This window comes from Lissotriton helveticus, chromosome 6, assembly GCF_964261635.1.
Source record: "Lissotriton helveticus chromosome 6, aLisHel1.1, whole genome shotgun sequence".
Lineage (NCBI taxonomy): Eukaryota > Metazoa > Chordata > Amphibia > Caudata > Salamandridae > Lissotriton > Lissotriton helveticus.
Window position 1 is genome coordinate 341624387 of NC_136067.1, and position 72089 is coordinate 341696475.

Consider the following 72089-nt stretch of genomic DNA (forward strand, 5'->3'; position numbering starts at 1 on the left):
TGGAAGGGAAGGGTGCCTTATCAAACGCGCAGTATGGTTTTAGAGCCAAAAGAGGAACCCTAGATCAGTGTTTAAATTTAGAACTGATCATAAATAAATATGTAGTTGCCAAGGGGGGTTCACTGTACATGGCCTTTATGGACCTCTCCTCAGCTTTTGACCTGGTTAACAGGGCTAAGCTGTGGGGGGTTCTTTTGTCCATGGGCATTGACGCTCCCTTGGTGAGGTATCTGGCGGAGCTACACAGAGACCTTAAAACCTCGGTCAGGGTGACCAGCGATGGAAGATGTACCTGTCACTTTAAGTCAGAGAGGGGGGTTAGGCAAGGATGTATCCTTGCCCCCCTCCTCTTTACTCTCTATATAAATGACCTTGAGGCAGTCCTGGCCGTCTCCCATACAGATATCCCGCGTGCAGGTGAGATAAAGATACCTGTCCTCCTGTACGCGGATGATGCTGTCCTCTTAGCACGCTCTGGAGTGGCATTAAACAAACTCCTTTTATCCTTTGGGGATTTCATGACCTCTTTCGACATGAAAACTAACGTAGAAAAATCCCATGTAATGATAGCAGGAGTTGCAGGTAGGAAAAGAAAGTCTAAAACTTTTTTCTGTGTCGGGAAAGAGGTCAAGAGAGTCCCATCCTTTCCCTACCTAGGGGTGACCTTTGATGAAAAGGGCACGTGGGGCCCCCAGCTTCTGGCCAAAAGCAACGCTGTAACTAGAGCGGCTGCTGGGTTGCTTGGTTTTGCTAGAAAACTTGGAGCCCATCCCATGGAGAGCATTATAAAGGTCTACAAAGCTAAGTGTCTGTCGGTTGCTCAATACGGCTCCGTCATTTGGGGGTACAAAAACCATGAACTCGATAAAATTCAGAAAGTTGAAAATAAATTTCTGAGAACCTTGCTTTCTGTCCCCCAATCGACTTCTACTTATATAATACACACAGAGCTTGGACTGGGCTATATTACCGACATTTTAAAATCAGCCCCAGTTATTGGATGGTTGAAAGTTTGGCTAAACCAGGAGCTTACTTTAAATCATTATATCCTTAAAGATTGTATAGCCCTGGATAGAGCACACAATATGCCATGGTTAAAACACATTCAGACGCAGTTAACTTTAGTTGGCCGACCCAAACTTTTTTCTTCTCCTCATTTGATAAATCAGGAAGACGTAAAGATAGTCAAAAATCTCCTGATAAATTATTATGTTTTGGAGAGGGAAGCCAGAGAGTTAAATAAATCCACGGTTAGGAAACACTGTATGTTAACATCTGTACAAGGTATGGAACAATACCTTTTTTTGGTAAATAAACCTTACCATCGTTTTCTCCTAACAAGATTCCGTCTGGATCTGATTCCCTTCATTCTGGGTAATTTTAAAAAGTGGAGTAGACCGGACAATGCTGAACCATGTGATTGTGACTTTTTTTCCCCCCAGGACACGACTCATTTTATTTTCTTCTGCAGCCATTATAAAGAGATCAGGAAAAAATATCTGTTGCCTATACTACGCAATCTGGGTTTTACACAGGTAAAACCAGCTATGATGTACCTACAACTACTTCCGAATTTAAAAGTAGCATTTCATGTAGCTAGCTTTTTGGTTGCAGGTGTACGTATAAATAAGCATCGTTTTCAGAATTAGGCACCTAGTCCCAGATTAATGTTTACTTTTTATATATTATTGATTTTACTACTTTTTAATATTAATGTATAACTTATTTTGTATAATGAGATTTTAGTGTTTTTTAACAAAGTATTGATCTATATTATATTGTGTCTGATGAAATGTTGTTATGTACCACTGCTCGTTCTTTTATGATTTTTAATAATCGAATAAAGATAATTGACTGACTGACAAGTCAATACGAGTCTGTGTATACTCTATGATTTTCTGAGGACAAAAGGAAAATCCGAGCTTCAGGACTTGCTCTTCAACTGGGGTTAATGAACGCGGGGTCAAATTAATAATAGTGAGGTTCTCACCTTGATTCTGTTCGTCACTGTTCATCTGCGTTTGTGGAGCTTCTTCTTGCTCCTTGGGGAAATAAGTAATTTTTTACTGTAATATAGAAGATAATTGGTCATGAAAATTTAGAAGTAACTGTAACCAACAAGGAAAATTTATTTGTAAGTATGTACATGTGGGCACCTTTGTAAATAGTAACACTATGTTTTTGTGAGGCACGGCCCATCCAGGGCAGGATTTCAGGATAACAATGCTAAGAGGACAAAGTGGATAGAATAAGCCCATTCAGGGCGGTATTTAAAATGTTTCGTGACATGGATATGATTGCGTCCAATGTTTATGAATAGTGAGCATTATGACAATTTAGTATTCGTCTGCATTGATAAATTGTAGGCAATCTATTGATAACGAGGTATATGACCATGCCAATATGGCGCTCATACTTTTGTTTGTATTCCGCATTCTTGTCCTCTTTTCATGTTTATTATTTGCACGTGTAAGAGAATATAAAAATGTCTGCCTCAGACGCGCATTTCACCATCTATAAAGGCAAAACCGCCGAAACGCGTCTGGTCGCTGTGGGTTCTTAAAAATAAAACTGTGAACCCGCTCCTGAGAGTGCTTTCTCTTTCTTGAAATTCGAGGCAAGGCTGAGCTTCAATATTTATATATATATATATATATATATATATATATTCCTTCAACGTTAAATCCTTATTCGATTCAAAAAGAGGAAAGGCCCACACGAAGAATCCAAAGCAGAAATGCTTTATTGGTGCAAGGACCCCCCCAGAAAGACGCGTTTCGCCTCACGGCTTTTTCGATGTCAGTTTGGAAGTGCAAAAAACATGACCATTTAAAACCACCATACGTCATGAGTATTCATAGACATAGAAGACGGACTTCTGCAACCCTTCATTTGAAGATATAACTAGCAGCCATCTTATAGTGTTTTCTAAGATCGTGCAAAACAAACAAAGTGTAAAGTGCTTGTGCAGAAAAAAGGAAATAATATATACAAACAAAATTTGTGCATTATTTCAACACATTTCTAACAGCACTTGGAAATATATATATATATATACACATAATGTCATTATAAATTTCCATGACATTTTTTTTTTTTTTTTTTAGCGCTGTTTCATAATTGTGCCCTGAATGGGCGATTGCTAGTCCCGCATCGTGTTGTTGCTCCCCTAGAACAAGATCCATATCAAAGATGTTTTAGATTTTTAAAGGGAGGAGAGGAAGAGGGAAGGGGAGAAGGGGGAGGGGGGCGGGTAAAATGAAAAGTTAAATAAGATGATTTTCTTAGGATATTTCCTATTTCATAATTATCATGTTGCAATGCTTGTGTTCAAAAACAGTTCATTCTAAATGAGTCCACAATTCTTCATCATTGTTGAGTCCTAGGGGACTCATACTTTGTAGATCAATTATATAGCGGGACTCCAAAGCCCTCAGCTTTCTAGCCCTATCTCCACCCCTCTCATGTTTTTTTATTCTATCTATGCAATAGAATTACAATAGATCCCTGTTGCTTTGATGGTGTGTTTCAAAATGGCGGGCAACAGGGTAAGCAGCATCCTTATTCGTAATTGCGCGAATGTGTTCTAATATACGCTTTTTAGTTGGATTAATCGTGCTGCCGATATATCGTTTTTCACAGGGGCAGGTCAGGCAGTATATAGTGAAATCAGAATTGCAATTCAGAAACTGCTTGATGGCCCGGACAGGCCTGGGATCCCCCGGTCTGCCTTCAGAACTTGTCTTCTTAGTACTGAATTTACAGGCTTTACAATTTTTACATGGAAAAAAGCCATTTATGCCCAGTTTGTTTTTTACTGAACCTGACTGGTTAAAATGGCTATGAATTAACTGATCCCCAATAGAGGGGCATCTCCTGTAAGTAATGGGGGGGCGGTCTGGAACGTGATGTTTTAACACTCTATCTGTCAAGAGGATGTGCCAGTTCTTTTTGAAAATATGTACAATGCTGGATGATTTCTCATTGTACTTAGTAATCATTTGTGCAGGTGTTCCACTGGGATCTATGTTCTTACTTTTAGCAGCCAGGAGACTTTTTCTTTCAGTTTTCTGCACTTTGGTTTCTGCTAATTTAAGATCTCCCCTGGTATACCCTCTTTCTCTGAAGCGTTGTAATGCTTCATCTTTAGCTATATTAAAGCTAACATCCATGGTACAGTTGCGCTTAAGGCGCAAAAGTTTCCCTATAGGGTATGCTTTTAATTAAGCTTTTAGGATGGTGGCTTCCTGCGTGAAGAACAGCGTTCCCTGCCCTTGGCTTTTTGAAAAGACGTGTTAATAGTATGTTATTCTCCACATAGACCTCTAGGTCGAGATAGTTCACTATGCTATCACTAATCGTTCCGGTAAATATCTGGTTCATAAAATTTGTTGTTTAGGGCAGCAATGTATTCCTCAGCCGAGGAACGAGTACCGCGCCAGATGATAAAAAGGTCATCAATGTACCTTGACCATGGTATAATCTTATCCAACCATAGGTCATTCTCTTCCCCCCAGGCTACGTGCTTCTCCCACCAGCCGACGAATACATTTGCGTAGCTGGGGACAAAGCACGTACCCATCGCCGTACCCAGTTTTTGTTGGTACAGCTGGCCTTCAAAAGTGAAAATGTTGTTATGTAGGCAGTAGGAGATCATATCAAGTAGCATGGCATTATGTTTCATGAATTTAGGGTGTCTTTTGCCCAAAAATCATTTGACTGTTTTCAGTCCATCTGTATGGAGGATGCAAGTATATAGGCTGGTAATGTCCAAAGTTATCAGTAGCATGTCTTCTTCCCAAGGGACACCTTCAATTAGTCTTAAGAAGTCTTGGGTCTCCTGTATATAGGATGCTAAATCCTTCACTATTGGAGCCAGAAAGGAATCTATATAAATAGCGTTTTTTTCTAACAGGCTATGGATAGAGACCAAAATCGGTCTTCCAGGGGGATTGGTGTAATGTTTGTGAATTTTTGGAAGATGATAGAACGTGGGTAGGGTTGGTGTGTCACAATAGAGGAACAGGTATTCATCTTGATTCAGCATGCCCTCATCTCTCCAGATCCCTAATAGTTGATGATATCGTTCGATGCATGTCACATATTCCTTCCGATGGATAGGAGTGTAGCATTCCTCATCTTCCAACTGTCACATGGCTACACTGTAATAGTGTTGTTTATTCATTATGACCATATTACCGCCTTTATCAGATGGTTTTATTTTAATATTTTTGTCTTCTTTTAAAGATTTAATAGCGTCCCAATATTTTCGTGGCATACTGTAGTGCTGGATTCCAGCACTAGATTTTTTCTCTAAATCTTTAAGATCGGATGTTACTGCATCATTAAATACATCAATGGTGTCAGTCATGTTATGCGGTATGGTTCTAGATTTATTCTTAAATTTGCTGTGTCCTCCAACCTGGGTGATTCCAGCTTGATCGAGATATTCTTGGGTGTTGCTCACTTCACTTTCGCCAGCACTTATGGATTCCAATGACTGCATTGTTGTCAGGGCTCGAAAGTTGTTTTCTGTTAATTCCTCGATTTCATTAGGCTCATTCTCATTAGTTGTTCTTATTGTTTCATTTCTTGGATTCATTAGAAATATTTTTTGAAATTTCAATTTTCTAATGTATTTAAAAAGGTCTATCTGGACTTCAGCATAGTCATATGAGATGTCATCAGTGATGTCATGAGTGATTTCACTGACCATGTCATGAGTGATGTAATATGTGACGTCATCAGCAGTGCATTGCGGGCGCGCAAGTTATAGTTAGCTGAGCTAACTATAACGGAGGAATTTCAAAGGTTTTGTATGAGAGAAATGTCCAGATAACTATAACATGGGTGAAACCCTATGGTTTTTTCAGTGAATTTCTAAGGTTTTGTAAATGATAATTTTGAAATATACTAATTATTATATTTATTTCTTTTTATAGTAATTGCCTACATTTTTATTATAAATACTAATATTTATTTTATTTTTAAAGTTACATTTTATATTTTTAATGTAAAATAATAACAAAAGTAAATTAAAAAAGAATGCACTGCTAGTGAAACTGCCTGGGTGAATTTGTAAGTGTTTGTTAGGGGCAGATTTACAACACCCTTGTGCCTCTTTTACACCACCGTTGCATCACTTTTCTGATGAAGCGATGGTGCAAAAGATGCGCCATGGTATGTGGTATTTAGAATGTGACGTATCTGGGAGGTGCGTCACATTTTAAATCCCTGTACCAGAAGGAGACATTCCTACATGGGGGGAGGGGGGTTTGTTCCGGCGCAGGAAGGCCTCCTAAAAGTGGCTCACTAAAATCTACAAGATTTCACTTTGTCACTTTTGCACTCATGCTGTGTCAGAACTCTGCACTACCTTCAATCAGGTGTAAGGATTGACACAGCAGTCTGAGCATAGGGCCCCCAGACCATTGCTAGAGATACGTTGCACTTCCAACATAACTCAAACAATGCACCACCTTTACAGCACAGATACATCACATGTATGTGCAATTTTTGTCCCATGGTACACCGCATTGTAAATACAGCGCATCCATGGTGGTAGTGTCACGGAACACAATAACTGACATATTCCTGGGGATATGCCAGTTATTGTATATGTGCCTATTTATGTTATAAGGTAGGGATAGGATTACTACATACCGATGAATGAGTCACTACAAAACTAAAACAACAGTAACAGAGTATTTGCTGGAAGTGTAACGATACAAACTAGTGAATTGAACGTATAAAACCCAAATTTGCAAGTTCATAGAAGACTGCATACATCGTCTATAAGGGTTTTCAAGCAGTCTATGCCCTAAGGCCTATTTTAAAGAATGAGTACTTAGATAGTAGGTAGATGATTACAAGACTGCAAGGAAAGAACCTGATTGAATTTATAACAGCCTCAGTTGTACCACAGTATACAGATAAACACATACAGCTGAATGGCTCACTACAATATTGAAACAGTAGTGTGAGAATGTTTGCTGGAAGTATTAGGATACACATTGTGGAATTGAACGTATAAAACATAAGTTTGCTGGTGCATAGAACAGTGCATCCACAGTCCATAGAGATTTGAAACAGCCTATGCACTAAGTCCTCTTTTAATCCATGACTATCTAGATACTGACTGGATCATTACACTTCTGCAAAGAAAGTTCCTCACTACATTTACTACAGCTTCAGTTTTACCACCGTACAATCAAAAAGAACATACTGCTGAGTGGCTCACTACAGTACTAAAACAGCAGTGTCAGATTGTTTGGTGGAAGTCTAAAGATACAGACTGGGGAATTGAAGGCATAAAACACAAGTTTGCACCTGCATACAAGACTGCATGTATACTCCATACGGATTTTAAGCAATCGATACCCTCAAACCCACTTTGCATATTTGAAATCAATACAAACATTTAAAGAATATATAACTGCATCTATAACTGCTTCACTTTTAGTACAATAAATACATTAGTAGATAGTGCTCAAACCTTTATTATTTTTCAACAATAAATGTATTCTTGTAACATCTCATAATTTAACAGACATTCCAATACAACTTCATAAGATATATCATTCAGATCAATGTCCTCGTCAGCAGGTTCTGATTTAATGTGTTCTAAAATTTCAATATAATTTAAAACTTCAACAAAACCTCCATCAAAGCTTTCATCTTCAAAATCACAATTCATGTCTGCAGCCCTAATTTCCCCTTCTTCACACTCATTGCCTGTGACAGATACGATTAGTTCTTCAATTACACTCAAGGTACTATCCAAAATCTCCTGAGTATCAGGCTGTTCTCTTTCCATAACTTTTCCTTTATGTTCTTGCTCCTTGTATAAAAATATAAACAGTGTATTTTATCACTTTTCGTAATATATAATACAAAACTACCGTTTTCACCTATTTTGGCCTACAAAAAATAAAAATACTATATAAATACCATTATCTAATAACATTCCATTAGTAGACTTTTAGGGGCATATTATCAAGGGGCTTTATCTCCGCTTTTTTGGCTTTAAAAGCCAAGAAAGCGGAGATAAAATTATCTCCCTATTACCAAGCTGTCGCTAACACCAGTTAGCGACAGCTAATAGGAGATAGTGACCATCTTGGGCCCCGCTTTGCATGTCAGTGATATTTATCACTAATGACATGCAAAGTAGGCGTGCCAAGATGTTAGTGACTGAAAACAGTCGCTAACATCGCTATCTCCTATTACCAACTTTTGGAGATATTCGCGCTAAGCGCGAATATCTCCAAAAGCTAACACTTGCCCAGGAGCAGTTCTTAGCCATGTTATCCAATGGGAGGTGGATAACATGGCTAAGAGCATTTGCTCGATAATGCATGAATATCGCTGACTTTTCAGCGATATTCATGCATTGCGGCCGTTTTTTATCGCATTTGCGATAAACCTTGCTAATAGCAAGGTTTATCTGCGATAAAAATCGCCGATTTGCGGCGATAATTTTTGTCTCTAAACAAGTTAGAGACAAAAATTATCTCTATTGGTTGGTAATATGCCCCTTAGTCCTTTGCAAAATTATACAACTATAATTACCTAACATTCATTAACCTAGACCTCTCAATTTATTATCTAATTATTATATAATTAAGGGGTATATTATCAAGGGGTTTATCTCCGCTTTTTTGGCTTTAAAAGCCAAGAAAGCGGAGATAAAATTATCTCCCTATTACCAAGCTGTCGCTAACACCAGTTAGTGACAGCTAATAGGAGATAGCGACCATCTTGGGCCCCGCTTTGCATGTCAGTGATATTTATCACTAATGACATGCAAAGTGGGCGTGCCAAGATGTTAGCGACTGGAAACAGTCGCTAACATCGCTATCTCCTATTACCAACTTTTGGAGATATTCGCGCTAAGCGCGAATATCTCCAAAAGCTAACACCTGCCCTGAGCAGTTCTTCACCATGTTATCCAATGGGAGGTGGATAACATGGCTAAGAGCATTTGCTCGATAATGCATGAATATCGCTGACTTTTCAGCGATATTCATGCATTGCGGCCGTTTTTTATCGCATTTGCGATAAACCTTGGTAATAGCAAGGTTTATCTGCGATAAAAATCGCCGATGTGCGGCGATAATTTTTGTCTCTAAACAAGTTAGAGACAAAAATTATCGCTAGTTGTTGGTAATATACCCCTAATTTCCTTCTGTTCTTCTACTAACTTTTCTTTATGCAGTTGCTTGTTATCTATTCTGTCAATCCTTCAATATCTCGTATTTTTCATGAATGTTCCTTCTTAATTCAAAAGTCTTTCTACTATTCCTAACTCAATGTGTTCTTTTCCCTTAAGACCTTGCTTAACACGAATTTTATCGTTTCTTGTTTTAAGTTAGAGAAAATACATAGACTGAGTACATTCAATATTGTCTATAATGTCAGGTAAGTTTACTTAGTCACTAACTCGTCAAACAACGTCCTTTAACTCTCACAAAAATATTTCCACTTTCTCTTCACGAATGTCTAAAGAGCAACTGAAAACGGGTCTGAACTCCGAAACGTCTTCGATGAAGTGCGCACTCGTTAGTGAGCGCGCACCTCACCAAGGATTCCCCACAACTCTGTGGTAAATGACTGGATCGCAACCACGTCTCAGCCGCGGCCCGTGCAGGGACTTGCAATGGGGCAGGCAGGGCAGGCGTGGGATGGGCAGGGTGAAGGGTGATAGCCAACGGAATCTGCATGATTGCAGGTAACTAAACAATTACATTAATAAAACGAATTTCGGGCCATATTATCAACAAAACACGATATCAACAAACGGCAAAACATTATCCCCGCTTTTATCAGCAGGAAAGTGCCGATAAAGCGGCGATAATCCATCTCGTTTTGTAGATAATATGACCCGAAATGCATGCTAATGGCTTTGTGATGACAATCATGGGTGGTTAGGGGGTCATACATGCATGTTTAGGCTCTATTTTTTTTTAAAGAAAAATCGCAGCGTACGCGTACAGAATTATGTACAATTACGAGCAGGAGCTGCATGCTGATTGGCTGTCAATACTCCAAACCAGGAAGTGTTGCAAGCCATCTTATTTGTCTCGGCAGCCGAGTCACAAGGAAACAGTAAAACAAAGTTGACAAATAAGGAAAGGGGGCACGATTGAAACATTCTGAACCTATAGTGTTGCTCACTCAGGGGGTGGTAGATTTATTGTACGCGTACCAACTATGTATGGACGACGTACAGCTGAAATGTTGAAAGTCGTCACGTAAGCGTACGTAAGTAAGAAAACTAAAGATCATTTTTTATATTTATGAAGTGTATTTGTGTATGTGTTGTGTGGCCCTAAAAAGAGCTGTCGTGTTTATTACAAGATTTTAGTACCTACAAGTAAGTACCAATGCAGAGTCTTAAGTTTATAAGGAACACTCTGTTCCCCTCATCTGTAAAATGTACACCATCTCTCCTATAGATGCCATGCATATTGAAACACAGATTATTGTTGTAAATGGACCCCATTCGGTAGTCTTGGAGAAAGGCAGAAACAGATTTATTCACATATTTCCTAGCTTTTTCAAACTGTGGACAATAATGGTTGGACCGCTTCCATCTCTGGCTTTGGCATATATTAGAATATACAAAGACAGTTTTGGGGAACAGTGTCATCAATTGGGCAAAGGTGTCCTTCATGAGCATTTCCAGAGCTACCCCAGTGAAAGTGCTTAGGTCATTGCCACCACAGTGCACAATTATGAGGGCAGGGTGTTCGAGATGCATAAAGGATTTCACCAATGGCATCAATTGGTACAACTTTAATCCTCTCTGTCCAATCCATTTAATGTCTACATTTGGTAAACCTAGGTCCTTGTGAATTATTTTCTGTTGTGCGTACCTTTAACTCCAGAAAATAGAGCTGTGTCCCACAATCCACATTGTAAGCATTTTGAAGAGAGGTCTGGATGCACTCTAATGGCGTCTGTAAATGAAATGCTAGTTTCAAAAGTAAGGTTTTTCTAAAATCGAGGACAACATGCAGTTTTCAAAAAAAGAAAAGAAATGATTGGTTGTTTGACAACATTTTACAGAAAACTAGGTTCCATCATTCTGTTTTTTAAAAGCCTTATTTTTATTGGTTAAGAAAAAGTGATAAAAAAGAATGTTACATAAGATAAGCTGGTATATTCTCCAGTCAAGCACACTTGCTGTTTTAATTTGCAACAATGTATGATGAACCTTTCACCTGGGTGCTGAGTAAGGTGTTCCCTGAAGTGTTTCTATGGTAACTGGCAGATTCTGGAACAGAGGAAGGGTTGAAAGTTCTATTAGTTTGAAAGCTTTGGAATGTTAAACCAATAGAAATGTGTGTTTTCTTTTGAATTAATGTGAACAGGATTTTAATTGGTTATTTATATGTATGTAAGCGTAAAATGAGAGGGAAAATGTTCAATTTGATGGTTGTGCTGCAAACACTGAACTCCAGAGATTTTGTAGAAGAATATCCACTGTGCGAGTGGTATTCTTGTTAATCTAGAATTCAATTTGAAAGGTGAGTTGAAAAGTTGTATGGGAGTGCGTTTGTGCGGTGTATCTTTGTACATTAACGAATTATGGGGTATATTATCAAGACTCGCCAATACAATTATCGCCACTTTATCAGCAGGAAACTGCCAATAAAGTCTTGATAATGTTATCGCCTGTCTTGATAATATGCTCCTATATTCATCCGTTGTTAAACGTTTTTATAGTAGTAAATGTGTTTTGCTACAATGCATGATGTTATGCTTTTTTCTTTAATATCATTTTGTGCCTCTGTACATTAAGGGATTATTGTCATTTCTATCGGCAGAAAAATGCCAATAAACCGACGATAATAAGCTTGATAATATGCTCTTGAGATATCCCATACCAGCCCAGGTTAACCCTAGAACTTGGGCTTCTATAGCAATTTACAATAACATATTATCAAACCCATTTTCGCCGTTTTATCGGCAGTTTCCTGTCCATAAAACGTCAATAATTTTAACACTGGTCCTTAATAATATGCCCGTCCTTGCCATATTATCAGTAAAGGACAATATATTATCACCGCTTTTACCGGCAGGAAACTGCCACTAAAGCGACGATAATGGTCTCGATAATATATCCTTGTGAATTTCCATAGAAGCCCAGGCTAACACCATAACCTGGATTTCTATGGGAATTCACAAGGATATATTATCGAGAGCTTTATCACTGCTTTACCGGCAGTTTCCTATCGATAAAAGCGGCGATAATGAACATCCTTTAGTGATAATACGGCCCATAATCTATCGCCTTTTGTTGATAATATGTCCCAAAATTCATTTTATTAATTTAATTGTTTACTTACCTGCAATGATCCAGAGGGCATATATCCAAGGGGGGCGATACGCAATTATCACTGATTTAGCGTCCGTTTTTGGCCACTAAGCGGCGATAATTCTAGCGCCCTATTAGAAACCTGTCGCTAACTGATGTTAGCGACAGCTTTTAGGTGATAGCGAGCAGTTTGGGGCCCGTTTTGCATGTCAGCAATGTTTATCGCTAATGACGTGCAAACTGGGCGTACCCAACCAGTTAGCGACTGAATGCAGTCGCTAACGTCGCTATCGCCTTTTAGCAAGGCAGGCGTACCCTTGGAAATATTCGTGCTAACCGCGTATATCTCCAAATACTAACACCTGCCCAGACCAGTTCTTAGCCATGTTATCCAATGGCAGGTGGATAACATGGCTAAGACCATTTCGTCTCTAATGCGTGAATATCGCTGTATTCTCAACGATATTCACGCATTTTGCCGCTATCGCTGGATATTTTAGCACAATGGAGAATATGACCCCAGATTCCGTTGTTTATCACTCCTCACCCTGCCCTCCTCCGCCCCACCTGCCTGCCCCTTCGCAACTCCCTCCACGGGCCGCGGCTGTTTCTATATTCCGTTATATTGTACTGTCTATTTATACTCTCATTTTTTTATTACATTTTCCTTGCTTCATACTCCTTGTTCTTTTACTGTAAGTCCTCTTATTTTTATATTCTGAGGTTTGTCCTCATACTCCTCCCTCTGTTCTTGTAAGTAATATAATAGAATATTTGATATATATTTTTTTGTAATGTTATATACATTTTTTTATTATAAGTTGTGTTTATCAATACTAAAAATACTGCATCATGCCAACGAAGTACCAAAAGAGAAAGCAACGAAAGAAAAGTGTGTATTTGAAGAGAACTCACCAAGAAGATTTACATGAAGACAGATGTCTTAACAAACAGAAAGAAAGTCCTGGTAAGAGCAGAAGCACTTTTTTGAGGAAAATACTAAAGACTTAGGGGGTCATTATGATGGCGGATTTTCCGCATACTCCGGGCCGGCGGAAGCCACCGCCGGCCCGGAGTATGCGGGAAATCCGCCGAGGAGGCCTGAAAGACCCACTGCCAAATCAGGATGGCTGGTGAGTCTCACAATCTGTCCGCCGCTTTTCCGCCGCGGTCGGAAGGCGACCACGGCGGAAAAGCACTAACATGGCTGGCGGTGTCTATCAGACACCGCCAGGCATATTAGGATGTCTGCAATTCTATGCTTTTCCACGGCGGAAAAGCCGCCGTGAAAAAGCATACGGACCTTCACTTCGGGGGCCCGTTGCGGGCCCCCTGGGTGAAGGGGTGGTGGGGGGTGCACATGGGGGGTACCTATGGTACCCCCCTGCATTTGCGTGCACAATGCAGCAGGCACCGCGCGGTGCCTGCCGCTTTGTGCACGCAAATGCTGTGCATGCATTTTTTACATTGGGGCGGGTGCAGCTTGAAGCTGCACCCGCCGCAATGTTAGAGATAGAGGATGTGACCGCCACCCTGGCGGTCACATCCTAATCAGATCGGAGGGAACGCCGCAGCCCATGCGGACGTTCCCTCCTCCTCAGGGGTCGCGGACGGACTCAAGTCCGTCCGCGATCCTAATCGACCCCTAAGAGTAGTGTTCAGAAACAGAAAAATGTCTTTAGTGTATCAGCAATGAAAAAAAAACTACTAATAAAGAAAAGAATAATGGAAAATCTAGTGCAAACGAAACTGTGTATAGTACAAGGAGGAAAAAGCAATTCATGGAAATTAGGAAAAAAATGTTTTATAATAGATTGGTATCAAATTTAATGAAAGAAATTAAGGTATGTAAGAAAAAAACAGTATTTTATAGGAAGAAGAAAGCTACAGAAAATGTAGATGAGAAAGCTTTGGAATTGAAAAGAAAACTGTTTATTTTAGTAATCAACAGAATTAGATCACTAGATAAACCAATCCATGTAATGAAGGGCAAAAGTAGGTGGAGAAGACACATTAACAGAAGTAATTTTTGTGAGTTTTTTTGGGTGATTGGAAACATAGTTCAAGTTCTGAGCCTTTTTTTAATGAAGAAAGTTATCTTTAGAGTAATGATTTGTTGCATGCAGTTGACACTACTGGTCGTGCTTATGAGGTTAGAAAGAGAAAATTGTTCCTAGAAATACAGAAAGAGGTATTAGTTGGTGAAGTTTTAGGGAGACGTCCTAAGGCTCCAGTGTACACTTGGAATTGTAGTAGTATTTGCAGTGTGCGGCAAGAATCTATTGATTTTTTACACTATTTCTTACGTAATTATACCAAGAAAAGTGTTAAACAAAAGATTAAGATGATCCAAGGTCTAGACACTTGCAGAGTGAGAGAAAATACTGGTTTGCAAGGTCATTCTCTGCCTTGTGTTTCTAAAAAAGTATGTCGAAGTTTTTCCACCATTTCAGGATGTTAGCAGTACATCTTACTAGGATGAGGAAATTAGTCAGAACATTGTATTACGCGAAAAGTCCAGCACTAATGTTAAAAAAAGTTGAACAGTGCTCTTTTGCATGGATCTGTATCAGATGTAACAAATGTTTGTGATGAAATTGAGATTAGTTACTTTGGTCCTCAGGAAGACAGTGCAGAAAGTGAGAGATTAATAGAAGAAAATGGGGAAGAGAATGTAGGACAGTGCAGTGTAGAAAATTTTGAGCAAGAAATTATACAGTTTAAGGTGATTTCAGGTGAAACGCCAAATTATTCTTGTATCTGTTGTCGACGAATTCATTATAAAAATCAGACCAGGACTGTTGATCCGTATTTAAAAAAGTGAAAAGGAAAATAATAATGAGTGGAAGGATTTTGCAACTTATTTGTTGGTAGAGAATTGTTTTGATTTGGGTTCTGATCAGCATATTTGTAAATATTGTTATAACAAATTAGAAGAGAAAAAAATGCCTGCTAGAGCTCTGCATAATAATCTTGAGTTGGTAAATATTCCTTCGGAACTGATGGATTTAAATACTTAAAAGTCTATTCTTATTAAATGTGTGCATCCATTTCAGGCTATTGTTCGTATGGAGCCTAAGACAGGAAAATTGCCTCCTTCTGATTTACAGAGAGGATTAAAGGGAAGAGTTGTATATTTGCCTCTAGATTTAAAGAAAAATACTGAAACTATTGGAGTAGAAAATGTAGAGGATGAACCTTAGTTATTCTTGTTAATGGCGTTCCTACTAAGAGTAAGAAAATCTGGCAAGAATTAGTGGATGTTAGGAAAGTGAAAAAGGCAACGTTGTATCGGGTAAAAAATAATCAATATTACAAAAATGTGTATGTAGGAGAAGAAGAAATAACTGTACAAGAAGATACTGACTTGCCATCTGGACAAATTAAAAAAGTGGATGTGTCCAGAACTGAAAAAAACTACAAACATTACAGTGTTCATCCATTGCATTCCAAAGAAATGATGGGGAATGCTATAAAGTAATTTCAAATGAAAGAAGCAAAAGGAAGTCCCATTAGTGTATGGGAAAAAAGCTTGGAAGCTCGTTGTTTTCCTCAGTTGTTTCCTACAGGAAAAGGAGGACGATATGATGAACGACCGGTGCAGATTCCTGCTTCTGAATACCGGACATCAAGGTTATATGCAGAAGATGCAAGATTTCGACAATGTATTCCGTATTTGTTTCATCTTTTATTTAAGAGTGATTTGTCTGGACTTTCTTATGCAGTAAACCACATATTGAAAACAGGTGTGCATCTGCAAAATGTTTCGGCAAAGGAATTTATGGATAAAGTACAGCAGAAAGATAATGTTTTGGAAACTCAGCTGAATAATCTGATGGTATGTCAGCGTGGTACTAATGAGTACTGGTACCGTCGTCATGGAGTACTTAAATGTATGCTAAATAACTTAGGGGCAGATGTATCATAATTTCATTTTGCGAGTCCTTAGTTGCGATTATTTGCGCATCGCAATTTCGGAATCGCAAAATGGGATGTATGATATTTTTTGCGAAAAAGTCGCGATTTCTTAAAAATCGCAGAATATTTTGCGATTTTATTGCGATTTTTTAAATACCAAATTTTGCAAATTAAGAAATCGCAAAAACGGGAGCAGGCAATGCAAGAACAGCCTGATGACATCACAACCAGGAAGTTACAGTGATTGCTTGCACCTGCTTTCCAGAGCCACACCCAGTGGCAGTTGGAAGAGTGTTGTGAGGCAGAGCAGACCTATTTGGAGAGCAATGGAGTCACAGAAGGCACAGGAGGAAATGTTAGCTGAAAAGAGAAAAAGGAAGCAGAAATTTTTAGAAAAGGAGCATGAAATCCTCATAGAAGAAATGGTACTTAATCATGAGGATCTTTTGGGGAAGAAAGCATTAAAAGTTCTTGACTCAAGAAAAAGGAAAATCTGGTTGGAGATCCAGGAAAAAGTGAATCCAGTAGGAGTTACCACTCGCTCCATTGATGAAATCAAAAAGAGATGGTACGACATGAGACTAAGATCAAAAGAGAGACTTGCAGATAGAATCAAAGAGGCAAACAAAACAGGTGGCGGTACTTCAGCTGTAGACAAACCAACACCCCATGAGGAATTGATAGAATCTACCCTGCTACCAGAGAGTGTGAGTGGAGTGGCTAGTATTGATAGCTCAGACCTAACAGCAACTGCACAAGGTAAGATGCATGCAAATTAGTTTTAATAATGTGTGTAATGAATGTGTGTGTGTCCTGTGTTAATATTAATTGTAAGATAAGTAGAAGTTCACTTAGACTGTGAAAGCAGAAGTGAGCAATGCATCATGGGAGTTGTAGTGCAAATATGATAGTCACACTTATCATCATAGGAGTACATGAATTTTGTACAAGTTGTAATTTGTAATACTCAAACAGTGTAGTGCAAGTTTTTGTCTGCAATGAAAATAGTTTATTTTGAAGAAACACAAATTCATATATCACACTCTACATCCACAGAACATGCAAGAGACTCCAGGGCAGAAAGTGAATTGGATAATTCTCCTCCACATGTGACGTCTGACACAGAAGAAGTAGTAACTGATGTCCCTGTCCCAAATACAAACATGAACAGGAAGCGCAGACATGTTGCACCTCTGCCTGCAATGGAAGATGATGACAACTTAGAAGGAGGTCCAGTACCCAATCAGACTGACACAGTGTCCCCTCAACAGTCACAAGAGCAAACTGAAATTCCAAGGAGGGCACGCTCATTCCGTTTGGATGCATGTAGGAGCAGCAGTAGGCCCAGTGTAGGAGGCACTGTTTTTGTTGGCCTTGAGCTGGATATGCTTCAGGTACAGCGCCTGCAACACAAGGCACTCAGGTCAATAAATAGACAGCTTTTGAAATCAAATAAAAATCAAGAAGGCATGGCTGCATCAATTGAGAAACTCTGCCTGACCCTTGCACAAACAGAAAGTGCACGTAACAGGGCTGCACAGACTGCACATGTCAGGATGCAGACTTACACTAAGGCAATTAACAGACTATGTTGTGTCACTAGTAATTTCACCAGGCGCAGCATAAATATGCAGCGTGAATTGTGCGACTGTACACGTGAAATGGCCAAAAGTGTGGACAAAATGACCTCGGTCTTAGAAACTATGCAAACCTCCAACTCTGGTGCAAGTGCTCTCCTAGGCTCTGCTGAAAGTGAGGACAACTCCAGTAGGAGCAGTAGAAACCCCACCCCAACATCTCAATTGAGCCAACGCAGAAGTGGAAGGCGTGCAAGTGCAGGACCTGAACAAGAAGCCATGCAGTCTCAGGAGCAACATGCTTCAAGCCGCCAGCGCAAAAAATAACTTTTGGAATAGTAACCTATTCAGCATAACTGCATTGTGAAAGCTGTCTTTGTGTTCCACGTATGGATATTTTCATTTCAAGCATTAGAGAATCATAACTCACACACAATGCACGAACGTTTGTATGTTGTGAATTAAAACAACATTTGCAAACATGAGTATGTAGTTTGTGTCTTCTTACCGAAAAATAATTTCGTGTAATCTCTGTCCTTCTTTGACGCCCAGCAATTGCTCCAACTCCTGCTACTGCCATTCTTGGTGGAGGGATGTCATCATCATCAGATGAGTCAGACTCACTGACTTCAATTTCTGTGCCTTTGCGCATGGCTATGTTATGCAGCATGGCACATGCTGTTACAATTTTACAACATGTTTCAGGATTGTATTGCAAAGCTCCTCCACTTTTGTGTATGCATCTGAAACGGCTTTTTAGTATTCCAAATGTGCGTTCGATGACCCCACATGTGGACCGGTGTGCCCTGTTGTACCGTCTTTCACTTGCATTTGCAGGATTCAAGTATGGTGTTAGGATGAAATCACGCACTGCATAGGCACTATCACCTGCATGTGAGAGAGAAACTATTATCTGTATGTTACATTTCACAAAAACTGAATGGATGGATGGATGGATGTTTGCCTGAGTGCTACTCACCTAGCAGGTATCCGTCTCCAAACTGACCAGCACTAAGACGTCTATGAATTGCGCTATGTCTGAAGATAAAGGAGTCATGTGTACTCCCTGGAAACTTTGCAACAATGTCATTGATAATGTTTTTGGCATTGCATATCATCTGGATGTTGAGTGAGTGGTAGCTTTTTCTATTCTGAAATACATATTCTGTGGCTGCAGGAGGAGTGATAGTAATATGGGTTCCGTCAATGCATTCAATTACATGTGGAAATCGTGCAATTTGATAGAAATCCAACTTTGTTTCCTGTATGGCTTGTTGTGTATTAGAAAAATATATATGATGTTGGAGTCTCCTTAGCATTGCATCCAGAAATACATGGAAAAAGCGTGATAGGGCACTTTGTGACACTCCACCAACCTCTGCAATGACACTTTGAAAAGACCCTGAAGTCAAAAGGTGCAGTGAACACAATACCTGCAAATGTGTGGGGATTGATTGCATCCTGGCTGTAGGATGTTCCAAAAAAGGTTTTAATTCATTAATCAGATCCAAAATGGTGTGTGGATGAAGTCTGTATTTGTCATAGATCTCCTCCTGAGTCTGCTGGAACAGCATAATGCGTATTCTGAAGATTCTCTCCTGTCTTTGTCTTCTCTGGGCAAGAGCTTGAATGCGTAGCCTCCTTGCAATCAGGTACAGTCCCGCCATTTTGGAAATCAAAAAATTGCATTCTGGTTGTCTTTTTATATTTTTTTCTGTTACCACCTGCATCTATTTGGTGTTAAATGCGATTTCTTATTTTGTGAATTTTCAATTTTCGCAATTAGCGATTTTTTCTTACATCTTGGTGCGATTTCTTAACTTGCGATTTCTAAATTTGCGAAAATCGCTAAATTAAGAAAATGCAAAATAAGGAATCGCTAATAATTCTGCGATTTTCACTTCTCGCACACTAAGATTTCGCAAATAATGCGAATTCTTAAAATGCGATGCGATTTGTTTCATACATGCCTGTTGCACCTATTTTTGTCGCAAACGCTGAGAAATTGCGATTCGCAGCGTTTGCAACAAAAAAATTACTTGATACATCTGCCCCTTAGGAACTACTAAATGGTTTTTACTCTATGCTGTGCTGAATATGCTTGGGAAGATTTACTTAAATTTCTTCGAGAGGCAAATTCGAATATACCAAATATTGAATACAAGACTCCTGGAGTATTTTGCTCTTTGGATCCTGTTAATGTATGCAGGTATTTCAATCATAGATTCAAAGCTTTGATGTCTTTTTTCACCAATAAACAAAATCCTCCTCTTGGAGAGGTTCTGGATTTCTTTTGGAGAAAGGAGTATCAAGCGAGAGGTGTTCCTCACATACATATGCTATTATGGATCAAAGATGCTCCCAAATTTGGAACAGACTCAGATGATACTGTGTTGTCTTTTATTGAAGAATATGCTACATGTGAAGTACCCAAAAGTACACAAGATAAGGACTTAAGACAACAAGTCTTACGATTCCAAAGCCATCGTTGTGGCAAATACTGTCGTCGAAAGTACAAATCTAAGGACAAATTCTACAGCAAATGCCGTTTTGCATTTCCTCGACCTGTAATATCGAAAGGAAGAGAGAACAGTTTTATGTCATCTTTGCGACATAATATCACAAGAAAGTCTCCAAAAAATACCTACAACTTAAGAAGAAATGAACAGTCAAAATACATACATGACTATAACTCAGTCATTTTGTCTATGTGGAATGCTAATATGGATATTCAATATGTTGCAGACAATTCCATTGCTGTTGCTCGATATGTGACATCGTACATAACAAAGTCAGAAAAGACGGAATTGAAAGAAATGTGGGAAGAGATTTCCCATGAGAAGAGTCTAAGTAAGAAATTATACAGTTCCAATTTGAAGATGTTATCTCATCGAGAAATTGGATGCTCGGATCGCTTATCATCTGCAAGTCTATACTCCAAATCTAGAAGAATCATTTGGGTGAGTCTAGGTCTTGCTGCAACACGAAACCGAGTTCTTAAATCTGTACAAGAAATTGAATATTTAGCTGAAAAAGAGCCAGAGAGTACTGATATTGTGAAAACAAATATGTTGGATACATATTATCCAAATAGAAGTCATCATCTTGAGAACATTTGTCTCTATGAAGTGCTGCAAAAATATATTTTTAAACGGAATATTACAGAAAACATTAATAATGGTATATATGCCGTTATTGGTTCTGAAGGATGTCTGGTGAAACAAAGAAAAGGACATTTGATTAATCAACATAAACTGAGTTGCGAAACACCTGACAAAAGTGAATTTTACTATTTAGCTCTTTTGCAACTTTTGAAGCCATGGCGTTCAGAATTGGAATTACTTGGAAATTTTGAGAGCTATGAAGATTCCTTTAATGCAACTGAAGATACTATAGAATGTCCTGTTTTTGCTAATTATATCAAAATGTTGATTGACGAAATTGAGCAAGAAGCTACAATTGCAGCTGAGATTGCTAGAGAATGTTCTCAAGACAGTGAAACTGTCAAGAACATCTAACAAACTTAGGAAACTTGGAAGAACAACTAAATCTTGAGCAGAAAGAAATATATGAGCAAGTGAAAGAACAGATTGACCATGGATTTCTTCATGAGAAGAAAGAGTGCTCTTGCTCATCATTTGAACCTATCTGTATGTATGTGAGTGGACAAGCTGGAACAGGAAAACGTTTTTTAATTAAAGTAATCACAAGTTTTCTACAGAAAAGAACTGACTCGCATTTGTCTTGTGTTGTCACTGCTCCAACTGGGTTGGCGGCACACAATATTAAAGGAATTACTTTACATTGTTTATTAATGCTACCAGTAGACCATGACAACAAATTACAATACCACAAGCTATCTGGAGAAGCTTCTTATGAAGTTTCAAGAATGTTGAAGAAAATGAAGCTTCTCATTATTGATGAGGTAAGCATGGTCTCAAACTTAATCCTTACCTTTGTGCATTTAAGAATGCAGCTAATTCTTAAAACAGAGTATGACGTATTATTCGGAGGAAAACACGTCATAGTTTTTTGGAGATCTTCTACAACTTACTTCAGTAAAAGGACAGCCAGTGTTTAAAACACTGGGGCATGAACATTCTAGAACGTCTTTGGGGAGTATTGCAATTAAAACATGTGGTCATATTTTCAGTATAAGGAACTTACTACAAATATGCAACAAGCAAATGATGTAGATTATGGAACTATTCTTCAAGATATAAGAATTGGAAAATTGACCGAACATGGCAAACAAGATTTACAGACACGATTACTTTCCAATTTGTTTCCAAATGCAAATATTGTCCCAGAGAAAATATACATGAGAACTGCAGAAAACAAATCTGTAATCTGCTTAATGCCAACACTGCGTGAATGTTCTATATTCAATAAAGAAATGTTAAAGTTGGAAAATGAAGAAATTATAAAATTGGAAGCAATTGATAAAATAGAACATGAAGGAATCAGTATTATTTTGAGTGAAAACTTGAAGAGGAAATTGGATTGTTTAGAGAAATCGATAAGTAAAACTGCTGGTTTAGAAAAGAATTTGTATGCATGTGTAAATTGTAGGGTAATTTTGTGACGTAATTTGAATGTGCAAAAAGGTTTAGTAAATGGAGCAATGGGTAAAATTATTGATTTTGTTAACTATGTAAACAGAGCTGGCATTGAATTTTTGAAAATCAAATTTGATGAAATTGCTGAAGTACAACAAGTTAGTCGTTGTGCAGCTCGTTTTTTGCTTGTAAAAGATTTGTATGTCTGCAGAAAACAGTTTCCTGTTTGTTTGGCATATGCTGTGACCATTCATAAATCTCAAGGTTTAAGTGTAGATTGTGCTTTAGTAAATATTGGAAGTACCGTGTTTAAAGAAGGGATGGCATATGTTGCTTTGTCTTGAGTCAGAACTTTATCTGGATTGTACTTGATTGATTTTGATGAGACAAAGGTTTCTGCAGATGCAAACTGTGTGAAAGAGTATAATAGGTAAAGAAGAGAATATGCACCCAATTTAGGTCAATATCCAGTGATTGAAAAGCGTGTGGTAGGTAGAAAAAGAAGATTTGAGAATATCTGTTCTGAAATAGTAGAGAAAGAAAAAAAACAAGATGAAGTTGCGCCTCCAAGCAAAAAGACAAAGGACAGTGTAGAAGAGAATGTTGGTTATCGGTTTGAAAATAGTTCTGGTGTCAACTGCTATGCTAATGTACTTGTTAATGTTGTTTTTTTTTTCAAAGTTTCCAACAGCAAATTGTAGAAAATCGGGACAAAAGATTCTGTTCATTGTTGAATTCTGTTTATGAGAAATGTACTAGTGATAAAAGTAGAATACAAAGTGTTTCTGATATTCGAAATGTTTTGGACATATGTTCTGGTTCTAGTCAATTTACACAGAATATTCAGCAAGATTGTCAGGAATTTTTAGGGGCAGATTTATGTTAACTGGCGCATCCCCAGGGATGCGCCAGTTAACATGCGCCACAGTGCGCCACTGCTCCGCCACCCATGGTGCGCCGCATTTATGATGCGGTGCACCATGGTGCAAGGCAGTGAGGATGCGTGACGCATCTCTCGGCGTATGGGCGGCGCATTGCAGGAGTCATGTCGCAACTGCGACATGACTCCTGCAATGCACAGGAGCCACCTATTCAATGCATTGTGCGTCACCCTTACGCCTGCTTCAAGCAGGCGTAAGGAATTGACGTAGAAAGTGGCTGAGTGAAATCTCATAGATTTCTCTCAGCCACTTTTAGGAGGCGTTCCTGCGCAGGAACGCCCCCCCCTGCGCAGGAACGCCTCCTTATGGCGCAGGGGTTTCCAACGGGACGCATCTCCTAGATGCGTCACATTGTAAATAGGGCGCATTGTTTGCGCCGCCGTTGTGTCACATTACGTGACGCAATTGCGGCGCAAGGAGGCGCAAGGGCATCATAAATCTGCCCCATAATGTTTATGCTTGGTCTACTGGAAGATGAAGGTATAGATGTTGAAAACCTTTTTGGCATTTCTTATAAATGGCATCATGACTGTCGACATTGTTTTTTTACATGTAGCACTGACATAGACACTGAGAGATTCATATATTTGACTTTACCTGACTGTGAATCAGTGTCTTTTAAAAATCTAATTAGAGGAGCAAGTCAAAACATGGAGGGGCAGATTTATGATGCCCTTGCGCCTCCTTGCGCTGCAATTGCGTCACGTAATGTGACGCAACGGCGGCGCAAACAATGCGCCCTATTTACAACGTGACGCATCTAGGAGATGCGTCACGTTGGAAACCCCTGCGCCATAAGGAGGCGTTCCTGCGCAGGGAGGGGCGTTCCTGTACAGGAACGCCTCCTAAAAGTGGCTGAGTGAAATCTATGAGATTTCACTCAGCCACTTTCTACGTCAATTCCTTACGCCTGCTTGAAGCAGGCGTAAGGGTGACGCACAATGCATTGAATAGGTGGCTCCTGTGCATTGCGGGAGTCATGCCGCACTTGCGACATGACTCCTGCAATGCGCCGCCTGTACGCCGAGAGATGCGTCACACATCCTCACTGCCTTGCACCATGGTGCGCCGCATCATAAATGCGGCGCACCATGGGTGGCGGAGCAGTGGCGCACTGTGGCGCATGTTAACTGGCGCATCCCTGGGGATGCGTCAGTTAACATAAATCTGCCCCGGAGTGTAGCCAATGTAAATCAGAAATGTCATCAACATTATTTATACAAAGATATGGACATTATGTTATTTTAATGCTGCAAAGTTGTAGAACTGATGGAACAAAATTGAAAACTTTAATTAAAAAATTTGTAGCTGGTCAATGTTCAATATCAGGAAGAACTTTTATAGCTGTTGCTATTATTTTTCATGATGGACCTTCTACCACATCTGGACATTACATTGTTTATTTAAAATGTCTAAAAGGTTGGATAGTTTTTAAGCAACGTTTGCCCAAAGAGTTACCAAATTCTTACCTAATATTTTTAAAGACAAACTTTTCAGAAAAAAATTAGCCCTTTAGGATTACTGTTGTTAAGGTACATTAGTCTGGTGTTGTAGAGTATTTTGTAAGTGAGGGTGAGGAGCTTGAAGGTGATCCTTTTGTTGATATTGAGGCAGTGTAGGTGTATCAGGTGGTGGGTAATGTGGGTGCAGCCGCGGACATTGATGATCAGTGACATAGAGATCTTTTGGATTTGTTGTAGTTGCTGTAGGTGTTTGGCTAGAATTCATGTGTAGGTGTTTTACCACAGTGTAGTCTGCTGCTGATGAGGGCCTGTGTCACTGTTCTTCTTCATTTGGTTAGGATCCACTTGTAAATGTGGCGGAGCATGTGGAGAGTGTTGTAGCAGTACGAGGACACGGTGTAGACTTGCTTACACATGGAGAGGGAGCAGTTGAGGTTGAATCCTATGTTGTGCACATGGTTGGTAGGTGTTGGTACTCTTCACACTGTAGTCAGGTAGCAGGAGTTGTCTGAGGCTGATGGAGTGGGTCTGAGGATGAGTACCTTCATCTTCTGCCAGTTTGTGTTTACAGTGCTGCTCTTTATATAGTTAGTGACAACCGTCATTGTGTCGTGGAGGTTGGTGCTGGGTGTTCTTTGTGTAGGAGATGTTGTTGAAGTTGTGATGGTGGGCTACTTGTGTTAGGGTGGGCATGTAGATGTTGAACAGCGTCAGACTGATGGATGAGTCCTGGGGGACCCGTAGATGATGTCGGTGGTTTTGGATCAGAAGGCTGGGAGGCGGATGTTCAAGATTTCTATTGAACAACTTCCAAACAAAGGACTTGATGCATACTATTTGGCCGTAAGGAAAAATGTGCAAAACCATTAAGGACTTTTTGCTGTGTATTTTGTCAGCATCTATTTGTAAGTAACATTATTTATAGTGTAAGAAAATTAATGAGAATGTATTGTTATTTTATGATAGTTTGAGATATGTTATATTTAGGTAAGAAATTGCTCTTAGAAAAAAACATTTTAGATGTGTTTTATTTCTATTTTTTATATTGTTATTGAGAATGTTGACTGTTTTTTTTTTAAGATATCCTTATGGATTGTCTTTTTTTTGCCCGCTGTTATGTGAGGAGTACTATTGAACTCACTGTTTATAGTGAAATTCAATATATTCTGAGAACAACAAAAAAGGCAAATGAAATGTTTTACAAATTATTTTGAGTTGTAAAATATATCTAGTAACTGTGTTTTTTTCTATCTTCCACAGGTGACAATTTTATAATATATACTTTTTTTTTATTATTTATTATGCTTAAGGTAAGTACAAGTAACTGACTGAGCCGCGGCCCGTGGAGGGAGTTGTGGTGAGGTAGGCAAGTGGGGCGGGGGAGGGGCAGGATGGGGGGTTATAAACAGCAGAATGTGGAGGATTGCAGTAAACAATTAAAATAATAAAATTAATTTCGTATCCTGCGCCCTGCATCGCAAAATGCAATACAGGGCACGGAACGAATGAGCATATTATCAACAAAAGGCGATACATTATCGCCGCTTTTATCGGCAGGAAAAATTCTGATAAAAAGGCGATAATGAGCTTGATAATAGGGCCTTGGAAATTCCCATAGCAGCCCAGGTTCTGGTGTTAACTTGGGCTGTTATGGGAATTCAAAAGGGCCTATTATCAAGCCCTTTATCACCGCTTTATCAGCAGTTTTCCTACCGATAAAAGCGGCGATAATCTTAATAATGTCCTTGTGTTGACGAACATGTGTTGTAATGGCTGTGACTTACGTCCTTCAAATTAGTTTTTAGGTATACGTGTGACCAACTCTGATAACATCTGAGTTTAAGGACAAACACCGTGGTGTCTGTGCCTCGAAATCTCGTCGATAACAAAGAAAATAGGAGGAGGATAAAATGAAAGTAACAGATATAATAAAAACAACAGTGAAAAACTACTAAAATGGCAGTGGATGGAGTACCTCATCAACTTTTGGCGCCTCGACACTACGTTCCAAATAAATGTAGATAAAATACGATTATTAATACATTACAAAAGTACAACAGCGGATGACACACACAACCCAGGAAAACAAAGCGCCACATTTAATACCTGAAATAAAGAAAGCTTTGTTTGTTGAACTTGAAGAAAAAGAAAAAAACGACGACATCGAAACAAGGCTGCGCATGCGTAGAGAATACAACTGCTACACAAAAAAACAGGAAAGTTTTACATACTATCATAGAAATGAAGGGGCATATTATCAACAAAAGGCGATACATTACCGCCACTTTTATCGCCAGTAACGGCCGATAAAGCGGCGATAATGGGCTTCATAATAGACCCTTGTAAATTCCCATAGCAGCCCAGGTTCTGGTGTTAACCTGGGCTCCTATGGTTATTCACAAGGGCATATTATCAAGCCCATTATCGCCGCTATATCGGCAGTTTCCTGCCGATAAAAGCGACGATAATGTATCGCCTTTTGTTGATAATATGGCCCATTGCTCTTTTTTTGATCAGTACACTTAGGTACATATTATCAAGTACGGGTGTTAAAATTATCACTGTTTTATTGGCAGGAAACTGCCGATAAAACGGCGATAATGAGCTTGATAATACGGCCTTGTTATTTCCCATAGAAGCCCATGTTAACACCAGAACATAGGCTTCTATGGTAATTTACAAGGACGTATTATCAAGCCCACCCTCCCAACATTAATAAAAAACTCCACACAATGCAGGTACCCGGAGCTGGAAGGTCTTTTTACATATCACTGCCCCAGAAATGTGGCGTTCCCCGCGACGTGAACGGGGAGAGAGAGAGAGAGCTCAAAACATTTTTTTTTTTAAAAGACCTGAGGGGTGACGCTCACCGATACTGTGGGGAGTAGGACTGTAACCCCCCCCCCGCATACTTCAAAATAAAACCAGAGGAGTACCGTTCCCCAGTGCTCAGGGCACCTTACAAGCCCCCATTATGCAGAAAAATTGTCCCCGTATTTTGCCCCCCGGGACCTAATGAATAAAACGGACTTCTACTTTTTTTCACCTTTTCCACCGCGTACAAGTACTGCACGAGTACCTCGCCATTTTTTATTTTAAAAAAAATTAAAATTGAGCCTAAACATCCATGTACCACCCCCTGACCAACACTATAGGGTCAGAATGTTTCTACCCTGCCCCCTTTCCTTATTTCTCAACTTTGTTTTACTGTTTTCTTGTGACTCGGTTCTAGCGAAGCACAAGATGGCCGCCAACACTTCCTGGTTTTGAGTGTTGACAGACAGTTCACAGCCAATCAGCATGCAGCTCGCGCTTGTAATTGAACAGATTTCCGTGCGTGTGCTGAACTCCGTGTCTAGATATCGCTATGATTTTACTTGCAATTTTCTCAGAAACTACTGAACGGATTTACACCATTTAACAAGAAGCACAATCTGCGAACAGAACTCTACCTCTCTGCCAAATTTCGTGTAATTTCGTTCAGCCGTTCGGGCTGTAGCCCTGGCTAAATGTCCCTATGGAAAATTGCATGGGGAAAAGACGGTTTGGGACCCCCTTTTTTCTCGGCCCCCACTTGACGAATCACCCCCGAACTTTCAGGGAAGGAGCGGAATCGAGCAGGACATTTTCTTGGAGAATTTCGCGAAGATTCGTCCACCGGCGCCAATGTTATTCCAAATAGAATGTTGTGGATTTCCTATGGAAAGTAGGTCCTAACTATAACTACCTACTGGCGACCGCCAGTAGGTAATATATATATATATATATATATATATATATATATATATATATATATATATATATATATATATATTATATATGTGTGTGTGTGTGTGGATGGGTGTATAAAGCTGGATTACTTATGCACATCATCATTTTGACATGCATGTAGTTCTAAATATACTTAAAATATTTAACTACATTTTTCATTATATAAGTTCCTATATCTCCATATCCCTGCTTGCCTTCTCGTTAATATTATAACAACGTATGTTTTCTCTTTGTCCACTATAATAAATAGAATTCTGCAGTGGAAGTGAAGAAATCTGTTGTGGGGCGGAGTTTTATGCTAACTGTGGCAAACAGGAATTGTCAAATCAGGAAGGAGCTTATTACTGAGCACTCCATTAACAAAAACACAATCCTCATCCATCTTTCTGCTCTTTTTTGTCTTTAATTCCCCCAAAATGGGTGGGGACCATAAAAATAGGTCCCCTGTTTGTCCCAAGGAGAACGGCCATGCTTTGGGTAGGCCGTTATCAAACCTATTCTCAGCTGTATGGGGCGGTGGACAAACAGCTAGGTAATATAGTGCAAGGCAGGACATCACTATTGGTTGCAGTACAGTGGGTGCTCACAGCTGTAAAGATACAGAGTGCAAGAAGTGCTGGGAAGACCTTCGGTGCTAAGCACAGGTCATGCAGGGGGTATCCCCAGCCACATAAACAATATCCCAGGCTTGCAGCATGGCACAGGAGGATCATGGACACATACTGGACAACCAATCATGGTCAAGAAGACAAAAAGATGGTCTGTAAGTATGATCATGGTAAAAGTACATAAATGCAAATAACAGAAAGACTGATTATGGTCAAAATGCATTCATGCATATACAACTTGAAAGTGCTGTTCTGTCAGGTCTCTTGTTTTATGTGTTTCTGAATATGTCCATGTTGCCTGTGTTATTGTTATCCTGTAAAATGTGATAAAAAATGAATGTCTTGGTGTTATATATTTTATAAAACTATTCGTAAATTGTATAACAATAAGTTGGTACACAAAAAAATGTAATTACGAGAAATAGTATGTGCTTGAATGAAATGTTAACCTCTCCATTGTCATAAAATGGCTTTATTTGAAAGTTGAGTGGCATCATATTATGAAAATTATTTACCCGTATGACAGATTTGTAACGATATTTCAGATACTAATCAGAAATATTCGGACACATGTCTCATCAACATGCACAAACAAAAGTAATGCACACGAAGGAACACTTAGAAGTATGCACCACCGCAGGTCAAGAAAATAGCCATGGATGCTGCACCCACGAGGCATCATTTATTGATCATCAACTCATATCTATGTTCCTTTTTGCCATCATAAGTGGATGTAAGGGTGAGAGTACTTAAGTAATTTAAGGTACTCCATGTGCTAAGAGGAATTTTCAGGGAACAAAATACTGCCAAATGATAATATTTGTAAGTGAAGTAAAATGTGCATCAGCTGCATATTGGCGTATTGTAAACAACCACTATCAAAGGGAAATGCAGAAGGAACAACAGGGGCAATGAGCAAAGGGGTGTGGGTGAGCCTGGCAGTGTTACTCCTGTCACATTTACTGTTGCAGTAATGAAAAAAGTATTTCAATATGTATGATGTACTGGACATATACACTCATAAATTCTTTCTTTTGCCACCATTACTTTTGTGAGGGCCTCTGCTGGCAAAACTAAGGAAGAGCGGGACTTTAGACAAACACAACAAAGACCTTTGGCTGCTAGGGGAGCAATGGAAGATTTCAGAATCCCCACAGAGGAGGAAGGAAAATCCAGCAGCTTGGAGAGTGGATCTGCCCAGAGATTCACTCACATCCAAACGGCTCTCAGTGGTAGCTATAGAGCCCATTGATGAGGTTACATCGATGGACACCACTCGTCAAATGAAGACGGATGATGCATCTGCTCCTTAGGATGAAACATTAGTGGTGTACCAGGAGCAAACCCCTCTATCTTCAAGGCCTTAGGCCACTCTCATTTAGTTAAGAGACACCCACAACAACAGGACCTCTAGCTCCACCTGTGCTATACCTCCTTCTCCTGCAACTAACTTTCAAAAATATCAGTGCGCTTGGGTAACATTCACTGAGACCCCTCTGAGCCGTCACTTGTCCAGCAGTCCACTATCTCCAGGAGTATGGTACCATGGATCATTTCCATTGGGCAATTTGGCAGTTGATTGTTGGTTATGAGGTGCTCTCTGGAAAAGTCAAAGAGGTGATTGCAGAGTTGAGGGCAATGAAAGCTGTCACCCATTGTGAACTTTGTAGCCTTCTGATCCCCTAGACAGTAGGTATATCTTCTCGTCTAGTGATCCACTTCTATGCACCTGCCATTGTTTTTTCACCCATTAGATGTGACCCTACTGTTTTCAAGTCTACCATAGCGGGTCCTATCTGGGATGTCATGCCCTGCAAGCTCAAATGTCTACATCAGGGGAAGAGTTGATTATGGTCATCAAACCCAGGACAGAGGATGGCTAGAAATGTTGACCCTAGAGCAGAGTCTCAGACACACCATCTGGACTTGGAGTTTGACTTTAGATTTCTGTTGAACTTTTAATTTTCATGATTTACAAAGGTAAACATACACTTGTCTGACTGAATGTACGAGTAGTATCTTTATAACTGTCCTATTTTTATGTGCAGAGTCTCTGCCATGAATGTGGAGACTTTGCAGTCTTAAAGATTCCACTCGTAAAATTTGCTTGTGAATAGCAAAAAATTGTAAACTCACACAAAAGTGTACCTTCACCATTGTGAATGAGAGCCAATGTTTTCTTTGGCCTTTTTTTTATCTTTGATTTGGACTATTTATGTTGGACATTTTCTAATATTTTTGTGTTTCCCATTCATTGGACTGTGCAAAGAGACTTGTTCCCTGATGTTCCCTTTCTATTTGTCAATGTAAACCTTTCCAATCACTTCCTTGTTGAGCAGAGTAAATTAACACATAAACAATTTGTGTGCTGATGGGGTATCACCCACTGACCCCGAGTATCCTCAAAAACTCATGAATGCACTATACCAGTTATAGTATGGTGTCCCCCCTTGCACTCCTTGTGGTCCCAATGAGGGTTCCTCTCTTAATTAATCATTTTTTTCATCGATTTATGCATTGATTTTCTTACTTATAAATGTTATGCACAGGCAGATCCTAAACAGGCGCTTTTATTAAATTGTGAATGTAATAATTTTATATATCAACATAACGCTATCCTGATGTGTATAAGTTTATGTACATTATGGTGGAAATGTAAACAATTGTTTTGACAGATTGATAGGAGTCAGAGTTTTTGTGACCTAATAACATTACATGAATACTTGAGTATATTATTGTATTATTTTCTCTTTTCCACAGTATTCAATGAGCTCCTGATGAAGGACCAGGTTTCCAAAATGCATTGAGAATTTTTATGTTATACCCAATTGAATATTTCTGGAATTATCTTAGGACAAACGTTTCAGACTAATTACTCTAGAAAGATGCCTTGTACTATTGGATGCCTTTAGTCGTATTCTTTAGCAAGATTTTGAGTTGTCACCTTTCCTTTATCACTGGAAGACAACATAACTCTAGAATATTCGGAAGCATAATTATTGCCTTATTCAGAAACAAATCATGACTCGTGTGAAGTAAAGAGTGCTAGTGTAGTGCTTCATTCTAAAGTCCATTGGAAATCTCCCTGTGGATGGAAGAAGTAGCTACTCATTAAGGTATCAAAATAAGCCTCTTCTCTATACAACTCAGTTTCTGCCCTTGTGCTTTCCCTTCATGTGTAAGGAGCAAATATAAACTGCCTTTTTATCATGTACATTTTATAATTAATACTAAATAATGGGTAAATTGTTGCCACTTCCTTTCCCTTGGCCTTTCCTGTAATATTGAATGAAGGAGCAATACTGATACATCACATTAAGAATAAATCTTTTTAGATTCCAGTTGAAATTATTACTATTCAGATCCATGTTTGAGAGACACATGGGTCCGAAGGGTGAAACTACATACCCAGGACCTAATTGAAGATTGAGTATCAGATTTGCAAAGACAGACAATCTCGAAGAATGCAGAAACACTAGTCTCCCAACGGTTTACCTCATGTAATGAGAAAAAAAAGGTTGGCATACCTGTACAATCATTGAGATGACAAATTCCTAAAGGACATACACCTATTATATATACAGAACATTTAACTCTCAGTAGATCATGAAAAGATGGAACAGTCAGATGATGGCAGGTTCATCATCCTACCCTGGAAAGCAGCATGATTAAAGTGAAAGCCAAGGTGCCACAGGAGATTTCCCTGAAAACATTGATCTGTGGTAGCCCATGGGAGAAGGGCTGGGGCAGGCTCAAGTCAATGTGATAAAGCACATGTATTGAGGAGTACATCAATAAAGCCTTTCCTTTTATTGACTTGAACATGCTACAGCCAAAATCACAGAAGTTTGTGACGAGTTTTTGATCAATGCACAATGTCATCAACCAACTTACTTTGTTGCATAAATGCATGAAGACTGGGAAAGGAAAGCGATTTTTGTCACAAAATCCATATAGCACTTATTAAAAATCACAACAAAAAGTAGCCCAATGGCAAAGAATAGTGGGCAAATTCACATTGTAAAACGTACTCCAGCTGTGACCCTGAGAATGTATTTGGTGTATTTGTTTCCATCTTCACTGCTGGAACACTACTGACTGGCACCATTGGTAATCCGTTCTTGGTATTCTTGTAAAGCAGGAAGGCTCCTGAAAATGCCAGCACAGAGAAAGAATCAAGGGCCATATTATCAAGAAAGGGTGATACATTATCGCCGCTTTTATCAGCAGGAAAATGTCACTAAAGCGGCAATAATGGGCTTGGTAATATGCCCTTGTTAATTCCCATAGAAGCCCAAGTTCTGGTGTTAACCTGGGCTTCTATGGGAATTCACAAGGGCATATTATAAAGCCCATTGTCGCCGCTTTAGCGGCAGTTTCCTGCCAATAAAAGCGGCGATAATGTATCGCCCTTTTTTGATAATATGGCCCCAAGTTTGATGCTTCTCCTGGTCAGTCAGATTAGCTCTGTATCACCACTCATTGTACTATCATTCCTTTTAGCCTTCTCTCATGACCTCTTCCTCAGTCCTCTTCCTTTGTTTGCTCCTTGCCACTTTTATGATTTTTTTCACTGATTTCCTGCTTTTCCTATTTAGACCCTCCTTATCATCTCCTTCATTCTTTCTGACCTGTTAGATCTGGCATCCTTGGTGTTATTTCCCCTAAATTTGCCTTCAGGCCTCCTGTTTTTGACTATTTTGCTGATTTTGTTTTTGCTAGCTGTGTGAATCTGTGCATTTTGCCACTGCTAACCAGTGTTAAAATGCAGGTACTCTTTACTTAAACCATGGTAGCAATAATGTATCCACAAATGGCATACTTGATTTACTTATAAGACCCTAGCAAAATGCAGGACATGTGCCCAGGGCCTTTAAATCAAATGCTACTAGTGGACCTACAGTTCTGAGTTGTGCCACCCACTTAAGTAGCCTTTTAAACATGCCTCAGGCCTGCCACTGCAGAGCCTCTATATGCAGTCTTAATTTACTGCATCAACCTGGCACGTTAATCCACTTGTCAAGTCCAATCATTCCTTTTTATTACATCTAGGTTACTCCTAAGGTAGACCCTGGACAACTCATGGGCAGAGGGCAGTTTACTTAAAAGGTAGGATATGTGCTATTAAGTTTTACATGTCCTGGTAGTGAAATGGACTTAAATTAGTTTTTCACTACTGGGAAGGCCTATCTCTACCATATAATAACATTGGGATTGCTGTGTTACATTTTATAAGTGTAATTTCTATTTGGGAAGCAATGGAACCCCCAAATGTGGTGTCTCTGGAATCACAATTTAAAACACAACTTATGGTGAAGTTACTTTTCAAATTGCAATTCTGAATATGCCACCTTTAGAAAGTTGCTATTCTCTTACTGTAACCATTTGGTGCCTCCTGCCTGTCTCTGGAATACCTGTCTGGGGTGGTTGACAGCTGGCTTCCTGCATTCCCTCTAAACAGCCACACATAACGAAGGGTAGGTATGACTGAGTGGGCATCTGCATGTTGATGGTTCATCTGAGCAGGATGGGTGGGTGGAGCTGACACTTACACCTAAAGGGTTGTGCCCTGTCCCCACACAAAGGGTTGCTGCACTGGACCACTAACACCACCAAATCAGAACACTTCTTGAGCTGAGGACATTTTACCAGGAAGGACGGCTGTGCTGCTGGAGAGATTGCCACTTTGTTGAACTGCTTTGCTGTGTTGGCCTACCACCTGCTGCTTCTTGCCTGCGAGTGAAAAGAACTAGACCGGCATCTCTGCATCACAGAACAAAAGTATCTCCAAGGGGTTGTGTCTTGCTTCCTGTTCTCTGAAGTCTCAGGAATATTAAAGACATCTTTCTTCAACCTGGAACCAGCACTTGGAATTTGTCTGCTTAGGACCTGCTCTGCCAAGAGGTGGCAATCCAGTCTTGGGCCTTTGGAAGTGAGTACCAAGTGCTGCATCTAAGAAAATGCACATATCAATGTTGTTGCACCGATCCGAACCAGTGTATTTCCTTCAACATTGCCGTTGCTGCACAAATTGCAGACACTGCATCACCAACTGCGTTATGCATAATCCCCTGTTTCCGATGAATCTCAGACTTTGTGCCGCTTGGTGCCAATGCATTGCTTTGTGGTCCTTGTATCTCCTACTGCCCAGCGGTTGGATGACAATGTGCATTACCCCAATGTTCTTAACATCTTGAGGTACTCTTCAGTGGGCCAAGGCTGGGCCCTGTTTCCGACTGGAGATCCATTATGACCGGCCTGAACTTTTGGATTTGCCCTGGTCAAGCACGATCAGATAGCTCCAGTTGTTGCCATCTGTTTCTAAGCACTAAGAAAACATTTATTCTTTAAAAATGTATATCCTGAATTCTACTTATTGGACTTTTGTCATTTTGGTCTTTTTTGTTAATAAAAATAGAAGCTATTTTTCGAAACTGGTGTGGAGCCTTTTAGTGGCATTTTCACTTTGTTACTGTTAAAAGTGTTCCACAAATACTTTACAAATTGCCTCTTAAGTGAAGCCTGACTGCTCTGTGCCAAGCTACAAGAAGGTGAGCACAGTTTAATTTAAAGTGTGTTACTGACTTACCCTGACTAGAATTGTGGTTCCTGCTTGGACAAGGTGTGTATCTCTGCCAACCAGAAACCCAACTTCTATCATCACTGCTTTTTCATCCCTTTTTACGATCAAAACCAGTATGCTTGTGCAAGGCACCCTCGTACATGCTTCAGTTGCCCAGTACAAACCAATTTGCCTGTTTCCAACATATGTGTCTTTACATTCCTTAATCCCATCAGATATTCAGCTTGGAGTACTGTGGCATTACCTTACATGGGAAGGGTATTTGGTGAAAGTGCTAGATCAACAAAGGAATTTGGGTAAATATAGAATTTAGACATTTTATTTTTAAGAAAGAGGCATACACCAGCAAATGTAAATGACCAATAATTATAATTGTAAAGAGAAAAATACAAAATGAACACATTGCCTTCTAACAACCCTTGGTAATTGGTATAATTAGCTTTACAGAAAAGAAGTGTGATGATCTTTCGGGTTCTTTATGTTGCAGAATTAATCTGAAAAAATCTATAAAGAAACTGCCAGATGTTCTCACCTCTTCCACCTTTTCTTCAGCTGGACCAGCTCTTGACCTGAAAACTATTTGAGAATTATTTTCTTTGAAATGGAGCATCAAAAACAAAAAATAATCCTGCAACCTTTTCTATTACAGATGAAGCCAACAACGTTTAATTTCATAACACTAACATCTGGATACAGCAGTATGTTTCTATAGAAATTAATATATGTATTTCATCAAAAGATAGCTGAGATTGCATTTCACATACATTGCTTTAACAGTAGTTAAATACATTTTGTATAATTTAGTCAGCAGAGTTGTCAAAAAATATAGCCATGTTTGATACATTAGAAGTTCTTTTGTTCAGCAGAGGTTTTTTTCTAAAGTTTGAAAAAGCTTTGTTGAGCTGTTACTTGAGTATGAAATACCTTGAAAAAAAACAAGGGGCAAGTGGTGTTTGGCAAAACAGAAACAGTTTGTTTAATTAATTAATGGTTAAGTGGTTACTACAGGTGGGCCTGGATCTTGCGTGGACACAATGTGGCCAGTGGGTAACATGTCCTTATGCCCGGCATGGGGAGAGCTTGAACACTGAATGTGCTATGTTCTGACTGGCTTTATGTTCCTAACTCATGTGGTATCTGGCTTTATGGTGTTTTGGAATCGCGCGTATCCCCTCCGGCCATGTGTGCTTTATTGGGGTAATTCTCCCTTGACTATTGTAATGTTGCTGCACCTACCAGTAGGAGTGTTTTAGGGTTTCCTGCTCGTACAGCCCTCTGCAAGCTATGTGCCATCCCACATGACCTAAAAATCAGTACCCCAGGTTTGGGTCTCAGATCTTTCTGGACTACATATTTGAGAGTCAGGGTTGATGTGGAGTTCCAGCTGGCCAATTTGATTAATAGGGATGTGATTTCATTTTCATAAATAAATGCATCATTCCATCTTAACGCTATAGTTTTCCATATTAACATTCCCCCCCTCTAGTTGATTCTTCAAATACTCTATCAAACATATGCATTTGTGCTATTATTTTATTAGGCTCCTGCTGTTCCCCATGATCTCTTTTGACAATGACAATCTTCCTAGTTACTTGCAGTCTACCTAGTTTGAGGACTACGTTTTTACAGCAGGTGACCCCCAATTGTATAGTCCCACATGTCGATAGAGCACAATGATAACTGGCAACTATGATTTACACAATCCGGATAACCATTGTGGGAGACAGGAGAACCAATTGGAAAACCACTCATAGGCACCTCCTTCATTACAAATGGCTCTTTGTAAATTGTACAATGCTTGGATAAAGTGTGCAATTTAATAGCTTAATGTTTGTTGTGCCAAATGGAGGAATTTAGGAATGCTTGTCTAAACGTTAGCGACCTAGTAAGGATGGGGTATGCAGAAAACTGAGTTCTTGATAGTGGGGGTAGGGAAGGATCTCAGGATGTGTGAGAAATGAGCAACTGTGGAAATAGGCGATATAGTTAAGTCTTCTTGTTTATGCCATATGGTAGGAGGAGTGTCCCCATCTCCAATCAAATGAGGCAAGATTTGTTTTAATACAAAGGAGGAATGAAAGTGTTATAAATTTGGAAAATGTACCCCTGCTTGCTCCTTAGGTTTATATAGTGAACTTAAGTAAATATGTACCCTCCAGCCATTCCAAAAGAATCAAGGGGCATATTATCAAAAACGGCATTAAAAATTATCACCAGTTTAGCGGCAAAAAACTGTTGCTAAAGCCGCGATAATGGGCTTGATATTATGCCCTTGAGAATTCCAAGTCCATGTTCTGGTGTGTGAACACTGGCTTCTATTGGAATTCTCCAGGGCATATTGTCAAGCACAATATTGCCGCTTTAGCGGCAGTTTTCTGCCGCTAAACCAGCGATAATTTCACCGCCCCTAACGAAGCAGATTGTTAACATTTTTAAATAACTTCAGTGAGAGCTTCACTGGTAGCATAGATAGGTAAAATGTTATAGTAGGTAACATCATCATTTTTATTTCATCTAATCTGCCCCACCATAACAAATAAAGGCAAGACCACTTCTCTGACATTTTAAGTATTCGTTGAGAGAATCAGCCAAATTATTCCAGATGAAGTCTGTTATGGAGGCAAAATATTTTTTCCTTAGACACTTAACCCACTTAAAGGTCCACTTAAAGCCAGTGTCTTCAAATATATTTTTTGAACAATACTTACTTAATGGGAAGAAGTTCTGATCTATCAATGTTTAGTTTGAAGCCAGATTGACTGGAATAATTATAGCAAAGAGATCAAAAGAGTTAGGCATGGAGGATTGTGGATTTGATTAAAAAAGAACAAGATCATTTGCATAAGCAGAGAAGTTAACTTATGTATTTTTGTGTTTAAAGCCTTTAAAAGAGGACGGTTGGCAAAGAATCTGAAGAAAGGATTCCAGTGAATGTATAAATAGTAGAGGTGACAGTGGGCAACCTTGTTGAGTACCCCTTAATAAAGGAAAATATGAGGACTGTAGGCCGTTTATGTAAATAGATTTTTTTAGGGGAGAAATAAAGTAGGCCTAAGTGTTTGAGAATTTGGAGCAAAATCCTTACCACTTTAATGCTCAAATCAGAAAATTCCAATTAACTTGATCAAAGGACTATTCTCCGTCCAATGTGATTTTTGTAACAGGTATAGTAAGTACATTTTGATGCGAGATGTAGAATATCCAAAAATGCTCTAGTGTTGTCCACCATATATATGCCCGTTATGAAGCCAGTTTGTTCTAAGCCAACCAGGTCAGGGATACACTTAATAATACGTAAGGACAAAATCTTTGCATAAATCTTATAATCTAAATTAATGAGTAATATGGGACTATAATTTGCACAGGATGATAAATCTTTGATTTTTGGAGGGGGATCAAGCAAAGCATGGCTTTAGGAAGGTGCTGTAAGCTTCGCTATGAGCGAGAAAATATTGAAATAGAGAGAATAAATGTGGTAACAAACTATGAGAAAAACATAAGTAAAAATCAATAGAAATCATGGTCGTACCAGGAGCTTTGGGACATATTATCAAGAACGGCGATAAAATTATTGCAGCTTTAGCGGCAGGAAACTGTCGCTAAAGTAGCAATAATGGGCTTGATAATATGCCCTTGTGAATTTCCATAGCAGCCGTGGTTAACATCAGAACCTGGGCTGCTATGGGAAGGACATATTATTAAGCCCATTATCGCCGCTTTATAATTTTATCGCCGTTCTTGATAATATGCCCCTTTGTCTTTTGGTAGACTGGCATGGGCGGTGTTTATTTCAGGGACAAAGAAATCATCCTCCAACGAGGAAAGTTTGTGTACCTGGTGAAGGAAGAGTTCAAATTGTTTAATAATTGTTTAAAAAATGCATCATCCCTTAATAAACTATTAAAACGCCATCTGTTTGACTGGGCTGTGACAGGCAACAGCTCTAGATCTCCTACTGGTGTGTGATCTGAGATTAAAATAGATACAATTTCAGCATTAGGTAATGTGGTAAGTAAATTGTGTGTTAAAACAATATAGTCAATCTTTGGATATAGATTTATGTGCAAGAGAAAAGAAAGTATATTCCTATGTATCAGGGTTGTAAGACCTCAAGGCATCAACAAGCCCCCTAGAGTGAATAGAATTTCTAAATGCTTTTGCATTTTAGTCGGAATAGTATTTAACTGAGAAGCGTCTGTTAATAAAGGGATCCACTATTTAGTTATAATAACCACCTACAACCAAATTTGCACTTAGACAACAAATTATTTTGTTGGACATGCATTCCAAAATTGTACATCAATACCTGTTAGGCCTCTGCTCCTTCGCGATAGCCAAAGGGAGTGATTTATGAAACAATACACCAACTCCATTCTTATTTTCTTTTGAGGGGGAGCAAAATATATGACCTTGCCAATTATTTTGAAGAGAATTAATATATGTATCTGAAAGATAAGTATTTTGTGATAAAGCAATTTTACATTTCAATCAAGATGAATGAACAAGCCCCCATTGTCTCTTAATAGGGTTGCGCAAACCTTTAACTTTCCAGAAGACAATACGAAGATCATTTTTAAATATGTAACTGAGGATTCTTTACCACACCAAACTTTCAATCAAAGAAGGCGCTGACTCCGTGAATCTCAATCCAAATGGTTTATTTCATATTCAGTTTCTGCTCAGACGCGTTTCGGCGGCTTGCTCCCGCCTTGCCCACTAACATCTGCATTTTAGATTGTACGACATATATACAGATACATGTTGTCATAGGTTCAATTAACAAAACTCGTTTGCACTGGCTGTTGCTATGGTTTCAAGCTTACACCCTATGTGATGACGTGGACAAGTACATGACTTGCACATTTAGAAAATCATGGCAGTCTGTTTTCACTTGTGGTCATAAAACATTTTTAGCAGGTAAAATCTAAACATTTAAATTTGTGCTCGTAATATATCTTACGAAATAGGTGTTTTAACTGTTTTAAAATAATCACATAACATCACACGCTATTCAAGTAATATCATTGGATACATTGTATTGTTTGTTTACATGTCCCGGGTAATTCTGTGTTTGTCCGCTCATACCTGTTCTTATATCAATCGTGATTGGCTTAAGGCTGTATAGTAAGTAGTGACTTAGCATGTTATTGGCCGCTCGGTCGGGAGCGAGAGTCATGCATCCGACTTATGTGGTCTAGTCATCAAAACCGGCCCGGTAGATTTGTGAGTGCAGGGCATATTGATTGGTAAGTACTTTTAAATGCTCTTCGCACACTACTTTACTCTTTTATAGGCCAGTGCCTGTTGTGTATTCAGGTACATGCTAGTCTCGCCCAAGGGTAACATGACCGCGAGCTGCTGGGTAATACTAACAAATACTACGATACGTGGTTGGGTAATGTATTGCGCAAAACCAATACAAGTAGAAGAGAAACAGTTATCATATGCAATGCTCAAGGGAACAAATAGGCAACGACCACTAACGTGCCCAAAAAAATCCCTCTGTAAACACAGAAGGAACTGAGTAAAAACAAACTTGATTCCCGAGCACATATAGTACAGTATTAAATCTTAAATATCAGTCCAAAGAAGGTTCTTCAAGTTGTATCAAAACATAGAGTCTTTATTGTTGGAATACAGATTTCCGTTGGTGATCCTACGTGAACAGGATCATCCAAAGTAGCCAAACAAAAGAACAGCCAACACGTGTTTCGTCTTTGGGAAGATACCCAAATGACTTCCTCAGGGCTACAAAGAAGAAGAAATACCAATAAATCATAATCAATATAAATTGTAATCCATGAATAAGCTAAACCATCACCACAAAGGCACACCTCAAGTGTATTTGTGAGTAACTTAAGAATAAATAGACACTTATATAGTGCAAGAAAAATGGAATAGTAAGTGATTCAGAGAGAAATACCAAGCAGAAGACTCAGAGAGATTTAAGATCAAGAAGAAATGCCAAACAAAGAAGGTAAAAGAATTTAGGTTTGAGATCAGCAGTGACCATAATATCTCCTATCCCCAAAACATAAGGTTTATCCCATAATAATCATTTTAACCTAGTAAACTGAACGAGAAAACTACAGAACTCACCCAGAGAATTCTGTCAAGATCACGTCTAGAATAGCTTCACCATATTATTGCGATTTCTCAAGTGGTGGTATCCTGAGACAAACAGAAGAAGTGCAAAGGAGTGTGAATGTAAAACGCCTTCAGTCAGTTTAGGTTTAAGATTCTTCGCAAAGATCTCTATTTGCTTAATCAGAATTTCTAGAGACTAAAAACTTAAGAGACACCAAGGCATATTTGCTTTCCAATAAGCACAATATACTAAAAACCAGAAGCGCAATTTGGGGGACACAAACAGGATCATGTTAGTCCAGACTGGTAATGATTCCACACAACCTCACCATCACCTAATCCAACTTATATATAAATATAATTTCCTCTCATGGAGAGTGATTTAATTAACGAGAGGCACAAAGATTATGTACGATCTCAAATACATTTATTTCTGCTCATCAAAACATGTACCTCAAATTGGCGAGATAATTTCCAAAGGAGTGGTGTATTCCATATAATCAAAAATTAATTAAAAGTCTCTGGAAGAAATTAACAGAAATGCATAACATTGTTAGTCTCCTAAAATAACTCACATTAGATATTAACGGCCCTTACTACATAAAATGTGAGTCAATTTATGTTAACATTAAATTATCGAGTTGGTTAAGACTGAGAATTAGATTTTTAGTTGGTATATCATCCTTCCAATAGTTTCTATCATAATTGTGAGTAGAGGACAAATATGTAGTCCCAGTCAACATGTACTCTCACCCATTCGGTATATTCGTCATGGTAGAAATGAGGAGCAGGTCCAATATCATTAGTTGGAGTAGTTTCTAAGTCTAAAATAAAGAACAATCAAATTTAAATGTTATGGGTTAGTTACCCTAAACAAAATAATGTTCATAGAAGCTGCCGATATATTCAGGGATAAGGGAACACATTCCGAAGTAAGTACAGCGTTTTTAGACAAGTTACAAAACACAATATTTATAAGAAACCCATAAAGCGTCCCCTAAGAATTGCAATAAGTATAACCTATAGGATGCCGTAAAATATAAGTGAGCGCTAAAATACCGGAATCCAAGTATAGACATCCGGCAGTCTAATACGGTGTAAGTACTTTAAATCAAACACAAGTCAAAACCTAGCACTTCGAACAAATTGCCTACCCGGTCCCGGAGAGTGCTCCCGCCGAATACAAACATCACGGTAAGTAAGCCGAATTACTAGTATCCAAGGCTTAAATACCGGATGCTCCGCCATTGGTGTTCCAAAGATCAAAAATAGAGAGCGGACTGTTCTGTATCTTGTTTACAGAGAAGCTGTAATAGCGACCAGCACCATATTGGAGCATAAGAGGTTCACAGTCTAATCGAGTATACAGTTGCGAAATAAACCAGATCGTTATGTTTTTTTAGAACTGACAAGCATAGATCTTGTATATACAATCCGGCTATTTAAGATATTTTGTCAATATGTTTCGTTCAAAGCGGCCATTGTCTGGTGGTCTGTGTACCGAATAGTTTGTTTGAAGACTCGTTAGCCCCGAAAGAGGACCTGTAGGGCTGATTAACAGGTCTAATACAATAATGTTAGGTTACTCTTATGCCAATTATTTGCTAAGACTTTCCCTTAGCTATTCTGATCATATTTGCGTTTTTGATATATATTTCCTATAAGAAATATATCTATCCTCAAAACGAAAAGGTGACAAGTAGAGTCAGACGATAGGTAAAGAAAGAAACAAGAAGAGAGACACAGTAGATGATGGCTATAGTATTCCTAAGAGGTATAAGCGACATACAGCATATTTAACATTGGAGTACTGTTCCATGACTTTTCATTAATAATATTATACAACATTCACAGAACAAACATTAAATGCGTTTCATCAGAGAATGCATTCTATACTCTCCAGTATAAAGACACATTATACATGATTCAATAGATAGCCATACACTCTAGGTCAAAGGATAGACAGTATTATGACATAGGTTAATATCTACAGTATAAGGACACAATGCACATGGTTCAGTAATTCACAGAACATACATTAGATGCGTTTCATCAGAGAGTACATTTTATACTCTCCAGTATAAAAACACATGATTCAATAGATAGCCATACACTCTAGGTCAAGGGAGAGAAAGTATTCTGACATAGTTCAATATCTGCGGTATAAAGACACAATGTACATGGTTCAGTAAGAGGCCATAAGTTCTGAGATCAGGATAATATTAGTAATCAGGCATCGCTCATTTCAATTACTCTTAAAATGCATCACCATTTGAAATCAGTTTTATACACTTATAGAGGTGGTTTATACATCAAGAAAAGAATGAAGCTCATGGTCTACATTAATTCCGCACTCCACGGCACGTAGCCTCAAAATCCAACGAGCCTCACATTTTCTCAGTTTGAGCATTCTATCACCTCCTCGGGCATCATTATATACCACCTCGATACCAAAGAACTGAAAGCCAAGGGAGCCCCTTTGTGACGCACATGTTTTTGCATGGCAGCCTATTGGGTATCTGTCATCTAGGCTTTTTACTGCACGGAAATGTTCGGCTATTCTATCCTTAAGGGGACGAATCGTGCTCCCAACATATATCTTGTGGCATCTGCATTCAAGGATATATACCAGATATTTGGTCAAACAGTCAATATGTTCAGTTATCCTGTATTTCCGTGAGTTATTGAATTCAAATTCTTTGATACCTTTTTTCGCAAATCTGCACATGCTACAACTCCCACATGCATGTGAGCCTGAGTTTAGCTGTCTTAGCCACAGTGTTTTAGCTTTAGGTGGTTTGGATAGCTCGGGCTAATGATACCCTGGATGGTCTTACCCCTCCTATAGGTGATACTCGGCGATTTATGAATATATTTGGTCAAAGTTTTATCTGCCATAAGCAGATGCCAATTCCTTTTTAGAATCCCAAATATTTTGTGTGACCATGGGTGGTAATTGGTTATCACACGTACCCTGTTTTCCCCATTTTTTGGCTTTTTGATTTTGCTCTTCAGGGTTTCACATCGTCTGATATTCAACGTTCTTTCTTTAGCTTTATCAATAGATTCCCTAGGGTAGCCACGTTTTTGGAATCTATTGGCAATATCTCCCAAATTGTGTATAAAGTCCTCCTCTCTACTACAATTTCTGCGAGCTCTTAGCATCTCCCCATAGGGGATAGCGTTAATCTGCTTCCTCGGGTGAGCACTATTAGCATGCAGAACGGAGTTGCAAGAGGTGGACTTTCGGTACATTTTACTATGTATTTTGCCTTCATGATGAAAGAGTTCTAGGTCCAAAAATACAATCTTGTTCAAGTCTGACATCATTGTAAATGTCATGTTGAACTCATTATTGTTCATATGGTTGAAGAATTCCAATAGCAATTCTTCCGAGCCAGTCCAGATAATCAGACAATCGTCTATATAGCGGCCACAGTACAGGATGTATTCCTGCCAGACATGCCCTGCCTCAAGCCATCCCATAAATAGACAGGCAAAAGACGGAGCAAATCTGGAACCCATCGCGGTCCCACAAGTCTGAAGATACCACTCGCCATTGAACAAGAAAGCGTTGTTCTTTAAGATCAGCCATGCCATCTCAATCAACATTTCCGAATGTTTCAGTAGTTCAATCGGTCGTCGGAACAGGAAGTGTTTAAGTGCCTGTATACCATATTCATGCAGGATGTTTGTGTATAAGGAGCAAACGTCCATAGTCACAAAGATCATACCCTCATCCCAATTCAGATCATTCATTATATTCAGAACATGCTTGCTGTCACGAATATATGACGGGAGGTTAGTCACAAAATTCTGTAGGAAACCATCTACAAACTCAGCAATTCTCTCAGTTGGGCCCCCGATACCGGATATTATTGGTCTACCGGGTGGAGCTTTCAAGTTTTTGTGTACCTTAGGAAGTGTGTATAAACACGGGGAACGTGGTTTGTCCGTCTTGAGGTACAAAAATTCCTCTCTAGATAGTAGGCCCAGATCTAGCCAGCATTGTAAGTTTGTATTGATAATTTTAACAAAAGCTATCATGGGGTTGTTATCTAGTTTCCTGTAGCATTTCTGATTACTGAGTTGCGATAGGATCTCTAGGTCATATTTGTCTCGGTCCATAACTACCATATTTTCTCCCTTATCAGCTTCCCTGACAATAATGTCAGGGTCACTAGATAGATCTTTCAGGGCTTGTCGTTCTTTGTAAGTCAAATTGTATGTTTTTGGTCTGTAGCCTCTTTTAGTCATTTGTTTGTCCCAACTGTCTAATTCCATATTCACCTTTTGGTGGAAAAGATCAATATTGTTGCCGCTGGAAAGTTTTGGAGTCCAGCGAGACTTTTTCTTTAAACCACTGTTGTTACTCAAATCTGTACATTGTCCTAAGTCTGATGCTACTTGTGACACAGTAATAGGTGCATCTACATCTTCATCCCATGACAATAAGGTGGTAGCATTAAGAACATCATGAATTGACATTTCCCCAAACGCAAACTCATGTAATTTAGATGCAATAGGTTTTGGATTGTTGTCAAAAAACTTTTTTAATTTCAATTGACGTACAAATTTGAAAATATCAATTTTAACATCTGCTATTTCATACACCCATGTCAGACAAAAATTCATACCTTTTTGGAGTGCCGTTATTAAATGTTTTGACAGTGGTTTGTTAGACAGATTAATTGCCTGGACATTTCCAACATCCTCAGCATTCATTGTTTGTTCTTGTTCCATGAGCGTGTTTGTACTCTCTCCCTTCCTCTTGGTTCTCCTCCCTCCCCTCTTTCCTCTCCTTGTCTTCCCTTTTGGTCCTGTTTGGGTCTGATATCGTTCCCCTTGTTTCCCATTCTGATGCGTTGCACTTCCTTTAAAAAAGAGTTGTCTGGTAGATTTGATAAAGGGCCACTATTAAGGCTCTCATCTCCACTGCTGGAAAGATTACTGGTGGATCCTACACTGGTGCAACTAGTTGATGAAGATTTGTTATCTGTTCTGGGTAGGTCTTTCTTGATAAATTCGTCAAATTTTTTGGCGAAAGTAAAGATCCTACCATTAGCGTAGTCTATTTCATCCCGTCTAATTTTGCGGGCCTTACGTTGTTTAATATCATCTTCATATTTGACTAGGATCTCCTCAAGAATAGTGTAATTCTTCTTTGTTGTATCGGCCAGATTTAAATCACTAATTTCCTTCTCGAGAGTGTCTATCTCTATGGCCGTTTTTGTAACCTTTCGGTCTGCATTTTCAATGAGGATGTTCATAAGTCTGAGGCTATTATCAGTAAGTTCTTTTTCCCATGCACTCAGTAAATCTGCCTCTAAGTCATCGTAGGTAGGGAATATTTGTGCTCTTAGACCCCGTGGTACCCTATTCAGTTTGATGTATTGTTTGAGGGTTGCACCATCCCACCATTTAGAGATTTCAAATTTCCTAAGTTTTTCCAATCTTACAAATTTAGCTCTCAACCCCTCATTTGTTCTAGGGGCTCCTTGGGTGACTGCCTTACTAATGGGTAGGCCTGCAGTCAAATTCTTAAAGAGGTCTTCTGCAACTTTCTCACGGTCTACTCTAGAACTCATTATACAGTCTAATTTGCAAGCAGTTTAGCACAAATGGTATGCTGCAAATACCCCAAATTAAAGAAATACTACGATACGTGGTTGGGTAATGTATTGCGCAAAACCAATACAAGTAGAAGAGAAACAGTTATCATATGCAATGCTCAAGGGAACAAATAGGCAACGACCACTAACGTGCCCAAAAAAATCCCTCTGTAAACACAGAAGGAACTGAGTAAAAACAAACTTGATTCCCGAGCACATATAGTACAGTATTAAATCTTAAATATCAGTCGAAAGAAGGTTCTTCAAGTTGTATCAAAACATAGAGTCTTTATTGTTGGAATACAGATTTCGGTTGGTGATCCTACGTGAACAGGATCATCCAAAGTAGCCAAACAAAAGAACAGCCAACACGTGTTTCGTCTTTGGGAAGATACCCAAATGACTTCCTCAGGGCTACAAAGAAGAAGAAATACCAATAAATCATAATCAATATAAATTGTAATCCATGAATAAGCTAAACCATCACCACAAAGGACACACCTCAAGTGTATTTGTGAGTAACTTAAGAATAAATAGACACTTATATAGTGCAAGAAAAATGGAATAGTAAGTGATTCAGAGAGAAATACCAAGCAGAAGACTCAGAGAGATTTAAGATCAAGAAGAAATGCCAAACAAAGAAGGTAAAAGAATTTAGGTTTGAGATCAGCAGTCACCATAATATCTCCTATCCCCAAAACATAAGGTTTATCCCATAATAATCATTTTAACCTAGTAAACTGAATGAGACAACTACAGAACTCACCCAGAGAATTCTGCCAAGATCACGTCTAGAATAGCTTCACCATATTATTGCGATTTCTCAAGTGGTGGTATTCTGAGACAAACAGAAGAAGTGCAAAGGAGTGTGAATGTAAAACGCCTTCAGTCAGTTTAGGTTTAAGATTCTTCGCAAAGATCTCTATTTGCTTAATCAGAATTTCTAGAGACTAAAAACTTAAGAGACACCAAGGCATATTTGCTTTCCAATAAGCACAATATACTAAAAACCAGAAGCGCAATTTGGGGGACACAAACAGGATCATGTTAGTCCAGACTGGTAATGATTCCACACAACCTCAACATCACCTAATCCAACTTATATATAAATATAATTTCCTCTCATGGAGAGTGATTTAATTAACGAGAGGCACAAAGATTATGTACGATCTCAAATACATTTATTTCTGCTCATCAAAACATGTACCTCAAATTGGCGAGATAATTTCCAAAGGAGTGGTGTATTCCATAGATTTTCATATAATCAAAAATTAATTAAAAGTCTCTGGAAGAAATTAACAGAAATGCATAACATTGTTAGTCTCCTAAAATAACTCACATTAGATATTAACGGCCCTTACTACATAAAATGTGAGTCAATTTATGTTAACATTAAATTCTCGAGTTGGTTAAGACTGAGAATTAGATTTTTAGTTGGTATATCATCCTTCCAATAGTTTCTATCATAATTGTGAGTAGAGGACAAATATGTAGTCCCAGTCAACATGTACTCTCACCCATTCGGTATATTCGTCATGGTAGAAATGAGGAGCAGGTCCAATATCATTAGTTGGAGTAGTTTCTAAGTCTAAAATAAAGAACAATCAAATTTAAATGTTATGGGTTAGTTACCCTAAACAAAATAATGTTCATAGAAGCTGCCGATATATTCAGGGATAAGGGAACACATTCCGAAGTAAGTACAGCGTTTTTAGACAAGTTACAAAACACAATATTTATAAGAAACCCATAAAGCGTCCCCTAAGAATTGCAATAAGTATAACCTATAGGATGCCGTAAAATATAAGTGAGCGCTAAAATACCGGAATCCAAGTATAGACATCCGGCAGTCTAATACGGTGTAAGTACTTTAAATCAAACACAAGTCAAAACCTAGCACTTCGAACAAATTGCCTACCCGGTCCCGGAGAGTGCTCCCGCCGAATACAAACATCACGGTAAGTAAGCCGAATTACTAGTATCCAAGGCTTAAATACCGGATGCTCCGCCATTGGGGTTCCAAAGATCAAAAATAGAGAGCGGACTGTTCTGTATCTTGTTTACAGAGAAGCTGTAATAGCGACCAGCGCCATATTGGAGCATAAGAGGTTCACAGTCTAATCGAGTATACAGTTGCGAAATAAACCAGATCGTTATGTTTTTTTAGAACTGACAAGCATAGATCTTGTATATACAATCCGGCTATTTAAGATATTTTGTCAATATGTTTCGTTCAAAGCGGCCATCGTCTAGTGGTCTGTGTACCGAATAGTTTGTTTGAAGACTCGTTAGCCCCGAAAGAGGACCTGTAGGGTTGATTAACAGGTCTAATACAATAATGTTAGGTTACTCTTATGCCAATTATTTGCTAAGACTTTCCCTTAGCTATTCTGATCATATAATGATGCCCGAGGAGGTGATAGAATGCTCAAACTGAGAAAATGTGAGGCTCGTTGGATTTTGAGGCTACGTGCCGTGGAGTGCGGAATTAATGTAGACCATGAGCTTCATTCTTTTCTTGATGTATAAACCACCTCTATAAGTGTATAAAACTGATTTCAAATGGTGATGCATTTTAAGAGTAATTGAAATGAGCGATGCCTGATTACTATCATTATCCTGATCTCAGAACTTATGGCCTCTTACTGAACCATGTACATTGTGTCCTTATACCGCAGATATTGAACTATGTCAGAATACTTTCTCTCCCTTGACCTAGAGTGTATGGCTATCTATTGAATCATGTGTTTTTATACTGGAGAGTATAAAATGTACTCTCTGATGAAACGCATCTAATGTATGTTCTGTGAATTACTGAACCATGTGCATTGTGTCCTTATACTGTAGATATTAACCTATGTCAGAATACTGTCTCTCCCTTGACCTAAAGTGTATGGCTATCTATTGAATCATGTATAATGTGTCTTTATACTGGAGAGTATAGAATGCATTCTCTGATGAAATGCATTTAATGTTTGTTCTGTGAATGTTGTATAATATTATTAATGAAAAGTCATGGAACAGTACTCCAATGTTAAATATGCTGTATGTCGCTTATACCTCTTAGGAATACTATAGCCATCATCTACTGTCTCTCTCTTCTTGTTTCTTTCTTTACCTATCGTCTGACTCTACTTGTCACCTTTTGGTTTTGTAGATAGATATATTTCTTATAGGAAATATATATAAAAAACGCAAATATGATCAGAATAGCTAAGGGAAAGTCTTAGCAAATAATTGGCATAAGAGTAACCTAACATTATTGTATTAGACCTGTTAATCAACCCTACAGGTCCTCTTTCGGGGCTAACGAGTCTTCAAACAAACTATTCGGTACACAGACCACTAGACGATGGCCGCTTTGAACGAAACATATTGACAAAATATCTCAAATAGCCGGATTGTATATACAAGATCTATGCTTGTCAGTTCTAAAAAAACATAACGATCTGGTTTATTTCGCAACTGTATACTCGATTAGACTGTGAACCTCTTATGCTCCAATATGGCGCTGGTCGCTATTACAGCTTCTCTGTAAACAAGATACAGAACAGTCCGCTCTCTATTTTTGATCTTTGGAACACCAATGGCGGAGCATCCGGTTTTTAAGCCTTGGATACTAGTAATTCGGCTTACTTACCGTGATGTTTGTATTCGGCGGGAGCACTCTCCGGGACCGGGTAGGCAATTTGTTCGAAGTGCTAGGTTTTGACTTGTGTTTGATTTAAAGTACTTACACCGTATTAGACTGCCGGATGTCTATACTTGGATTCCGGTATTTTAGCGCTCACTTATATTTTACGGCATCCTCTAGGTTATACTTATTGCAATTCTTAGGGGACGCTTTATGGGTTTCTTATAAATATTGTGTTTTGTAACTTGTCTAAAAACGCTGTACTTACTTCGGAATGTGTTCCCTTATCCCTGAATATATCGGCAGCTTCTATGAACATTATTTTGTTTAGGGTAACTAACCTATAACATTTAAATTTGATTGTTCTTTATTTTAGACTTAGAAACTACTCCAACTAATGATATTGGACCTGCTCCTCATTTCTACCATGACGAATATACCGAATGGGTGAGAGTACATGTTGACTGGGACTACATATTTGTCCTCTACTCACAATTATGATAGAAACTATTGGAAGGATGATATACCAACTAAAAATCTAATTCTCAGTCTTAACCAACTCGATAATTTAATGTTAACATAAATTGACTCACATTTTATGTAGTAAGCGCCGTTAATATCTAATGTGAGTTATTTTAGGAGACTAACAATGTTATGCATTTCTGGTAATTTCTTCCAGAGACTTTTAATTAATTTTTGATTATATGAAAATCTATGGAATACACCACTCCTTTGGAAATTATCTCGCCAATTTGAGGTACATGTTTTGATGAGCAGAAATAAATGTATTTGAGATCGTACATAATCTTTGTGCCTCTCGTTAATTAAATCACTCTCCATGAGAGGAAATTATATTTATATATAAGTTGGATTAGGTGATGGTGAGGTTGTGTGGAATCATTACCAGTCTGGACTAACATGATCCTGTTTGTGTCCCCCAAATTGCGCTTCTGGTTTTTAGTATATTGTGCTTATTGGAAAGCAAATATGCCTTGGTGTCTCTTAAGTTTTTAGTCTCTAGAAATTCTGATTAAGCAAATAGAGATCTTTGCGAAGAATCTTAAACCTAAACTGACTGAAGGCGTTTTACATTCACACTCCTTTGCACTTCTTCTGTTTGTCTCAGAATACCACCACTTGAGAAATCGCAATAATATGGTGAAGCTATTCTAGACGTGATCTTGACAGAATTCTCTGGGTGAGTTCTGTAGTTGTCTCGTTCAGTTTACTAGGTTAAAATGATTATTATGGGATAAACCTTATGTTTTGGGGATAGGAGATATTATGGTGACTGCTGATCTCAAACCTAAATTCTTTTACCTTCTTTGTTTGGCATTTCTTCTTGATCTTAAATCTCTCTGAGTCTTCTGCTTGGTATTTCTCTCTGAATCACTTACTATTCCATTTTTCTTGCACTATATAAGTGTCTATTTATTCTTAAGTTACTCACAAATACACTTGAGGTGTGTCCTTTGTGGTGATGGTTTAGCTTATTCATGGATTACAATTTATATTGATTATGATTTATTGGTATTTCTTCTTCTTTGTAGCCCTGAGGAAGTCATTTGGGTATCTTCCCAAAGACGAAACACGTGTTGGCTGTTCTTTTGTTTGGCTACTTTGGATGATCCTGTTCACGTAGGATCACCAACGGAAATCTGTATTCCAACAATAAAGACTCTATGTTTTGATACAACTTGAAGAACCTTCTTTGGACTGATATTTAAGATTTAATACTGTACTATATGTGCTCGGGAATCGGGTAATACTAACACAAGGCTGTGAAGGCTCTGTTAGCTATCGAGGGTCTCCCGATACATTAAACAGCGGGGGGAACTACATACGGGACTTGTAATGGTGTACTCGTGTTGAAGCCTGGTGATTTAAAATAAAGGGTGCGTGAAGTGAGGATATGCAATATAAAAAAACAGCAACATTCATCTAATAAATAGTAAACAATCAGGATCACGGCAGAAATAAAAAGGGCCCAGGCCTCCTATTATCTGGAGAGAATTCCTCTGCCCGCCAATTCCCCCCGGGAAACCTTTTGCATCGCAAAATGTTTAGATAATGCTCCCATCCCCCCAGACTTATCTGTTGCCTCAGGTCATCGGTGCAATGAACTTCCAGACTATTTTCACAATAAAATTCAAAATATCTATTTGTCTTTTCCCTCGGATCTCAGTCACCTCAATCTCCACTCAGAGGACATTGGTCCGCTCGGCAGAGAATACTCCCTGGAGGCTTTTCCCCCAATGAATCCGGAATCCTTCCAGGCCACTTCGGCACATGTTAAGAGTGGGTCGCCAATAGACCCAGCTCCTCCTAATATCCTGAAGCAGGCAGCCGATTCACCTGCCCCAATTATCGTTGATTTGATTAATGCCTCGCTCTTGGGTGTGGTGCCTCGCCTGTGGAAATGAGCAATTGTGAAATCTCTTTTGAAAAAACCTAATTTAGACCTGGACTGTAATTATCATCCCATTTTGCTCCTCCCAGGAATCAGCAAAATTGTGGAGAAGTATGTCAACATTACACTCTCCACGTTCTTGGAATCCCACAATCTTCTCTATCCCGCTCAAACTGGCTTCCACCCGTGCCAGGGTACTGAAACCGCTCTGTTGGCGGTTGTCGAGGAATCCAGGAGGATACTTGATGCAGGAGGCTCATCAGCGGTGATTGTTTTAGACCTCATTGCAGCCTTCGACACGGTCAAACACCAAATTCTGATCCACCGACTCTGAGGTTTGGAGGTGACCGGAACAGCCTTAACATGGCTGCAATCCTTCCTGGAAGAAAGATCTTTCCAGGTGTTCGAGGGTGAGGTCATTTCAAAATCTTTGCCCCTTCATAGTGAAGTTCCCCAGGGATCGTCCATGAGTCTCACCCTTGTTAACGTTTATATGATTCCACTTGCGGACATTGTGCTTCCTTTTGGGGTTGACATAGTGACCTATGCTGATGACACCCAACTGGTCGTAGCTTTGAAACACTCTGAGCAGGCCTCTATCGGCCTTCTGCCCTGCATTGAAGAAGTCACCAAGTGGATGAATCACTTACTCTTCAAACTGAATGGCGACAAGAGTCTCTTGCTAAACTCCAGATAGTGCAGAACTGCGCAGCAAGGATGCTCATGGGTATTTTGAATCTGCATTCTGCGAAATCCACCCTGAGGAGAGAATTAACTTCAAGGCCATATGTATTACTCACAAGACGCTTGGAGGGAACGGTCTGGCAATCAATCATTCCGTGGTTCAGCCCTGTCGGGCGAACAGGCGGCTGCGTTCTGATGAGCAACACCTGGCAGTGGTTCGCAGGATCAAGAAGGCCAGAAGTGAAGGCCGACTGTTCTCCTACAATGCCGCCAGATTATGGAACGTCCTCCCCTGCACCTACAAAAGTAACCTAACCATCTGGCCTTCCGTAAACAGTTAAAAACATGGCTCTTCCCCTTGTGTTCTCCTACTGACTCAGTTTTCCGCTTTAGCGCTGGGATGCCTCCGGGTAGCTACGCGCTTTATAAGCGATGTTTCATGCATCCATCCATTCATTCATTCATTCATCATAAACATGATCATAAAACCAGTGATAATAGAGAAGAACATGAAGGAGTACATATAAAAAGGTTATAGTGACAGATGGAGAAGAAAGGATATTTAATGGGAAAGAAAGGGCAGAACCTGATAGAGTTAAGAAGAGAGTAAAAACAAAAAATGGTTTTAACCATAAAAAGGTGTCGAACATAAGAATCAATAGCAATGAGATGATGTTGTGGCTAAACACAAAGAAGCCAGACAATTGGCAGAGGAGAAAAGATTCAAAGACTCACCAAAGGAGAAGGACTAAGAAACAAACTTAGAGCTCTGAATATCCCACTTGGATATTCAGAATTAAAATTCTGATCTTCCAATTGAGAATTACAGCTTATTTGATGTAACAAGGAATCCCCAATGTTCACCTATGGGACGAGTTGATCTCAGAGTAGTGAAAAACCAATGTGAGAGTTTTTCACTTTCAGAACATATAAAATGTATGCGTACATGTCCTACCTTTCAATTATACCTACCTAGAATCTACCTTAGAGATGACTTTTATGTAATAAAAGGGGACTTTAAGGATTGGCAAGGTGTTTTAAATGCCAAGTTGACATGGCAGTTTAAAACTGCAACCATGGGCTCTGCAGTGGAATGCATGAGACATGCTTAAAGGGCTACTTAAGTTGGTGGCACAATCAGTGCTCTAAGCCCACTAGTAGCATTTAAATTACAGGCCCTGGGCATATGTAGTGCAGTTTACTAGGGATTTATAGGTAAATAACATTTTCCAATGGTGATCCAATCAAAAAAATGTTTAGGGGATTGAGCACAAGCACATTGGCACTGGTCAGCAATGGTAAAGTGCACAGAGTCCTAAGGCCAACACAACAATATCGCCAAAATTGTGCGCAAGCAGGCAAAATGTTAGGGGTAAGACCACCCTAAGGCTAACAGGTCTAACAAGGCTGTTACCAACCACATCAGAATTATTATGAAATCCTCTGGAAATACACAGACCTGTTCACTTTTAACAGCCTAGTTCACCAAGTGGACGTATTGGCCATAATGAGGAATTACCTGGGGAATCAAAAATGGAACTATGTAATCCTCCTGTGATCCCTCATTATTGATTGGACCTTCTGGGTCCAACTAATAATGGGCTTGATTTTTCCTGTCCATGGAATTACCACTACTGCCAACAACTTTATTTCCCCAAGTGGGGAATTGTTGCCCATTTACCTCACCTCTTCTAATGATGGCCTTAGTCTCCTGACATCATCTTTCTTACAGAGAACTGCCTGAAACCCACCAGGTCTACAATACTATTCCACAGAGTATGTAACTCTCATTGAGTTGCTAGGTGTACAGCAATCCTGAGCTACCTGAACCTTCAGAACACTTATCTCTGTAGTGTTGATTAGCATCTCAGCTCAGCACTAACCCCACGGTTAACTTTGTTTTAACATTTACTGGTCAAACAACTTCTCTTTCATCAGCTGCTTGGCATATTGACTTCAAATATCAGTCCAAAATGCCAATTTGTATTTAGGGGAGTAGCTTTAATCTCCTCTGGGTCCACTGACTTGACCTTTCAGGACCAACGTGAGTGACTGTTCCTGGTCCAGTTAGTGGACTGCCCCATGCACAATGTCCACACTTAAGATGTCATTTTAGCAGTGAACCAGTTATCAAAGTTTAAATACCATGCCTATACAGGCTGCACTATTTCTTGATTCTTTTTTAACTAAATATTTGCCTTAGCAATACCTCATTCTCTGTTGTTACTGAATTACTTATGATTCACAGGTCTTTCAAATATGTCTGCTTGGCTATTTTGGTCTCATATTCTGCAGTGCCCTTTGATTTAGTGCCACCACTCTCCATTACAGAGTATTTAACAGTTCATTATCGTCCATTGCTCTCACTATTGCTGATCACCTTGTCCCTCACAAAAAATTCACATCTTCTACAAATTCTCCCAGTCATGGTACTCCAATGGTTTTGGTACTCCAAAGGTCTTGGTCTTAGGAAACAGCAAATGTGTTGCTTTTCAAAGTTTTGATAGAAATCAGTGGGCGCTGACAATTTCCATGTTAATTTACCTAATCCCCCTTCAGCAATCCAAGCTAATTAGTTAACTTAGGTTAAGTCCACAGTCATTACTGAATGCATTGTGCCTGCCATCTAAATAGTTCAACAACGTGTTAATCCGTCGACAGCCTCTGTGGTTCTTCATTCTTTAGAATCAGTCTCCAAAATAAATGGATTCTTTTCCTCTAAAGTCCGTTCATTAAGCACAACATTTTGACAAAACCCAGACAGCTATCTAATACTCATTGGTGTACTGTCTTTAGGCATGTTCAACCATGTAACCATCCTTGCAACACATTTCCTGGTTTTACATTGTCAAATGAAAACTGTGAAAAATAATGGCTTTTTAAATAAAATAAATATTACTACCTTCAGGCTAAGCAGTGCTATATAAATTGTAAATAAAAATATAAATACACAATGCTGTGGAAGTGCTTTAGAAACAATGGCATTACATGTGGCCTTATGAAAAGGAAAGGCCTGTGGAAGGTTTTGCACCATCGAGGACCGGTGGAGGCCCACCATCCTCCTCCAGCACTAATGAAGCACTGCTGGTGAGTAAACTGGCAAAGGAGGTGCTCCAAGTAGTTGTATATATATATATATATATATATATATATATATATATATATATATATATATATATATATATATATATATATATATATATATATATATATATATATATATATATCAAAAGAACTCCTCAAAGGACAGGAAGAAGAGGCCACAAGCGGGGAGACATGGGAGGAACCTTTAATGCCAAACCAAATTCAAGGCGGATGCATTTCGGCGTGATGTTCAGCCTCGTCAGCGCCAGATGGTTACAGCAGGTCACGGGCAAATGTTCACCGGTATAAATACCGCTTCCCCGTCCTGCTGGGTGAGAGTAGGCTCCGCCCCCCGGACAGCGCTAGATCTTGATGGCTGAAAGTTAATTGGATAGTATAGGACGCCCAATTCGTCGAGACTACACGTCCCAGAATGCTGTGGGCTACATTGGTACAGTTACGGGGTGAAAAAAAGTTTTAACGGGCCAATTTCACATTGGAATACACATGGCTGGCACCCCCTCATCTCCCCAAACCGCACCAACCATAAGGTCCCGACATTTGAGGATGCAGGGGCAGGTCCGGAAATCCAACGAGCCCGGCGTGGGGTACAATCACTCCAACACCGCTACGTTGTTAGTCGATTCCAAAGGTGGGCCCCATATATATATATATATACTAGCAGCCTGTCCCGACGTTGTCCAGGAGCAATTAAGGCTCAGGGCCCCCGCCCGCCCTGACGTTGTGTAACTTGCCCACCTCACTGGTCACGTCACTTTTTCCTGCTGTAATGTCCCGTTTGGTACCTGCCCACGTCACTTGCGATGTCACTTTTTTGTCCTTTAATGCCCCGTTTGCTACCCGCTCCACTTTGTATGCTTTTGTCCCCTGCACACGTTTGTTTTTCCTCCTGTTAACCTGCCCACCTCACTGCCCACGTCACTTTTTCCTCCTGTAATGCCCCGTTTCACTTTTTTGTCCTGTAATGGCCCGTTTGCTCCCCGCTCCACTTTGTACGCTTGTGTCACCTGCACATGTTTGTTTTTCCTCCTGTTAACCTGCCCACGTTACTTTTTCCTGCCCACGTTTGTTTTTCCTCCGGTACCTGTGGCTCGCTCACCGCTCCTCCTGTTTCTTTTTCCTCCTGTTAACCTGCCCACGTTACTTTTTCCTGCACACAATTGTTTTTCCTCCTTTACCTGTGGCTCGCTCACCGCTCCTCCCCGCCACCGCTCCTCCCTCACGTTGCTGACTGGTAACTTGGCGCCCTACTTCATCCGCCGCCGACCGCTCCTCCCCGCTGCCGCTCCTCACTGTCTGCCCGCCGATCCTCTTCGCCTGTCCGCCGGTCATGTCTGCTGCTCCCCTGATCTCCGCCGCTCCTCGTCACTGCTCCTCCCCGCGCTGATCTCCGCCGCTCCTCCCCGCGCTGATCTCCGCCGCTCCTGTATGCCGCTCCTCGCGTGTACGCCGCTCCTGATGTCAGCACGCACGTCGCGGCCGGCGCTACTTCAGAAGGGACTACTTTTCTTTTTTAACCTTTTTTTTTTAATAACGTATTTATTTTTTATTTATATAGCCTATGTCCATCTGCACACCCTGAGGATTACAACGATGTATCGGGTCTGTGGATTGGCGTTGTGGTTCCCGAGTTTACCTGGCTTTGTGTTCTCTCTTTATAATAGTAGTATATATATATATATATATATATATATATATATATTATTTTTTTTTTAAATCCACAAGTTCCGGTATTAGAGCTCCTGGGCTGTCGTGGGCGGTCCAGAGTCAGGATACCAGCGATCCTTAATGTCATCTCCACCAAGACCTTTAATCAAAGGAATGCTCGGACACCCAAGATTTCTTGCTAGATATTTATTTGGCAAATGAAAAAGCGGCGCGTTTCGCCATTACGGCTTGTTCACCGTAATGGCGAAACGTATATATCTATTTTTTTATTGTGGCAATGGGAGTATGTAAGGGAAATGCAGGTGACAACTGCAACCTCACAGAATAGGCTAAAATATACATCCTAATATTACATGCAGAGTTTGACCATTCCATGCATCATTCTTTAGATACACTGCATCTGACTGGTCATGGAAATTTAGACTCCATCAATAACATTGCAAGATAATACAACACCACCAGGTTATATCACATTCACAGTCAAACGCAGACCTTCACAGTCAAGTCCATAGCTGCCACACTAACCTTAAAATAGACCTACATTGTTAAAAGAAAGTCAAACCAGCACTTAACAGAGGAATTTAGGGCAAAGTCAGTCTTAATGGTGCGAAATATCTAGAGCAACCACATGAGAAAAAAGTATAGCACAAACAAAATATAACATCAGAATTACAACCTGAGAAGGACACAATAGATGCAGTTTGCCAATCAATTGCAAATGCAATGTAGTACCGGAAGATATAGGAAAGCCCACAAGCAGCTGCCATACAATAACCTAAAGTGGATTACAGAGGAATTTAGGGGATTGACTGGTAATATTTACCTCTATTTTCTGTCCTCATACTTTAAGTCACAGCTGAAGACAGTGCACTCAGGACTGGCACATTTGACATCAGCACTGAAGTAGTTGTAAGTTGAAAATGCCTCCAAGTGAGGGGTGCACTGTTGAGAATGAAGAGGCTTCTATCCAAAGTAGTACGCCTGTGCCACAAGCAATGGCCGGAAGACTCATGCATGGCAACGATGGCCCTAGGTGAAGTGACAGTCGGAGACTAGTTTTTTTCTGGGTGCTTCGTGCATATAGTTCAGGGCCAAGGGCACGATAGGCTACTTTTAGGGGAAGGGGTGGATTAACCAGTTAGTATAAAGGAGTCAGGAAGGGTGGGTCCAGCCGCTTCCTGACTCCTAAGCACCACCAGAAGGGTATAGCTTGGTGAAAGAAAGGGCAGTGAGGCCATTATTTCAGGCATCTCACATAGTACAGGGCATGATTGCCACAGCCGTCAATAAGGTGGTAAGGGCTGGTTTACGGATGCAGGGTGCAGCTGGCAGGGCCGAATTCATCAGGCCTGGCATACTGGACCAGGTCTGGGTCAGTTTGCGGCACCCAACGCGCTCCGTGTTGGAGAGTGTGGCCGTGGCACCTGTAGGGTGCGGTAGGAGCACTCAGCTGCTGCTTTCAAGAAGGCAGGGAGGATGGCTGCCAGGCTTCTGAGCCTCCAGGGGAGTTGTGGCCTATAGACCTGTTGGACAGGCCCACTCCTGGGGGTAATGGCACAGCAGTGGCTGGGATCAGGGCCCAGCCACTAAGAAACTCAAGCTCACAATGGTGGAGGCCATTGGTCTTGGAGGTGAGGGGCATAACTCAATGGGCAGCTGCAGGGATGAGCTCAAGGGGGGTACAGGGTTCTGTGGTGCCTGGGCTTGTCCCCTTTAATAAGTGGCAGGCAGAGGATACAGGTGCCCACATTAGGGAGCAGTGCCTCCTAATTCAGGAGACTAACAAAAAGTGTAAGGGAATGTGCAGGGCCAGGGAAGCTGAGTACAGAGGAACAGGGGTGGGGGTGAGGATCAGAGGTCAGGAGGATGCTGGCTTTAGGTGCAGGAAGGGCAGGAACCACTGTCAAGGAGCTGGTGCGGCTCATGGGCCCGGTGGTATGAGGGACCGGCCAGGTTGGTTCAGACTAGCGGGCAATGAAGAGTCAAGGCCATTAGTTGAGACTCATAGACTCATAGACTGCTGGTGATGATGACGGGTAATGAGGGCCCCAGAATGGTAGCCTGAAAGTGGGGGGTCTGCGGTGGCCCTCCCTATGCCAAGGGCTGCTGTAATAACGGTGTGGGTGAAGATGAGGTGATGCCATGACGATGGCAGTGATGAAGGTGAGCTGCATGATGACCAAGATGCAAGAGCTCCAGAGGCAATGTATGGTAATGAGGAAATGGGGAGCATGATTGGTGTTTTTCAGAAGTCATGTGTAGGCAAGAAAGCACCATGAAGAAAGCCACATGGAAGGATGGCAGATGGTGCAGAGAGAAGAAGTATGGTGGCAGCTTACCAGCAAGTGATGGATATTGTTGGGCAGTATGGGATGCAGGGAACACCAGGTATGGGGGAAAAACTTGCAAGGCAGCGGGTGTTGGGAAGGAGGTAATTGATGACAAGGAGGTACAGGCAAAGGATCCCTTAAAGGTTAAAGTGGTGACAAAGCGGGCAGACAGTGACAAGGCCACTGACGGGAAAGGGGTTCACACGGAAGACACTGAGGGGTCTGATGTTGTTGGTGGGGAAGATGTGACCGAGGTTGATAAGCATAAGAAGCGTTTACCATTTATGGGTTTTGAAATGCCCCTGAGATCCCAACCTTTTGGTCAAGATAAACAACTGTATTTGGAAACATGAATACTTAGACATATTCAAACTCCTACAAAGGGACATACAGGCGAAGGAAGGGTCTAACACGGTGGATTGGGATTTGACAAGAAGGCCCAGGGTGCCCATCAATATTTATTTATTTTATTTACTGAATTTATACAGAGCATAGCTGCCCCAGCAACAGGGCGTCCCAGCACTACCCGGGTAAACATGGTTACAGCAGAGCAGAGAGAGGTAACAGAGTTAGCCCAGGAAAAGCCATGTCTTTATGACTTTGCGGAACTCTAGATGATGTTGGATTCCTTGAATTGCAGAGGGAAGAGAGTTCCAAAGTATTTCCGCCAGCACCTTAAAAGACTAGCTCTGACTCTGCCAACACGGGGAATGCAGACCAACCTTTGATCCGAGGAAAGAACTCCGAATATACGGCACTAACATATTAGCTAGGACAGAGGGAGCTTGATGAGACAAAATCTAATGGGCTACACGGAGAGTTTTGAACTGAATTTTTCTCTCTACTGGCAACCAATATAGTTTGGATAGGGACTTAGACACTGAGCAAGATTTAGGAAGTGCAAGCAGAATCCGGGCTACAGCGTTTTGTATTCTTTGAAGTCGCAAAGTACACGATTTGCTGGTACCTAAATATAAAAAATTCCCGCAGTCCAGCCTAGACAGAATCGTGGCCTGTAGGATGGTCTGACAAATGGTGGGATTCAAAGAACCCCAAAATAGGTTTCATTCCTCTCAGTAGCCCAAAGCAGGTGCCTGCAACTGCCTGAGATTGAGTTTTAATGGACAGACTTCTATCAATCCAGAAGCCTAAGTTCTTAACCGCCTCCTTAGGTATGGGTGCAGGTTTGAGGTTATCTGGCCACCACTGCTTGCTTGTGTTTAATTGCAAGCAATTTGCTGTCAACCACTCAGCAATTGCCATCATATCATCCTTGAATTTAACGAGGTTTAATTCATGTTTCTTGGAGAAGGCGATGACTAGTTGTGTGTCATCGACATACGATACCAATGACAACCATCTACTCCTGGCTACCAATGCCAGTGGCTGAACATAGATATTGAAGAGCAGAGGGCTCAGGATCGAGCCCTGTGGCACCCCATGTTTAATAACCTGCTCTTTAGAGTGAAAAGGTGGCATAGTGACCTGGAAGGTTCTGCCCTGTAGAAAGGATCGAAACCATATTAAGGCCGGACCCCCAATCCCAATCTCCTTAAGCCTACGCAATAATATCTCATGAGACACCGTATCAAATATGGCACTTAAATCAAGAAGAATCAAGGCCGTCGAATTGCCCTCATCATGACTGCCATAGATTTCTTCGGTCACCGCCATTAAAGCGGATTCCGTACTATGGCGGGACCGGAAACCGTTTTGTGAGGCATCCAGTATAACATTGCATTCTACAAACTCTGTGAGAATGGTATTTACATGAGATTCTGTGGCTTTGGCTAGAAAAGGTAGCTGAGAAATGGGGCGATAATTTCCTGGTTCGGAAGGATCTAACAGTGGTTTCTTTAAAAGAGGGATTACTTTGGCGTGTTTCCAGGCCGATGGTAGAGATGTAGAGGACAGAGATAGAATGATCAGTTCCCGGGCTACTGGTACAATAACATTATGAAATTGATGGATCTGGGCTGGTCTCAGAGGGTCATCTGAGGAACCGGATTTGATCTTCCAACATAGAGATTCTGTCTCAGTGAGGGAAAGCGGAGGAAAGGTACACAGTGCATTCTTTTCCCTGAATCTATGACAAAATATCGACTACAAAAATATCCATCTACCAAAATATCGCAACAAAAATATCGATGCCAATAATATCGAGATCCTATCTCTAACAAGGTAAGTACAAAAATATCGAAAAAAATATATCTATGTCAAAAATATTGTTTTTTAGAAAATATCGTTTTATTTTAATAAATAAACAATGTAATATTAACAAAATAATACTTATAAATGTAATAAACATAGTTAAAAATATATTATATTATTTAAAATTAATAAATAATGTAATAACAACTAATAATAATAAAGATATAATACATAGTATATACTTCATTGATAATAACTCTAAAATAATAACTTATAAATAAATCAAAGTATAATAAATTACAAATAAATTTATATACATAAAATAATAATATAAATACCAAATAATAACAATGTAAAACTAATTCAAAAAATTAAATACATTGTGGATAGCGTACGGGTAAAAACGTACCATTCCCACTCCAGAGAGTGCAACAGGAGGGAAAGTGTTGGATAGCGTAGAGGTAACAATTACTATTCCCACTCCAGAGAGTGCAACAGTAGGGAAAGTGTTGGATAGCGTAGGGGTAAAAATTACTATTCCCACTCCACAGAGTGCAACAGTAGAGAAAGTGTTCGATAGCGTAGGGAAAACAATTACTATTCCCACTCCAGAGAGTGCAACAGTAGGGAAAGTGTTGGATAGCGTAGGGGTAAAAATTACTATTCCAACTCCAGAGAGTGTAACAGTAGGGAAAGTGTTGGCTAGCGTAGGGGTAAAAATTACTATTCCCACTCCAGAGAGTGCAACAGTAGGGAAAGTGTTGGATAGCGTAGGGGTAAAAATTACTATTCCCACTCCAGAGAGTGCAACAGTAGGGAAAGTGTTGGATAGCGTTACTATTCCCACTCCAGAGAGTGCAACAGTAGAGAAAGTGTTGGATAGCGTAGAGGTAAAAATTGCTATTCCCACTCTGGAGAGTGCAACAGTAGGGAAAGTGTTGGATAGCGTAGGGGTAACAATTACTATTCCAACTCCAGAGAGTGCAACAATAGGGAAAGTGTTGGATAGCGTAGGGGTAACAATTACTATTCCAACTGCAGAGAGTGCAACAGTAGGGAAAGTGTTGGATAGCGTTGGGGTAACAATTACTATTCCAACTCCAGAGAGTGCAACAGTAGGGAAAGTGTTGGATAGCGTAGGGGTAAAAATAACAAATGTATAAATAAATGTCTTTTTTTACATAATAAAAATATTAACTATTAAATAAATATAAACCATTTACAAATACCAATACATAACTATTAAAAACATGATTAGAAAAATATTTTTAACTCAAAAAATTATTACAAAATACCATATAATATTTAATTACCGATTAATAATTAATTACCAATTATATAACTAACAAAACAATTAATTAAGGAACATTAATACTTAATTACATTTAAATTACTTCCCACCCTATTCCCCTATGAACCCACAACCTGCTACAGAACATATTTATCAATTAATCAATTAATTAAAATTAATTACCAATTATTTAAATATAATTATCAATTAATTATAATTAATTTATAATTCTTACTAATTAATAATTAATTTAACATAATAAAATTACTTCCCACCCTATCCCCCTATAAACCCACAACCCGCTACAGAACATATTTATCAATTAATCAATTAATTAAAATTAATGACCAATTAATTACAATTAATTACCAATTAATTAAAATAATTTATAATTCCTACTAATTAATAATTAATTTAACATAATTAAATTACTTCTCACCCTATTCCTCTATAAACCCACAACCCGCTACAGAACTAAAATACACATTTTAATTAAATTACATAAAAATAAATTAAAAACATAATAAATACATAATAATATACACAAAAATAATTTAAAAATCAATATTAGTAACATCGAAATTATTAACATCGATATTACTGACATCGATATTTCAAACTTCGATATTACTAATATCGATATTAAATCTATCGATATTACTTACCTTCTATATTATGTCCCTTCGATATTTAAACTTCAATATAATTGTATATCAATATTTAAATATCGATATTTTGTCTGCATACCCTTTTCCCTGTTAGTTCCTCTGTCTTCATAACAATCCCTGCTGTCACAATTGGCAGTGGCGGCAAAGTTTTCATTGATTTTTTCCACCTTCTGTACAAAATACCTCGGCAATTCATCAGATTCAGTATTGGAGGTAATAGGGGAGTCCGCTTTCAGATTGGAGCCTTTCATGACCTTGAGAAGGGAGAAGATTGTTTTTGGAGAATTTGACTGTGGCATTTTTTATAAATGCCAGCACTGTGAAAGGCATACTGACAGAGCGATTGCTTTTTTCAAATAGAGGGACATCATCAGAAAAGCCCAGATGCATTTCAGGAGGTATGCATGGCTTTCTATGATGAGGAGTTCTGGGGGAGGATGATCCTTAATCCTGATAAACCTTGGGGGAGGTGGATTTGAAGTTGAGGATGCAGTGGATATCTTCTACTAAATTAAATCCATGGCCTCTATATACACTGTGAGCAGCCCGCCTAACCCCTATCAGCCTTTTTACCGCTGCCTTGCTCTGCAGGAACTGGGTTATGCACTGGAGCCAATTGGTCCCAATGTTGGAATTTCAACAAGGGGTTATGCTCTCGACACCCATGTAAATTCAAGCATGAATGTTCAAAATGAGGGAAGAGATACCCCATCACACAGTGCTTCACACTAGCTAGCCCCGCTGATCAATGGAAGGCATCAAGGGGTAAGGGACAACAGGGACTGCCGGGGCTTACACCCATCAATATGGAGCCATGATTTCCTGGTTTTCCATATACCCAACCAGAGAGGTAGCTTTGAGGCTGGATTGGGGTTACAAAAAAGGCTACCTCATTGGTTCCCATGCTCCAAGGGCTCGCAAGTGGGCGAATAATTTGAGATCAGCTAAAGAACTTCCCTTAGTAGAGGCATTGAAGTTGGAGAAAGAGGAGTCAGAAGGGAGGATAACAGGCCTGTTTTTGGAACGGCCCCTTGCGAACTTGATCATCTCCATGCTGGCTGTGATACACAAGAAAGAGATGAGGGAATTCAGACTGAATCATCACTTGTCATGGCCGGAGGAAGCGACAGTTAATGACTTAATTTCAGAAGATGACATTAGGGCATTGTATGCATCATTGGACAACGCCATTCGACTGGTAAGAAAGTTTGGACAGGGAGACGAACTAGCAAAATGTGACATCAAATCCACTTTCTGGCTTTTGCCAATACACCCCACTGATTTTTCCTTGTTGGGCATGCAATTTGGAGGCACCATCTAAGTGGACAGGGTATTGCCTATGGGAGGTGCCAGTTTGTGTGAGTTGGTCGAGGCCTTTAGCACATTCTTGCAATGGATTTTGACTAAGTCAAGAAGGCATTGGGGAGTGTTGCACTACTCGGATGTTTTTCTGTTCGTGGGCAAGGAGGCCTATTCCAGGGTGCTTTGACATTTTCAATCCATGTTAGGGCTGGGCAGTAAACTCCACTCCGCTTGGAGCGCAGAGTTTGACCAAAGCTCCGCCTACCGCCGGCAGAGTGAAGTTTACCAACACCTACTTACAGTTTGTTATTTTTTTGTTTTAATGTTATGTGCAAGGGGTCACCACACTGTATTGTGGTCTCAGCAGTACACCTGACCTGACCTTGCCGGCACCAGTACCGGCTCACACGGAGCTAGTGTATGGTGTAGCCGAACTGTGGGAGGGAAGAGTAGCGAGTCCAGCCACTAAGCGAAGACAGTAGGAAGCTATACATTGCACTAAAGAACAAGTCGGTATGATGGACGGGATGCAGCAACCAATAATGAATTATGTGTGTCCAGGGAAACATGTTATGTGAATTAACAAATGGATGTGCGCAACCCCGAATGAACTCCGCAGAGCAGCCAACAGCAAAGAGTTTTTGGCAGTACCCACATGTGTAGGGTTTGGGTGTTCTGTCCCTGATGGTGTGTGAGCCTCAGTAGCGGCTGGATCTTTGACCTTCTGTTCTGAGCCTCGGTGAGTGCGTCTGTGGGGTCAAACAGGAGGAAAATACGGGGAACCCCGGCATCCACCTTACAGGAGACTGGTAAAGTCTTGAGCCTGGAGAGTCGCAGTGAAGGGGTTACACCAAGAGGCCAAGAAAGTAAGGGGCTCCTGTAGCCCATTCTGCTGGGAAAGGGGCAGGATCTCAGTTTTCCGAGAGGAAGTCGCTGAACATCCCCCAGTCTCCGGTGTGATGGAAGGGGCTGGGGGTCTTCAATATCAGCCAGCCTCTCTACCACAGTGATGGCAGTCCCCATCTATGGTGAAGTCAGGGTTTTATAGGCAGCCACATGACAGTCATGCACCTTCCTATCACCATTGTTGAGGTCATTCATGCTTTAGGGGCAGGAGTCCTCTTCTGGTGACACCCACAGTGATGGACCCTGCTACAGTCCATTAAAAACTCAGCAGAATTCTGCGTAGTGAAACTTTTCGAGCTCCGCCCACCCCTGGTCTATGTCTCAAATCTTTGGGGTGCCTTTGGCCCCCAAGAAGATGCAGGACACTAGGGAGGTTTTGACATTCTTGGGCATTGAGCTGGACACCATGCAGATGGTGGTTTGGTTGCTGCAGGCAAAGGAATATGAAATTCCTGGGTTCTTGACAGAAGTGATTGGTGAAAGAATTGAGTTGAGGATCGTACAGTAGTTGCTTGGTTTTCTGATATTTGCCTGTAGAACGGTGAGGGCAGGTTGGACTTTTTACAGACTGCTGGGCATGGCTATATCGGTGGTGGTGTTGCCTCATCCCAGGGCGCACATTTTATTGGCTGTTAGGACTGACCTCTGCATATGGCAGACCTTCCTGGATGACTTCAATGGTGTGTCTATGCATTTTTTGGAGGAGAGCACAGTCTGGCAGGTCCAGATGTTTCCGGATGTGGCACTGGCTCATGGATTTGGTCTGTTTTGGGACGGGAGGTGGTATGCAGACCAGTGGCTGAGTCATTGGTTGATCCAAGGCCACGGCATTGCTTTTCTTGAATTAACTACTTGCCCTTATGGGTCTCAAGGGACTGGGGGCCCTCGTAGAAATTAAGTGAGCTCTTGCCCATCGTCACATGGTGCTGGGCTGAGCTGCCGCCGGAGTCAGGGATTGAACCGTCAACCCTGTGCTCCAAAGTCAGCTGCCCTGGCCGGTGCACCACATCTCTCCACCTCAAGTCAAAGGCGTTCATTGGAGGGTGTTTGGTAGGGCAAGTAAAGGAGAGACTGGGTATATGGAAGAAGGTCAATGAGTTGAACGAGGAAGAATGAAACAAGGCTTGAGGGCTTTGACCTGAAAGTTTGTGTCAGGTGTGAATTGTTCAGGGAGGATTGGGAGGTTCAGGTCGATGAAGTTTTGATGTTATTGTTTAAATGTTAATAAAGGTTAAATAACTGTTTGAAACCCTGTCCTAATAAATGGCCTTTTACGCTAAATTATGTGGATACCTCTCAGCAAGGTTTATCTAACGTAATATTATACATATAAGAAATACTCATTGGCCGCCATTATTCCATGAGTCCTTTCCTCTGTTGCTCGTAGTTACGATCTTACTGGTGTCATCATCAGGGCCGGACTGGCCATAGCAGGCACTGGGTGTTTCCCTGGTGGGTCAGAGGGGTTGGGGGCGGTTTTCTGGCCGTGGGGGTCAATTTTGTCACTAGGGGCGGGTTTTTGCAGCAGTCCTGCAATATCGGCTCCCAGTAACAAAAGTGGGAGTGTGCTTTTTACTAGCCCCCAATCCCCAGGGCTGGTCGAGCAGCAATCTGCCATGGGCTGGTTGCTGTTCCCAATCCAGCCCTGGTCATCATCATTTAGACCCCTTCTTGTGGCTAAGTTGTGATTTGGCAGGATGTTACAATATTGCCCTCTTGTCCAATGGCAGCACAAGAAGATCCTCAAATGAGCACTCCATAATAGATAATTCTACAGATATGCTCATGCTGCAGTTCATCTGCATAGTTTAGCCAGTGGTGTAACACAATTTGAGAGCCCCCCCTGCAAAGTACATGGAGGGACCCCTCCTCCCTGTTCCACCACCTACCACTTTTGCTGAAGGCCCCCTGGTGCTTGGGGACCCCAGCACCATGGGGGCTTTTGTCGGGCCACTGAGTTTAGCACTAATTGGTTTAAATAGCATGTAATACCAGGGCGTTTAAGACAGCTGGTTTACAGAAAAAAAGGCTACGGTGTTCTGCTGAGCGCTGATAGAGGCCACTTCCAGCAATCCTGGCACTGCTCTCATGCTCGTGATAACAGCGCCAGGATTGGCTTGGAAGTTTAGAGCCTGCATGCCTCCCTGGAGGACAGAAGACCATTGAGGAGGATGTCGCGCTCGCAGGTAAGTGCTTTTAATTATTATCATGTTTTTAATGTCACACCCGTGTCCCCACCATCGGGGCTTGCCAGCTACTGCTGTCATATGCTAAAGACAGATGGCATGGACACTCTATGATGTATTGAATTCAGATTTACTAATCCACCATTTCCACAGTCACCTCTGTGAAGGTGGGCCTGAAGAAGCATGCATCAGAGAGCTTAGGGAACATGCGTATACCCAGCAGAGTCAGCCACCGTACTAGCAATGATGTTGCTAACACTGCAGCCCACCCTCCATTTCCAATGAACTTTGGCTTGTCCTAATTCTAGATCTGCATTTGTTTGTTGACTGGAACTGGTTGATATGAGTGTTTCATAAAGCCATTGATTTTTCAAAAACGTTGTAATCTTATAGCATATCTCGTTCAAATGTTTCAACTCTGCTTGTGCTTCTGTGAAGTGCATATGTATGTGTTGGTTCTGTAAAATAGCATATCAAAAATGAGTGAAAAGCCCATGTTAAAGCACTCTAAATGCTCCACTGCCCATGGCAAGATTTGACTGAACCAGAAGCGCGGAATAGGGTTGACCCTGAGGAGGTATTTGTTGCATCCAATATGTGCTTTTTTATTTTTCCCACTAGATTAAAACATGGTTTTAATTGGTGGTATATTTTGCAATGAGCCTCCTTTTTAGGTTTTGCCTTAGCCATGCGTACGAAGTACGCATGCGCTAGCAAAACCTCTTGATTTCTATCTGGGCTGATGACCCGCCTCTGCCTATCATTGGCTAGCTCCATAAATGGAGGCTAGCCATTGGGAGGCAGAGGCTGTCAATCGCGTTTTCTCTCGAAAACGCGATTCGGGGGCGTTTCTGGTGCTTTTTTTAAGCCCCGCCCCTTTGTCCCGGGCCGCGCTGCGATTGGCTGCCGGCCCGGGACACCCCCGTGACGTCATTCCCGGGCCGCGCTGTGATTGGCTGCCGGCCCGGGACACCCCCGTGACGTCAGCCAATCACAGCGCGGCCCGGGACCTGACTTGTTTTTTTCTTCTCTTTTCTTTTTTGTATTATTTTTGCTTATGCTTCATATTGTATCTTTGGCATTTTATGTTTCTATGCAGATATTTGTTTACTGATCATTGTTCGATTAATATGGCAAAAAATGTAATAAAGAATTGAAATGCAGAAAAAACACGCTTCTGCAGCCCTGGATAAGACTCACGGCTGGGGACGGGCCCTTTAAGCAACATTACGCACTGGGTAATTAGAGAGCGAGCCCTGCCCACCTGCCCTCGGCTCCTGGGACACACCTCGCGCTGTACCTCTCTCTCTAGTTAATGTTTGTTCCCACCGCTCTTGGAGACAGAGGAGCTGCTTGCTGCTTGCCGCCGTCATGGGGAAGCTGCTCGTGCTCGCTATCGTGGGAATACTGGCTGCCTTGTTTAACTAATGTTTTTCACTGTCCCTGGGGTGTTTTATCCGTCGCTCCTTAAGGTGCGTGTGCGCTCCTTCCCAGCCCGGAGAACTCAGGCTGAGTCCGGGTAATGTACACCAGGAAGCTCGTGATAGGTGCATTTCACCACAATGCACAGAGCCTTGGGTGAGGGCCGTGTTCACAATTACTGGAGGGGGCATGCATTATTTAAACATTAGGTAATGTATGCTCGGCTGGGCGCTTTTCATTTCCCTCATTGACAGATATGTGTCCATTTCGCTAATCTCTTCCGTTTCAGTTACATGTCTTATCTACGTGATTCGCGCCTCGTGCTCCTGCCTCAGCTCGGATCTGGTGGAGGCCCAGGGATGGGGCTGTGCTTTCTCCGTGAATTATATTTCCAGAGCGCGTTACTAAGGCGTGAAGCGGGGGGCCCCTTGTGGGCGCCAGGGCGTCAGCCCTCTGCCACTACTGCTAGCATATCACAGCTTTTATATGAAAACAAACGACCTCACAAATGTTTGTTTGCATGTAAAAGCTGCAATGTCAGGTTTGTCGCAGAAGTGGGCTCCTCTAACCGTTTTACGCATTTATCAGACGGGAGCTGTTACAACCCAGCCAAACATACACACAAAACATCTGACATGCTGCACTAGCGACGCGCACTACCCCATGTCAAATAATGGAACCACACGCCCTCTTGCCTAATCAGAATATGGAATACAGGGGAGGTTGGTGCGCTATGGTAGAGGGGGGCTCAACAGCATGATCCAGCACGCGGGCTTTGCCAAACTCCAGGGCAGATAAGCAGGCACACAGAAACACAATTCCAGGAATGAAAACAAATACATACATACAACCACATGCCATTCCCAGCACAGAGACAAACACACAGACTTA